Source organism: Dromaius novaehollandiae, chromosome 2 (assembly GCF_036370855.1).
Source record: "Dromaius novaehollandiae isolate bDroNov1 chromosome 2, bDroNov1.hap1, whole genome shotgun sequence".
NCBI classification, from domain to species: Eukaryota; Metazoa; Chordata; class Aves; order Casuariiformes; family Dromaiidae; genus Dromaius; species Dromaius novaehollandiae.
In genome coordinates this window covers 32,171,081-32,232,028 of record NC_088099.1, presented here as the reverse complement: position 1 = coordinate 32,232,028, position 60,948 = coordinate 32,171,081, and the positions used below count along the sequence as shown (strand labels likewise).

At 39.0% G+C, this 60,948-nt stretch overlaps 2 protein-coding genes across 10 annotated transcripts; one reads left to right on the top strand and one right to left on the bottom strand.

The window, feature by feature from the left end:
* Positions 1–997: 997 nt before the first annotated feature.
* On the bottom strand, positions 998–28,588 carry NGLY1 (N-glycanase 1). 4 transcript variants are annotated; one of them, XM_026101155.2, is made up of 12 exons: positions 28,356–28,588; positions 24,686–24,800; positions 22,288–22,530; positions 18,029–18,188; positions 14,535–14,754; positions 13,624–13,745; positions 13,070–13,215; positions 12,784–12,894; positions 7,982–8,173; positions 6,523–6,711; positions 2,972–3,149; positions 998–2,429 (listed from the first exon to the last, which is right to left on the bottom strand). In XM_026101155.2, the coding sequence occupies exons 1-12, from the start codon at positions 28,481–28,483 to the stop codon at positions 2,254–2,256; spliced, it is 1,980 nt and encodes a 659-aa protein (XP_025956940.2). In that variant the 5' UTR covers positions 28,484–28,588; the 3' UTR covers positions 998–2,253. The 4 variants fall into 4 exon arrangements, with proteins under 4 accessions (XP_025956940.2, XP_064362230.1, XP_025956941.2 ...); XM_064506160.1 differs by having other exon boundaries at positions 998–2,405; XM_026101156.2 differs by having other exon boundaries at positions 8,009–8,173; positions 28,356–28,587.
* Positions 28,589–31,315: 2,727 nt separating this feature from the next.
* On the top strand, positions 31,316–38,200 carry OXSM (3-oxoacyl-ACP synthase, mitochondrial). 6 transcript variants are annotated; one of them, XM_064506164.1, is made up of 4 exons: positions 31,316–31,557; positions 33,564–33,655; positions 33,956–34,964; positions 37,551–38,200. In XM_064506164.1, the coding sequence occupies exons 3-4, from the start codon at positions 33,985–33,987 to the stop codon at positions 37,951–37,953; spliced, it is 1,383 nt and encodes a 460-aa protein (XP_064362234.1). In that variant the 5' UTR covers positions 31,316–31,557; positions 33,564–33,655; positions 33,956–33,984; the 3' UTR covers positions 37,954–38,200. The 6 variants fall into 6 exon arrangements, with proteins under 6 accessions (XP_064362234.1, XP_025956942.2, XP_064362232.1 ...); XM_064506166.1 differs by lacking the exon at positions 31,316–31,557 and adding an exon at positions 31,783–32,627; XM_064506165.1 differs by lacking the exon at positions 31,316–31,557 and adding an exon at positions 31,783–32,861.
* The last annotated feature ends 22,748 nt before the right edge of the window (positions 38,201–60,948 follow it).

The following is a 60,948-nucleotide window of genomic DNA, read 5'->3' as shown; positions in this document are numbered from 1 at the left end:
AGATCAGTAAAATAAGTGCCTTTTAAATAGTTTATGCACGAAGAGATTCAAAATAGTCACTGTACAGAACGTACTCCAAAAGAAAGCTGAGGAGTTCCATTTAACTTTTACAGATTAGGTTTATTCATCAATTATTGGGTTTTGCTCACTAATTCTTTCCTAACATAGGCACTTTTATTCATTGCATGTAATCTTGCAAGTACAGAAATATCTGTTGATTAATTAGATTGGTGAAGCATTTTTCAATCTTTTTAATTCATTCAGACTTCCTAATAACGGACTCTAACTACTGCAGTGTTTGAGTGGAGATGATTTGATTAAGTTATCCACAGCTATTATTCTCCTCCCAGAGATTCTGACCAAAATTGTGTGAAAATTACCTTCATGTTACTCCTGTTTAGTTTATTCTGCCTTCTGCTTTCAAATTACCAAATGCAGTTAAACTGTTCAGCAATTCCTAATAGTCCTCTACTTTAATATATTAAGTAATAAAATAGAAGTATGTTCTAGCTTAAAGCAATATCTTTTTAAGCTATCAAAATTACGAAGCAAGATATTCTATTGATTGGTGTCACTAAGTTTTTTTCGGCCTATTTCCTTCCAACACAGTATACAGTGACTCTAAAATACTCTTTTGTTGGGTTCCCACTCAAAATCTTAGAAACAGCACCTGGCTAAAACTAAATACAGGAGAGGTTTTGAATAGATACTGGCTAATTCACTTTGCATTAATCAATACAGATCAACACCATTCCATACAGATCCCTGTCACCGAGTTGTTCTGTACTAAGGGAGTGGGACTGTCTCTTTCCAATTCCTCATAAACTGTCAATTTACATTTGAAGCAAAGCATATAATCTATCATACACAAGCCACCATGCCTGAGCTACCATAATACACTACTTTTTAAGATGTCCGTGGTATAACTTTGATGCTTATGTTCACTGTGCATAGGCAGATTCCTAATAAAACCTTAATATTCTTACATATGCTTAGATTGGTTGAAAGGTGAGCAAACATTTATTTCAATGGAAATTATTTTCAACAGTCATTTCAAATCAATACAGTATTTGGAAGGGTCAAAAAAAAAGCTTTAAATACACTAACCTTAAGAATATCCTCAATTTTCACTTATTTTAAAATAACGCTATAGTACAAACTTTGTATTATAGTCCTATAATATAAAATTTCTTCTACAATTGAACCATAGCTTTCCTCGAATTCTCTCGTAAAGACTATCTAATCTGGGCATTCCATAGGTGATTACTATAATCACAACACTGCAACACCTGACCTGGAGTCAAAAATTGATGCGCTGGGTGGTAGTTTTTGTTATATTCAATGCAAAGATGTTTAAACACTGTAATAAAGAAAAGATAAATTGTATATACTTTTACAACATATTTGGGAATAGTATTCAATGCAGCTTCACACAATAGCTTAAAAGTGATTTCAATCTACATGCTCAGTAAACTGTTTCATTTAAAAGTTGGACAAATTTGAATTTATATCATACAAAAATATGTAAAATGAATAATCTATTTTTCACAGAAAAAATGTGATGTTCTTATCCAGTTTGAAATCTCTACTTCATATTGCAGCCATGACAAAATTTTAGATACATAATGAACACTTCTTTCAAAATTAACTTATTTTCCTGCACCATCATACTTCAAAACACATCTATGTATTAAACCTAAGTTTAACACTTGGATATGTAACAAGATCATTTTAAGATTGCTTAAATATTTATCTTAATGTCTGTTTTTCTGCTTATTACATAAAATCATCTCTTTTAAAACGTCTAAGGAAGTCTTCTATTAGTCTTTTTAAATGTTTTAAAATCATCACAATGCATCTGTTGTGATCTACCAAAAAATGGAACTCCAGCACAGCAGATTATAAAAAACAACAAACCAGTCCCCAAACTCCAAATCAAAATTTCTCCTATGCTCTTATGATCATGTTTTGCTTTCCGAAAACTGTTTCCTCTTCACTGTAGATAAAAAAAGGGGTATTAGTTTTATCTTTCAGTTCCTTAATTTTGATGTTTGTTTTTAAAGTGAAGAAGGTTTTCATTGTGATGTTTACCTATTCAATACACGTGCAGTTTTGAAGTTGGTTACACGGAACGTGTGAAACAGGAAATAAGCTGCCATCAGGATCAATGGGAACTGCCATCCAAATCTTTGTGTTGTATGCATGGCATAATGTATTCAAGGAATCCAAAGAACATCTCTTCTGTTTTGGTTCTCAGAGGTCAGCGAGTTTTATAATTATCTCCAAGCAATTTTCGCCATATCCTGTTAAGTTCTCTCTAAACAGCTGGGTGTGTTGCCATGCAGCTTCACCATCCCCTCCATTTAGGCTTGCTTCCAATGTAACTTCCGTTGCACCAGAAAAATCTGAATAGGAGCAAAGACTTTTATCTATTGGAGGAAAAAATAAACGAACAAGTAAACTTCTGCTCCAGAAAGCATCTAATGCTAGAATGCATGTTTAGGGGTAACTTGTAATGAACATTTATGGGTTTGCATTACAACCATTCAAATTCATCTATCACTCAGTGGTACAAAAAGAATCAGCTGCAAATTTTAAATACTATTTGTGTAGTGCTAATGCTCAGAGGACCCAGACAAGACTGAAGCCATCGCACATACAAACATCTATCCTTCCTGGTAAAAAACATAAACATCATCTATCCAGTCTGTGTTCTTGCTAACTATGCTCTGTGGCAGGTGTACCTGTATATATTAATAAAAGTGGGTTTTGGAACAGGTTTTTGGAGCAATTTTGATAAAATGCACAATATTCTCTTGAACTTGGTAAGAAAGATTTTGTAGGAAAAGTCAAAATGCATTTGCCTTTATTATTTTAGTATTTACACATCAGACTCTCTGGATAAGCTATTCTATTTGCAGTTGCACTTACACTACATGGCATGACTCATTTTTTTAAATTCCATACTTACCTCCTAACAGAGCAATTTCTGCTGTGGGGGAGTACACTCTCCACTTTATTCTTCCACTTTGAAATGTCTGACTGCTTGTCCTAATTGACATGTCATCTATTTTTAGACCAACTGACTTACACTCAAACTTCCAGCTGATAGAAGCAGAGGATGACCCCTCTTTTCGGGCTAAATAAACCTAAGTGGAAAAAAGACATAGTAACTCAAAAGGGCGACAATCAACTCACATCTAATTAATCAGCGTAACAAGGATATCAAATCTTAAGATAATACACTTTTATTTTCATAAACCCCCTGAAACAGCAAAACTGTATATAGTACAATTTTGTATACAATATCCTGCTGAATCCTTAAGTCTATTCTGTAGTTGGGTAGATGTACATGAATCACATCCCTTCACTAGGGAACACTGCAGAGTATTTCAACATGTTCTGTAAAGTTTGAGCCACAAAAATAACTAAATTTATTATTTTAAATAGGCAGAGTTGTTTTTTATATAAATCCACAGGGCCACACACTGCTTTTCATTTTGGTTACACAGTTTTTCAGCAGCAGCACAGATGAATCAGGCCACCAGGTATTTTGGATTCTTCAGATGTGGTAGCTGGTTGCACATCACTTTTCCTAGGACTTGGCATGCCTTGGTTAAACCATATCGTAGTACATGCTTGACATATATAACTCCTGTAATAACATTATTTAAGCTGTCAGAGATTTGCATAATTTAACAGAGTACTGATGCTGTTCTAAACTTCAGTTGGCTGCATAGTCAAGCACATAAGTTAATATTCATTAAAGAGTTACTATGATCCCTCATACATTTTTATAATAAGCTTTGATGGTACTTTTAAGTCTAGCATCCCTTATCAGCAAACCAAAATAACGGGCATTACAGCTTGAAGTGTCAAAACTGCCATGATCCTTCTGGAATCCTTAGTTAAGAAAACTGTTATCAAAATTCTGCTGTCATTTCCAAGCTTCTGATTAATGTCATACTAAATGGACTTCGATAGCTCTTTCGTTTTTAACCTGGACAGAACAACTCTGGTAAGATGATAATAAAATAGTAATATGTTTTACTAAAGATCCCACCCTAATATGGAAAATGTCATCCACAGACTATAGAACAGAATTTTAGTATTGTTATTCACCACGAATAAAAACGTTAATTCTTGTATTAAAGAAAGGTGGAAAAAAAACAAAGGTGAGGGATTTTACACTAAGCAATACCTGGGGAAATGTAACAATTTAATCTGCTTTCATGTGAGTATAATTCTGAGGTTCATGAAACTGCTAATCTCCACACAATTTTTTAAAGTATCTCAGCTAGTTCTAGCAAGAGATTTCCTTTGATCTGAATCTACTGAATTGCCGTATTTCTGTAATGAAGCTAAGAACACAGTATTTATTAGTATTTGGTTGAGATGCGTTAAACATAGGCTTTTAGGGATAAAAACTAACACACTGGCCCAGCTCATCTTTCATTACATTATCCAAGCATTTAATCAGAAAAACAAGTTTCCTTTTGTATCTCTTTGATTCTCCTCTACGTGTTACATGTGGCTAATCTTTTGCTAGTATTGCTGGAAAAAAGTCTGAATCCAGTAAATAAATAATAATAAAAAAAAACTCCAAACCCTCATTCGAATTCACTTCCATGGGAGGAACTCTTCTGGACAACAAGCTTTTAAAAATCCATGGATTTTAGATCTACAAGTTCTTGTCTCACCTATTGTGGTGTGATTGTTTTAGCCTGAATGATGTTTTTCTGGGTAGTCAGTCCCATTAAATTTGTGTTTTGTAGCTGTTTGGGTCTTATACCATAAAGGTGGGAGACATTTAATTATAGCAATGAAATACATAAATACAATGGAGATTACAACTATCAGGTTGGCTAAGAAGATGAGCAGATGCATGCTATCTGAAACATTTTGTTCAACGACGTTACAAAGACAGAAGACACAACGGATACTTCTTTTCTGTTACTCCTGGGCTAACACCTACAGTTACCTGTTATTGTGGCTTTTACAGGTAATTTCCTTTCCATTCATCACATACTAAATGATACATAAAATATTTTTATGAGGGCTCCTTTGGCTGGAAGGGTCCTTGGATAGCTGCTGAATCAAAACCCAAACCTGCACCTTCCAGATCCACTAGTCATCTTAAAAAAAGAAAGAAAACCCAAACCCCAAACAACCTCTCCCTCTGCCGCCTCCCAAAATACAAAAAAACCTCCCCCACAAAACTTCCTTTTAAAATCATATACATGCATTCTAAAAGATGCTATTCCTGTAGAACTAACATGTCTTAACCACAAGTCTGAGATATACCTGGATATGTAGCTCCTAATTTTTCAAGGCCATTCTCTTATCCTTTATCCAGAAAAATTGAAGTGCTGTTGAACAAAGCAGCTTCAAGGCCTCCCTGTTTTATCTGATTAGCAGAGCCAAGCAGAACAGCAGATTTCACTGCAATGACAATATGTTTCTTGCAAAAGCAAGGATGATTGATCATTGGAAGCTTGAAGTTATGATGTGCTGTCACAGTTTTAGCAGAACCTAGGGAATGGCTGTCCCTTATTCTGATTTTTTCTTACTTCTCTTTGCCCATTAGCCTACTCTGCTGTATTTTTATTTCATTCTCAAGTTTCTTCCTTTCTTCCTTCTTTTTATGGTAGAATAGCCTCTAAAAGCTATTCCCCCATAATGTCTTGCAAGTTAATTATTTATAGGCCCAGCACAGAAAACATTAGAAAAGAATTACATAGTTAGCTTTATTTTTCATTAACAGAAAGCACACCGTTGCTTAAGCTAATAGAATGTTTGGCCAGAGACTTTTCAGGCTAGTGAGATGACAGGGGAATGAAGCAGTAGTATGCTGTAGTCCCCGCCAGGAATGCTTAGTCTCGGAGTCAGTGGCTATTGCTGAGAAAGCTGTTTGCTAGTAAATGACCCTTTCCCATCTTACAGGCATCAATTCTCCTCTTCTTCGACTTGGAGCATATGATTCTTCTGCTGCTCACTGTCCTGACAGATGGAAAGGAGTCTGGGCAGGGTATCCAATAATCTGGATAACTGACAGCTTTTTGCCTTCTTGCAGATGGAACTATAATGTTGAGGATGAAAATTTCTTCCCTTGGCTGTGCATCAAAGAGATATGATACACCATAAAGCTATTCTCCAAGGCTGAAAAACCCTTTTAAACTTCTGTGCAAATATGTATTTCTTTTTAATAAAACAGTTTTGTGTGTTTGTCCAAAAGCATAAGAAGGAAGCCAGATTTTTAAATTTGGTGCTCCAGCAGGGATTTTAGCTATCTGCAGAAAATTTAGTCATTCCTTGCTGAAAGGCAAAGTAACTTTATTTCCAATTTCTTGGATCAACTGGCAATCTTATCTGAAGCTTAAGAGTAACAATTGCTCACTTAAACTAAATTTTATAAGCACTGAGAGAAGTTTTGATACCACATATGGGCAAGGATTTTCTACTTTATTGGAGTTGTTATACTTTTATGGTAGATTTTAGGCTTTTAGGAATTGTTACCCTTACCATTTTCCAATCTGTTTCAACCTTCCTCCAGATAGACTCTGCCTTCCAAACACCTGCTTCCCAGCCAGTTATTTTTTCATTATTATTGGAAATCCGTGTATAACTATCTTCTACTACATTGTAGGTCAGGTGGAACAGTTTAGATGTCTTCTCTTTTTCAGAGGGAATAAAAATTACTTCTTTTCTCTTCTGAAAAAGGCAAAAAACACAAGCATCTTAATTCCCTAATACATTTCAATAAGACTGTGTTACTTTTAATCAGCATGCCAAGAGTTCACAATTCAGTCTTGCCGCCAACTGAAAAGACCCTGATTTTTAAGACATGTCACTGATAAAAGCAAAACAAAAATTTTAAACTAGTTTTCTACAATAGACCTGAATCTTTTCCAGAAAGAAACAGACATAATTACATTTTATAAGTAAATTATTAACAAAATAACATAGAATTAGCAAATTTAAGGAAAGAGACTAACATGCTAGGAATAGAAAATTCACATGTTGAGTATATTTCTTGTACAAACAACAAGCAAATGGTTATTTTGAATATCAAATACAATTCTGTGACTTTCACGTATAAGTGCTTGTATACGACAATTTACAGAACAGCTTCAAAAAAGGCGAAGTACAAACTCCATAATTCCATAGTATTATACATATTTTTAAAGATTTGTCATTGTTGTTAGGAGATTCAGAAAAACAGAAATTAAATCTTCTAAACTATGGAGAGTTGAAATAAACTCTTAGTTTCTCAAACTTAAACAGTGCTGTCAAACCTACTAATTTCACCTAACCAGTCCTACTTGGGATTGTCAGTTATTCTACATGACAGGATCATGTCAAAATTGATGCACAAACTGGTGGGGTAAGTTACACCTTTGCATGCTGGCTCAAGCTAAATATGGCTGAGATTTTGGGAAACTGTATTGTAGCATAAAAGAATTAAAAATAAACCTGGCTTTCTGAAATACGCAGTAACTTTGATATGAAAATCAATTAATTTAATATTTAGGAAAAGGATTTACATGATTCCAATTGCTCCTACATTGTTTTATTAGCAAAACAGCTGGCTGAAAACTGCTTCTATACTTTAACCAACAGTAATTGACAATACAGACATATGTTATTAGAAGTTTTCCCCAAAGCATCCAACTATCTTAAAAGTTTCTAGTTCTGTTACACTGTACCTAGCTAAGAGGGGAAGAAAAAAAAAAAAAAAAAAAAATTCATTAACTTGTAAGTGCAGATCACACACTTTAGATCAGTGGTTCCCAAACATGTTTTGTATGCAAACATGCACCGCTGTGAATCCTCAAAAATTTCTTGTGAACCTCTACTGAATTAATTTCAATCTTCCACCTTATGTTTCTGGAAGCTTTACTGCTTAAACTGAATCGGTAAACCACCCACCACTGACTTATGAGCCACTATTCCTTTGCAGTGGGAACCTCTAATTAGCTACCTCTAACATGGCTGCCAGTTGAAATACCTCAGAGCCAATTTCACCTCTGGCTACTCGCCAAGCTGTTGAACCTGATGTCCTTCCACCAAATTCACCAGGTTTAGGGGTTTTAGGAGAAATGAACTCAACAAGCTCCACAATTGTCCTTTCCAGGAGCGCTCTTCTTCTGTTTTCTGACACAAATTGTTGTCTCTGAAAATATATTTAAGAAACAAACAAACAAAAAACATTCAGAGAAGTTTTATCTGTAGTTATGCTCTAGAGCGACACCAATGGGCAAAAAAATTAAAAAAAACAAACTAACATTAAAACATTTAATTGACAGTTAAAAACATTCATCTTATACCATAACTGCATGTTTACTCAACTGTGGTAAATGCTCCCTTTGTGAACTTTCACGCACTGTGTGGATTTCTTTCAGAGTAAGGTTTGTACTATACTTATAACATATTTGCTTGGATGAGAAAACACTTCCATAGCATATTTTATAATTATTCACGTGTATTCTGTACCTTAGCTGTTCCTGAGATTGTCTGGGGGAAAGAGAAAGCAAGCATAATTATTGGGTCAAAATTTTCTTCTCTAAGGTGAAATGATTTGGTTGGCAACAGTCTTGGTTTGGTGATTAAGTCCAAAGTTTCTGTTTGGATTCCTGAAGAGTTAATTCACAGTGACTGATTCTGTCATAAATAAACTACAACATTTGATTTCGCAGATGTCACAAAACTGAGTAAAATCACATCACCTACACTTCATGATAAATCACATGAACCTCAGTAGAAAAGAAAATTATATAGCACACTTTTTTTGGCCATATGACTAGAGGTAGGGGTCTTTTTTGATAAATGACTTCAAAAAATTCATTAATGGGTGGATTTTTGTCTCTATGATCTTCATGTCAAATATATACAGAGCTGGTACGTGAAGCTTTTAACCTTAACTGTGGACACATCTACTCAGGAATGGAAAGTTAAGTTCAGGGTTGGGTACATGTATGATGACATCTCCTCTTTTTTCTCCACTTTGGTGTTTGCCCAAGGCATGCACACTCAGCTCATTAGGATGGGATACATCAGGCCAACAGGTATCCCAATTATCTCAACAGCAGTCCTGAGCCCAGAAATTTTTTCTATTAGGGACCAGAAAACAGAGGCCTTTCAAATACCTGTTCCAGACAACAATATAGAACAGGATAAAGGAAAGTAGATATGGGGAAATTATGAAAAATAGCTCCAGCTGAACAAATCCCAGCTGCCAAGCTGTAACACAAGACGGTGGAAATATAGTTCTGTTGGCAATGATGGATAACCAGCAGCAACTCCAGAACTTCCTCATGAAACACCAGGCCACTGCCAGGCACTTGGGTATCAATATTTTTATTAGTATTTTTTTATTTAGTATTACAGATCTCAACCCAGCTCAGAGGAAGTTTGATATTGCTTACCCTAAGTTAGGAATTCCACTCTAAATTTTCTTCCTGACCACTTTGAAGGAGGAAAGCTCAGTGTAAGGGGTTACCACCACTGAGATTTGTGATGCCATACTGAGAACTCATTGCCCTTGCTCTGCAGCTGTCATAAATGCATATAAAAAAGTGGTCAAAAGAACAGTGCTTCTACACAAAAAGGATACTAAAGATACGTCTCTTTTACATGTGATACAAGAAGGTAGTGAATTCTTCAACTGCAAAGAGTACAAGTGTGCTAATTCTTGTCATTCCCCAGAGTAAGTTCTTGCACATAAACGCTAGCGGCATGCAAGACATGCATAATGCTCACACACTGCAGAGATCAACACTGTACGTGCTGGAAAAAACCATGACTTAAGTTCCTACAAAGGATGGTGTCAATAGCATTCATGTACTCAAATGAATTCCAAGAACTCCATCTTCAGCTGTCATGGCTCAAACTTCCTGCTTTTGCTTTTTCTTAAAATAAGGTATTGCCCCTGTACACATTTGCTCAGGCCCCACCTTTCTTCAGGGGAGAGGGGGAAGGGGAAGAATGATTGTGAACTGCAGCTTTAAAATCAGTTCTCCATCACACATTGCTTATGCTGTTCACATCTCCTGAAGGACTCCATGCTTCTGGGAGACTGATACCTTTGTTTAAACGGACTTGTCTTCTACTGCTGTAGAAGCAACAGATAATTTAAGTGTAGGAATCAATTATCAAACCATTACATTAACATGCATACTGGTTCACCTCTTATCAATAACCATGAGATAAGAGGAAAACTAGTCATTCAGGTTGGAATTAAGAGCTGACCTTACTGTTGCAAACCTCTTTATTATTTAATCATTCATAATTACTACCATAAAAGGGGGGCTGGAGCAGATCACAGATGAAAAATGTTCCCCTGCCCCACGATCTAATGAAAGCAGCAGAAAGTTCTTCACCCTCCCCCCCTCCCCCAATCTTTCTTTTAGAGAGGTATCTTGATTACAAGCAACACATAGTAGACTGGAGCCCTCTGTGCTCAGAGGGCTGTGATCAGCAACCCAAAGACCAGCTGGCAGAAGCTCCTGAATACCATATGGATATTCTTCAACAGCAGCTTCTTAAAGGGTCTCCAATTCCTATGGCAGTATCATCTCAGTATGAACTTGAGGAAATGTCCTTGGACTAGCAGTAGGACAGTAAGAAAGAAACTACACTGTGAGCAAGCTGATGGTAAATTGTCTGTAAGTCCCTGAAACCCAATTCCAACTCTATCAGGCAAAAGAAAAAGCAAGAGCAGCTACCTACATAGGTCAAATAAATTGACCCTGCCAAATGTATCCTGAACTGCAATTGGGCAAAAGAAAGCATGTGCACAAGGAGGAAGGGGACGTAAGTACCACTCAGTCTGCAGAAATTTGTTCCTCTGAAACAACATAAGAAAACAAAATTTGTTCTTTAAAAAGACCGAAAAAGGTGTTTTATTAGATCTGTAAGACAGCTTTAATAATACTGTGAAATCACAAATACCAGGTTTTCCATTCACTGGTGGGAGATAAAAGTATGCAAGAGAGAAGAAAGGGGTAGGCTTTTCCACACACAGAGAAAAGAAGAAATAAGAAATACAAGGGTGTTTGGGAAGCGCACACCTATCTTTCTTCCCTGTACTCATTTCTTTAATGAAATTTTGTTTTAAAACTTGACCAGAATGTCTGTTCTTTCTGTTCAAGAGGTGCTCATGTCAGCTCACGAGTTGCACAGTGCTCTAAAGAGAGGTGGGGAAAAGTAAGAAATAGATCGAGAGACAAATACACAGCACCATTCATTGCTGCCAGCTCAGAGTTTGAAGAGATGGTAATACACATTTTCACTGGAGTTCTCTAGACTTCTAAGTGAAACAGGGCATCACTCTATGGTGACATCATCAAGGGGTGTGGGTGTGGGTGTGGATGAGAGGGGGGGTAGGCAGACCAGCCCCTAGGTCAGGTGCATTTACCTTCCTGATTCCACCAATATCACCATAACTTTCCAAAAGAGCGCCCCCACCCCTCACAACCCATATACACACATTGCTCACGTTGCTGTGAAATAGCAGCCATCTCCAAGGCTCTCTTCCTAGGGCAGGCTGGATGAGGAGAAGAGTTCAGTATTGGAGGCTGCCAACTCCAGCGGACCCGAAGAAAGCTCCCTCAGATCAGTTTTGTAGACCAGTAGGACCTGCAACTCTGCATAAAGTGCCTGCACTGCTCAACTAGAATTTCTGATCCTTTGCCTCCTTTTAGTTTGCTACTCTGTAATCAACTTTCCCAGTGCGCCACTCTCTTCTGTGCAGCTCTTCAACTTATTACTGATAAAAGAAGGTTTGGGGTCAGGGGTTGAGATCACAACTCTAGCTCAGCTCTGCCCCCTCCTTTCAGCATGTGCCTACCTAGTCTCTGTAAGCCAGCAAGCCTCTAAAGAGGCATAGTCTATTTATTAACCCATTAGCTGCATACTGTCATAGGAACTAGAAGTTTCTATGCATAGAAATACATAGAAGAGCAGAAATCTTAGCCCTGGAAAGAAGTGAAGACAAAATGGAACCAGACAAACGGTTCAAAGTTTTATGGGATTTTAGTACATTCAAGGAAAAAAGTTCACCTGCCTGAAATACGGGATTAGAAAAAGCTTCTGTGAGCAGAGAGCTACAGAGTGCACTCAGGTTCTGTGCCTCTGGTAGACTATGACATACAGGTGAAACAGGCTCATGTTGTTTTGGGGACATCAGGCGTGAACAGGATATGTGGGTCCGAGCCAAAGCTCTACTGACAGTATCAGCACTTCTTGAGAGTGCTCAAAGCAGCCTGTGAATCATCACCCCTCACTTTCTACAGCTTGTAAAAAGTCACAGAAGACAAGTTAGTCCTGCATTTCCTACACCTACATATGTTACTGTTTTCAATTTATAGCATTCTTGATGTGGGCAATGCTTAGCTGCCTTCAAGGAGTTCGCACAATTACAAAGCACCTGTAGTTTACCCCATGTCTGTTAATGCACAAGAGCCATTAAGAATACTACAAAGTCATTATGTCTAAAAAGAGAAGTAGTAAAATTAGAAGATACAACTGGTTGTGTAAGAGACAGTATGTTAATCTTCTTGCATACCGCTATCTTATTTCACAGAAGTTCAGCACTGTGACTGATCCTTTATTTATTATTATTCATGTAAAATGAGACCTGTACAGTTAGCAATATTTTTACATTCCATAGCCCACGGACATTTCCATCAGGTTACAAAACACATTCCCTTGTTCAAAGACTTCACGTACTGGAAAAATACCTATTTTTCACTTAAACAAATCTGTTTAAGAAAAGCTACATACCGTTCTATTAAGTGCGTTAATTGTTTCTCGTAGCATAGCTTCACTGACCACTGTCCTTCGAGAGAGTACCTCTTCATGCTTACAGCTGTATCTCCAGGTGACATCAACAACCTCAAGCACAAGTTGAAGAAAATAAAGCAATCAAAAAATCCTATACGTATTACTTTCTTTAAAGAGGCTAGCTAATCAAATTTCCAGAATTATTTGAGGAAAAAAAAATTTACATAGACTATTTCACACTCATGCTTCAGGGCAAATTTGTTTGTACTAACGTAATTACTCCTACCTCATCTTTGGAGAAAGCAATTATGTAGGAGAGCTTCTTTCCCCACCCAGTTTCATAGAGAAGAGGTTTATCACAGACATTTTCACAGGGATCACAGTGAAGCCATCTTTTCTGAGATGCAGAATATACCTCAGTCCACACATGATCTATAAAATGAAGTCAAAGAGGAAACAAGGAATTATATAGGGATAGATTCTCTTTAACAGCCCAAAATACTGTAACTTTTCCTGATTTATTAGATGAAGGAACATATGAAAGAACATTTTCTGTTCATCTACATTCAGAGGAGTTATGGAAAGAGAACGCGCCGATCTTAGGATCGTGTTCCCTTAGACTCAACTAAGTATTGCATCATTCTGAAATCAGCCATCTAACCTTACTTGCATATTTCATCTCATCAAGCAAGAGTGGAAACTGAATTTATTTCTTTCATTAGACAAACCACAAAACCTTAGATGCTGTCTGCTGGCTATTATAACCTTAGAACCATAAAATATATAGCCTCACTTGCATATGTTTGTATGAGTATTAAGATGTTCTAGAATAACTGATACCTGTAATGTCCCAGACATATCTAGCTTCAAACCCTACAGCTCTGCAACACAGTGTAAAACAGTTAGCCCACTCGCCACAACGTCCACGTCTGGTTTCCAGAAGTTTCTCTGGATTATTATACCTGGGGGAGGGGGGGGGACAGGAGGGAAAGAACAGAAGAACAGAATAATGTCATTCATTACATATACTTTGTACAAATTAGCTTACCTTAACAGGGAATATATATTTTGCTTTTCAAAAAAAAATCTTTACATCATGATGTTCCTTGCGATGATCTGAACAGATTTCAGTCCACAGAAGACAGTGAGAATGATTGTTACACTGCACAAAACACATGTGAGCAGAATGCTACTTTGACTTCTCATATGCCTGTCACCAGTTTATGGCAGCACTGAAATTAATCCAATTTTTCAATTTTGAAAACTGACTTAAATCTCAGCTTAAAAAAAGACTTTTTGTAATCTGGTTCTTACAGTACTTAGCATGATCCATGAATTGGTATGCATTTTGTTGCTACAGAGTCAGCAGGAAAACGTATGTTACACACTGTAGTTTCTCAAAGTAAATTAATTTTCCTTAAAGTAAAAAAAGCTACCTATGTATGATGCCAATATTAAGGTATTTTGTTTTATTTAGAAGCTGTACTTTATCAAATTAACAGTCAAAAAAAAAAAAAAAAAAAAACAGACAAGCATTCAGAACAAAGCCACTTAAATGAAAGCAGTATTTTGTTTTTAAGAACTTCTGAACCTTATAAGGTGGTTGATGAACCATTAATCACTATCACATTACTTAAGATGACCTCTCTAGTCTTTCATCCAACAACTTCTCTCACTTGTTCACAGAACACACAAATGCAAAGCTGTCTCTTGAAAGAGAAGGAAAACAAAGCAGATCTTCATGTGCTCACCTTGGGAATCTATTACAGAACTGGCACTGGTTGCAGTAATGATTTTCCACTCGACTGACATTCCACCTTATATCATCATCAGTAGGTGACAGGTTATCTTTAGGCTCTGTCTGCCCACCACATCTGCTGCAAGGAAGATTATTTACCCAATGAAAAAAGTCATTCTTAAACCAGTTCAAAAGCTCCAACAGCAAGAAGTCCTCTTCATTCACATGTGCACCTGCAAAGTTAAACACACTGAAGTCAAATGGCATAATGACAATCTAGTTGAACTTTTTAGTACCTACAGAAATCACTGCATGAGGGCCATTCTAAGTATAAAATGAGACTTCTGATATACAATAAGGTTTCATATGTTGCCTAAAAGCACAAAAGACACCAAAGAATCTGAATTTTAAAGACTGGATAATGGCAAACTGTATTTTCAAAGAACAAAGACTCCACTCCAGAACACCGCAGCTAGAACAAAGATGAGGGATTGCTCAGAAAAACAATTTAGATGCACAGAGAAGCCTGGTGAAGATCCTCATGCGCTTTATATTCTTTCAGGACTATGGAAGAGATAGCATGTTAGTCATTTTTCTATTCTTACCTATTAAGCTAAGAATAACAATTGCTTTGACTTCATAATCTTAAAGGATGTTAAAACACACCCACCCCACCAGACACTAGCAGCAGTCTAGCCAACCAGGTGTAGTGTGAACAAACTTTCTATAGACAAAGGGTATGCACAGTACATTTTTTTCAGTAATTAAGCTTTATGAACAAAGTTAAATTTGTTTATAACGTCAGCAAACAGCCTCTTTGAATTCAGCTTACCCGAGCTAGACATAGGATATCTTATTTTCTTACTGTCTAGCCAATTCCCCCATCCTTGAACACCAGGCTCTTCCATTCCATTTTCCTGAGTTCAGGGCAGCTGTTTGAATCTTCTCACATACTGTTGCTATTCTACCATCTGAAAGTAATCCCTCTTTACCTAATTAACAAATTATAAAATCCAGCCTTCCAAACAAAGAGATCCATCCCCTCTATGTTCTAATTCCTCAGTTTTTAATTTAAATGTATATTCTGCTGGAATGCCCTGAGAGATCCTTCTCCTCAGATTCATAAACATTAAACTAAGTCTTCCCATCAGTTCCATCATTTAGACCATACTGTAATCAAATATTCACAACTGGTTATTTTACATACTATAGTTTGCTTGTAACCACATTTGTGGACGGGCCTGACTAAGGAATATGAAGATATAAGAAGAATTTATAAAACCCTGTTAAAGGAAGTTGCACTGAAATTGCATGATAGTTCCTCTTTCAGGATGGCAAAAAAAAAAAAAAAAACAAACCCTAGATGATGAAAATATGTTAGCTCAATTCAAATCTTCCTCTGGAGTTGAAGTAGTCTTGTCTGGTACAGAAGGCTCTTTGGGCTACTAACTCTGTTAAATGCACCACCAAGAACACAAAGAGAACGAGATGTTATCATCTCTTAATCAAAGCAAGAAAACCTGAGACTTCAGACTGACTTTTAATTGTAGTAAAATTTCTGTGGTAATGTATTATACATGAAAAATGCACTTGTGCTGAAGCATTTAGACAGCAATTATTGCTTATACAGTGGATACAATTGTGTATTTTACTTCAAACTTTCTGCTAGAAGACAATTTTTTCTTTCTACTGGATAACAGCATATAATAGAATCCATCTATGAAAGTATAATTGCTGTTACATGAATATTCTTCTCCTGGTTCATTTCATAATAGATCCTTCACAAAAACAGCATAGAAAGCATGACAGAAGTGATCTGTCTGAACAGGAAATTGGTGGTGGTAACATGCAGTTATTTTCAACTGGACAATCTTATTTTTTAATGGAAGGTGGTCAAGGGAAACAGTCAAAAACCTGTACTTTCATTCAAATGACCACAATTATATTAGCATGGTCTTTATGAGACAAAAAGCCTATGACACCTGTTAGGGGCCTACCTAAAAACCAGTAAGCGTCACCTAGCACCAAGCAGTTATTGCTGCAGTTAACAGTCTTAGAGGAGTACAGATGCACAAAGAAGCTGAAAGGGCCAATTAGGCATACATATCATACACAGTCCATTCTCAAATGAATGTTTCCGTAAGGCTTTTTAAAATGCTTTTAAGTTGCCACAGCCTAAGATAGGGCAGTTGGCCCTTCCATCCTTCCTTTTATTTATATCTAAATTAAGATCTGGAAGCCATTTTGAATAGATTAGCTTGACTGCTTGGGAAACAGCAGCACCTGGAACCACCATCCTCCTCCTTCCTTCCCCTTTAACATACACAGCAGAATTGGAAAAGAGGTTTTTTTGTTTGTTTGTTTGTTTGTTTGTTTTTAAGGCCGTTTAAGTATTTCTCATTTATTACTCCTAAGTCTCTTTTCCCTATTTCATAGTCCTAGACTGCTGAATGATAATGCTTTGTACTTGCTTATCCAAATTCCTACTTCTAAATAGAGCTTCACAAAAAGAGGAAAAATATTCAAAAATTCATTCTTAAAATCCCCATTTATGCCAAAACATTACCCATTAGTTTGTGGCTGTATATTACAAAGTCATTCATAAAACTGACAAGAAGAGCTTATTTTTGATTTGCAATCAACAGCACCCTCTAATATACAAGTCAAGTTAGCAGAATTGCTTCAATCAACCAAAAAACACTCTAAAGATTCACAATGAAAAGGATTTTTGTGCTTAAACACAGCCTTGAAAGCCCAGTTTTGAAGACATTTATCTTGTACACATAAAATTTCACTATATTGGTGAACCGAACACCTAAATCTGTGAGAGTTTAATTTAAAGACATTTCTATTTTCAACTCACAAAGACTTAGTACGTTCAAAAGAAGCCACAGATGACATTTATGCCTATGCATCACCTTAGGCTCCAAGAGGACCCTCCTGTGAGCAGATCTATTCATATAAACATTTGCAAGAATGGTGATTCTGGATACCAGCTTGTGCCCTGGAAAAGTCACTAGCAAAATCTCTGCAATAACATCATTCTAAAAATGAGAAACTGCACTGTGACAATTTCAGAACAGTAGCTATATAAGAAAAAAAGCTCCTCTCCATCTCCTTTTTGTTATGCTCTTCCTATTTAGAGTGAAATAACTGTAAATATTTACCCTATTTGTTTCCCTAGCATTGTTTGCAGCTGCTTTAGAAATCAGGAGTTCAAAATTTGTATATGAAAGCAGCAAAAAATGGATGGACAAGAATGAAATGTAAGTAACACAAGTTACTCGCAAAGGGAGCAAAGCAAAGGGAGAAAAGTAGAAAATTTGAAAATGAGTAAACACAAGAGACAGACAAGGTAGAAGGCAATTCAAATTTAGAGCCAGCATTTGGAACCTGCAGGCATATGGCTTAATTCACACCCCTAAAGCACAGTAGTCACATGCATCACACTTAAAAGTTTGACAGAGTATTTTTAGTTTCATACAAATTGTAACTTGATACCATTACCTTTATCCAGTACTGTAGCTTGTGCTAGCTTTTTCTGAGCCTTCCCTTTCAATTCTTGGAGGGGAATTGAAGCTAGTGCTTTCTGCTGAAGAGAAGGATTCTCATACACCAATACAAGATGTTCAAAGTTTGTTTGAAGTTTTTTCAAGATATTTGCAGCCTGCAAAAGGATTTTCAGTCACAAGATGATTTTTGAACTCTCACCTTGAACAGGAGAACCAAGCTCTCCTACCTTGGTTTGAGTCTGTCATAATCCCACACTCAGTTACATTATAAAATTCTTTACAGGAGAAATCTGTATTTGTAAAGATATCAACCAAAGCAGCAACCACCACCACCACCACTTTAACTGCAAATACTGCCTGCCATCTTTGAGCACTCTGAATGGTGTCTTGACTGAAAAGTGAACTGATCCAGTGAGAAATGAAAATGTTTTAACAGACACCTCTGATGACAACAGTTTTTACTTTTTTCTTTTTTAAATGACACCTTTTACCTGATATCTACAAAAAAACCCTGTCATTCATTTTCCTTTCCGGACACTGTTGCACCTCATGCCCTAGTTCCCAGAACTCTATTACTATCCCAGAACTCACTTATTTGTGAGCATGGCTTGTCTATTTCTATTTCCTTCTTTCAAAGATCAGCTCCAAAACTAATTTGAATATACAGTCCTGTGTCCATTTATCAACAGCATATTTCACTAGAGATCAGAGATAAGAACTTAGCTTTTTCAGTCAGTTTTTAGGCACTCAGCACCAACTATATGTTGCACTGAAAAAGTTACACCCACATTTACTGAAATAAGCTTAAGCCTCTAATAGTGGAGCAACAGCCAAACTATTTACTCACATTTAAAGGGGGGATAAGAAGGAAAGTGAAATAGGATTTTAAAATGAGTCAGGCATATTGTTTGGAGAAGCACGTGGTGCTGCCAAATCATCTTTTCCTCTACTGCTAGATCATGTTTCAGTCTTTAGTCTTGTTAATTACCATCTTTCCTTCATCACAGATGCCCTATCCTCCCAAGAGGCTAGCAGCAAATGTAACATAATATGCACATGAGAGAACCCTCCAGAAGATGCTTCTTTCAAAGCAGTGTTTAAATTGGGATTAATTATTTTGCTGCTGGACAGTACTACAGGACCAGTCCTTACTTTTCATAACTGCTGAAACAGGTCAGAACTGGTTTCACTCTTTCTGGAGCTCATCAGCTGTAGGTAACTGGTTTATCATCATAAACACAACTGTGCTCAGATTCACTTCAATGCAAGTTTGCAGAAGAGAAAATAGAGCAGGATTTGGGCAACAGGTATCTCCAATCCCACCAGACAACTTTAAATTAGATTGCAACAGGCTCTTAGCAGCTGAGTATGGCATAATTTTGCCAAACAAGTTAACAGTTAGGATTCTTGCATGCATTATATTCTATTATACATAACAGACAAATATATCTAGAACATCTAAAGACATGATCATGATCAGCTCAGCACAAGAGAGGAGGAAGTCGGAGGCTGCCAATGGTTTACAGATCTTCAAATTCTGTCAACTTCCTGGAAGACTGTTCAGAGATATCGTGCAGAATCCCCCAGATTCTTTGACAACTCAAACTTTCCCACAGGCAAACAATATCAGCATTACAGCAGTGCTCAATTCTGCGGTTTAATGGAAGCCGCTATATTCCAAGGCAGTCTAGGCACATATCTAGATGTATAGTGAACCCCACCACTGTAAATCTAAGTTTGGATACTTCTCCCATCCTCTAATCACCATATTGTCAAATGATCAGAATACATCCACCAGAGTAATGACTAGGCAGAGCTTTCCTTTCCCAAAAGGTCTTAAGAATTCCTTACAAAAACAAAGAGACGAAGACAGGCAAGATGATAATGATGGGCTTGTTCCCTAGAACAGTGCTGTGCTGATTAGGAATATTCCTATGCTGGCTCGAGCAATCCACTTTTCCTCACACTTACCAAGACTTCCATGAGTCACAGGGGTAACACACAGGCATGAAATAAAAATGCTTGCACTACAAGAACTGTCCAAATTTCTCTGACATTTGATAGCAGTGCATACAAAAATAATACAGCCATATCTCTTCAGAATATTCATTAGAGGGAAAAAAATAAGATACGCCCCACCCAAAAAAGCCTAGAATTGAAAACATCTAATCCTGTGCAAGCAAAATGGCCGAGTCACAGCCACAGTATATATTACAGACTTCCTTCTTATCAACCCAGACTAAACAGCCCAAACATCGATAGTTCAGAGAGCTAGCAGAACAATTCCCCAGAGATCAACCAAAACAGAGTTCTAAGAGTGCCACCTTTGCATTAGCTGTCTCCAACTGTAATAAGTTTAGTCCTACCACCCATGTTGTATGTCAGAAGCCTGGAAAAATACTAGTTGCAGAGAAATGGATCCACAGCCCTGATTGCTAGCAAGAGACAAGGCAAAATAACTACAAGTGAAAAGGGTTAACTTCAGAATACAGCAAGCATCAGCTTGAATTATGCAATGCAACATTTTTCTCACTCCAAGACCAGCACAACTTTTAAAGGTTTCAATATTAACCGCTATTACAGCAGCCACCCTAGAGGTTTCATAATCACTTCTAATCAGCCTGGCAGAAGCTGCCACAACAGTAAAAACCAACAAACCAACCAAAAGCAAACAAACTCGGTCTATTTTACAGGCAACCTGCCTGTAAACCATGGGTGGTGATGGGGCACCGAGCTCTCTTGCTCCAAAAGAGGTCACTTGAATCTATGTTATACCATTTTTCTTTCACTGATCCTAGGTAGGTACAAGGAAGAAATATTCATTCATGGTTCAGCATCCAACAATAAGCTGATAACATCAATTTAAAAAGGCACAGACTCTGCTGGAAGATCTACAAAAATGAGCTTTTAGAAGAATTCATCTTGCACCAACTTATGTAAGACCAGTGTGACAATGGCTGAAAGGGAGAAGACTCTTTAGAGAGTTAAACCTAAGCATGCTTCAACCTCCTATCGAAAGGCATAACTCCATTTTTCAAAGTAGCATAAAGTGTTAGAGCTTTTCCCCATCAGGCCAGGTAATATCAGATGAAAGATGACCTCTGCCTCTCTGTCTTCACAGCAGACTTTACCTCAACATCTTGGACAATGACACAGCCAAAGTAACTATACACTTGTCCCTGCTTGGCTAAATTACTCTCACAGTAGCTGCACACAAATTAAGAGAGCCTTCATAGGCTACACATACAGTGCACGATGCACGAACTGAGACTTCAAGAATCAAACACATTAGGCTTATCTCTGGTTCTTTTGTTGGCTCCCAGACAGATTCCAAGAGTAGTTCACAGCCTTAGTTTTAGCTTTCTAGAAATTAACTTGGCCAGTCACAGCTACATTAAAACCAAAATTTTGCTACTGAACTGTTACACTGTTTTTTCCTCATTGTGACAGCAAGATCAAAGCCCAGCACACCAGGCATGAATGCTGAGAGATCAGTTTTGCTGAGGAAATTCCCCAACAAGCAAATGTTAGATCTGTCAACAAGACAAACCTGAACCGACTTATTCCACACTTTTTCAGAATCAGAAGTAAAGCCACAGGATACAAACACAGTCTGGACACAATGACTCTTGGAACTTCTGATTGTAGATATACATCTTCATGAAGCTCTTCATGAACAATCAAGCCGTGCCCTGACTTACAGCAGGCAGCTGTGCAGGCATGTTGAACCTGTAAAAACCACTAGCTGGTTCTCTGTGTCATACTCCATTTCATGATGTGGAGGTGTCTTTGAAACAAAAGCTTGCCTAAACCTTCAAAGACTGCAATGACAGCTGCCTGATAAATACTAATCTCCTCTGAAGATTCCCTTAAGGGCAGCATTTCCCACTTAATTGACTTCTAGAAGTTCAAATTGCCTTGAATCTCAGACAACAAAAATCTCTTGCTAATATTGTATTTATGGCACATTTGATGTTTCAGTTGGACGAAGACTGAACAAAACATTCAAAAACTTCAGAAGTCAATGCAGGGGGAAAAAAAACCCCACTTTCCTCTAGTCTAACCTCCTGCTCAAATTGGGGTTAGCTATGAGGTCAGATCAAGTTGCTCAGGCCTTTCTCTAGTTGGGTCTTGAAAACTTCTGAGTCTGGAGACTGTACAATCTCTCCAAGTAACCTGTTCCAATGCTTGACTGTTCTTCAATGTTTATATTCAAGACTAGTGCTCCTACAAAAGTTTTAAAGTTATAATTACCATTTCAAGAGATCGTGCAGGTGATGTTTCTAGTTGCTGATGGGCAGGGGCAAGAAGAGAGTCAGCAGGTCTTGAAGCCTGACGTGCAACTGCTTGAGTGCTGGCTACAGTTTCAGAAGATCCTGATCTGTTGATATCATTTGACTCATTCAGTCTGCTACTTCTCTCCCCAGCAATTAAATCTCTGATTTTACGTAACTGATCAATTGATGCTTCCTTAGGGAAAACCAGATGAGTTTCTCCCTGAAATTTAGAAAAGTTAATTCAGCAATTAAAGCAAGTCTAAGATACTGAGTGATTTTTATCTATTGTATCAGCTATATCATTTACTGGAAGCTAGCATGCCCAGGCCTAGCAGGATTCAGCCTCCAGATTAGGTCTGTCACAGCTACTAGATCAAGAAACCACAGTCAGTTTGGGGAAAGAACACTTGTAATAACATGCCTTTGTTAAAAACTTATTTTGCAGAGCCACATATGGACACCATAGTTATGGCTTGGCAGAGAAAGAAAGAGCAACAAATGAACAGCACATGCTCAATGTACATAGTACAGCAGTAGTACACCAGATTAGGCAATACAGGAGGGTTAGCTAATGTTGGGAGAGGTAGTCCCTAGAACTGCATCTCCTTCCAATTCTTTTCTATGTTGATATCCTTTAGGTTTTATGAGTCTTCAGATGGGAAATGTTATCCTTATTTGTACTTGTACCCAGTTTGTTTTCTGGATTCCTATTTTTCCATTACAACATGATCTATTATGCTGCAATCACAAGTAATCCTGACAGAAGCAAAGTGACTGTGCACTTAACATGATGAAAAATGTTACTAAGAACATGAATATACTGAAAGATTCATACTTTAAGAGTTTCTAATGCTTCAACACTTCTATTTATTAAATGGAATAATTTGTTTATGTATTACTTCAGTACTTTTAATAACCACAAGACTAAATGGAACGCATCAACCCAGCAGAAGAATCCTTATTTTCTATTTGAAAAAGTCAGCTTAAAAAGCAGAGACAAAAGCAGCAACACTTTTAGATCATGCTGTTGAAGAGAAGTTTGTTAGCTCTAATCTCAGCTGGCATGATACCCACAGGAATAAGCCAGTATACTCTCAATGATCTGCGAGAAGTCAGATCAGCAGTTAACACTGCATTTAAAATGACCCATATTATTGCTGCTCGAGTGCTTCATCACCTACATAGACTACCTCTTGACTAAGGCACGTCATTAAAAGTCACCTCCTGAACCTCCGCATGGGAATAAATCCAGCCACCCCACAGACCACTTTGCAGTCACTGTTTCTTTCAGCACACATTTACTTGTTGTAAAATCGGGGCAACTACACTAGTTAACTTCACCAGAACAGAAGGCAGATGCTTCACAACAGTTGGGCCTGAGGAACAGAATGAATGCACTCACACAGAAGCGTGACATGAAATAGACAAGTTAAAGCAAGAGCAGAGCAAGAGCTTTGCACCATTAAAGCAAGAGTTCATTTTTCACCTCAGCTCCTGTAACTACAGAGGCTGCTTCTACCGCAAGATGCTTTGGCAATTCCCAAGTACTACCAAGACATGGACCATTTTAGCAGGCAAGGTAGTCTTTGAAATCCATCTTTCTGACTGCAACCAAAAGAAGATTCACTCAAAGCTATTTTGGAATATAGTTTCATAACAATTTTAATTGGGTACAAAAGCCCTGCCCTCCCAAAACAGGCTGTTGCCCTCCACTTCTGTCATGACAGCACTAGTACCTGTGCAGCCGCATTGTGAATTGGATAAAAATTAATCCCCCCAAACAACAAAAGCAATGTTTTTCAATCAGATCAGTTCCCTTATCTAACTTACTACAGGGCCACATAAGCCCTACTGGTGGTGGGAACAAGCAATCACAGGCAGCATAAGGGCAGGATCATTTCTTTAAAGGACAGTTTCCATACACAAGTTTACAATACAGGAACTACAGCCTGAGGGTTCCGTTTAATTTAATGGAATGTCCACCTAATAGCCAACTGCTACTAAAACAGGGGGTTCCCACCACTTCCTTTGTGCCAGGATGGATACATGGATACCTGACCATGAAGCGAATTAGCAGGTGACCAAAAAATAAAACAAACACCCCCCCCCCCAATGCACAAATACACCACACACACAAGAACAATCTCATCACAGATCAGTTAGCTTTAGCTGCACCAGAATGATTTCTGAAGTAGCCTCACTCAACTTTGCTGTTGGTCAACTGTAGATATTTGCAAACAAAGACTGAAGGAAAATTGAAAACAACTGGCCAAAAATCTAGTGCCTTGCAAGTGAGAAAAAATGAAGAAAGTTCAGTTTTAAATTTTAGTGGGTAAAACTAATGAAGACATCAGAAATAACTAGCTTATACTCACCTCTTGAAACCCCATTTCAAATAAACATTCAACTGCTCCTCTGACAGGCAACAGCCTAGTAGAAAATGCTGGATTTCCAATCCGAATTAATCTGTATTTTTCTTCATAAGGATATCTGAATAAGTTAAAAATTTTAATTATGTTTGCATATTAAGTAAACACTAAAAAGTTTGTTAACTACTATGCAGCATTAGTAATTCATAAAAGCCAGAAAAAAGTTTACTTTCATTTATACCATGCAGGCTGAGCTGTACCAAATGATAGGAATCCATAGAGAATCACATACACTATCACCTTCCCTCAGTCCTTGGGGCAGGTAGAAAGGATGAATAGAACCATTCAGGCTAAATTAGCACAAGTATGTACACAAACCAATCTTAAGTGGCCAACAGCTCTAAATTTAGTTTTGCGGAAAATTAGAACTACCCTGAGATAGCCAGCAATGTTGTATGCAGCAAAGTTCTGTTTGGATGACAGTTAGTTGTACTTGGGACTTATATCTCAGCAAAGACCAGCCTCTTGGATGGGGATGAGCAGTCAGCCAAATATGTGTTAACTTTGTTTCTGAAATGCACGGAACCAACCAAGCCCAATGGGCTCAGGCAGTACCTACAGAAATCAAGGTACATAATACTCAACCAAGTGATGAGGTTATGATTAAGGTACACAGCAGAAAAAACAAACTTGAACCAAAATGAGAGGGACCCCATATTGGTATTATTAACCTCTTATTTTGCTGTAAAGGTCACGGGGAAGGATCACTGGATCCATCATTCCCATGTCAAGAAATTACCACCTTCCCAGGAGAGCAGGACCTCTACCCTGGAAGATAAAGCCATTCCAGTTCCCAAAAATCTGAGGGAATTCCCAGTACGCGCTGCACTTGTTTCCTTTCCAGGGCCATGTGGACACGTGAGTCACTGGTTGCTTGGCTGAGCCAACCATCTCAGCGCGTAAACAAAAGACATTGCCCTCATTGATGTCTTCATCCCCTTACAGTAGTGCCCTCCTCCCAAATGCTGCTCTAAGGGGGGAAGGATTAAGATTTCACTAACATGGGTGGCTCTGGGTGACATGTAATAGTTGTGGTCCCTGTGACCCTCATTGGTGTAACCAGTATTACTGAGGCCAGCAGATAAATAATTCTCAAGGTTGAAGTTGGGGGAGTGCAACTAGGCCAGCTGCAGCAGGACATATTAACTGGTGTTGTTCCTGCTCAGTACATCAACCCTGGGCTACAGAGGCTAGAATATGTGCATTATTGGCTAACTAATCACTCTATTCAAATTATTAAAATAATTAAGCTGCTAATAGGCTTACTTACTATTGGGATGGCCCACTCCAAATTATCCATAACAGAACCTGAGATTATGCTAAAATTAAAACTAAAATCCACTCAAGCCCCAGAACATGGTTGCACCTAAAGAGGTAGCTCAAACCCTAATCTACCAAGTAACACAAGATCATACCCTAGAGGGTGAGTGGACAAGTAATCTGTTCATCAGTCGGGGACTCTCCTCATGACTGAGCAGCCTATAAGGTTCCCTTATTAAGATAGTCTTACCAGTAACAATCATTCTGTTATTGGCATGTTGTGTTTACTACCTGTGTACGTGATGGCTTACAAAATACGTTACTGTGTTCTATACAAGGATACCAGAGAATGCTTGAACAGGAACAATTTTAAGAGGGCAGGGATGCCCACAAAAACACAAAAGGAGGGCCTGTTGGATATAATAGCATTTGCTTAGCACTAGCAGATAAATTTACTGAAGCCTAAGGCCACACATGGCTGCACTTTTCCCAAACTTGTTTGAGCCAGTTCCAACAAGGAGAGAACAAGGAGATAAGAAAGTAACAAAACAGCAAAAACAGCATCAACAATGATCAGCAAGTACCATAACTCCGGAAACCAACCAGGAGCGAAAAAGCTACTATTTGTGGAGCAATCATTGGTACAACAAATAGGAAAATGGACAAAAAAACTTAACCCATAGGGGTATTAATACTCAGGGAATTTTCCATTTAGGGGTCCCTTGGAGGAGGCACACAGCTTGAATATTAATAAAATCATCTTATAAAAAATAATTTTTTATCTTTTGGATGAAGTGGAAACCTAGAGTTGAACCCTGTTAAGGACACTGGATTGAACAGTTTTCCTGACAAGACAGAAGATGAAATATACCTAAAACTTAAGTTTTGACATTAAACACTGAAGGGCATGAGTTAAAAGTTGGTTCCAAATTTTAGTTTACAACTTAAGTACGTGAATACATATTTTGCAGTTTTAGTGAGTAGGGCCTAACCTGCAGTGACAGTTAAAGTCAACTTCAAGACCGCCTTATAGCACTAATTAAACTCCTCCCTCAGCCTGATGATGGATGGTCTTAGGCCCACTACAGAAATGATGTTAAACTTTCTGGTACATGGGTAAAACTTATGTCCATCTCTTGGCTTCCTGAAGATTTCAAAGTTCCCCTTTCCTCTTTCAACTTTTCTGAATGTTTTTCTTCTCTTATCTCTTTGTTTAAAAACAGCCAGCGCAGGACCCATTGTTCTCTATGCCTCTACTTCACCCAGCTCAGTTTTTGCATATGGCTGACTCACCAGATACAGACATAGAGAGGCAACTCATACAGCTTGAGCTGCCTGAAAACAGTATCAAGGTCAACCATACATATTAGTATGCCCATTCCCTAGAGATCACATCTTGCAAAAATACAAACAGAATTAATTCTCAGTACTGGTCTTAGTGAGTCAGAGAATAAGAGGAAGGTAACTGAAGAATCAAGTTATGTCTTCAGTGCGACTATTTAAGTCATATTTGTATACACATTTGTATTTAGGTGCTCGAATGCTTGCAGAATCAGGGCTAATGCACGCTTATATGTATGACACCAAACAAGCCCTTAGAATCAACTAATTAACAACAAAAATAAGAAAAACAATATACACTTAAAAATAAGATACTTTTTCTTGTGTAAGTATTGACTAAAGAAATAGGATGTCCTTGAACTCTGATATTAGGTAACAAAAGTGAATCACATCTAATGAATGGCAGGTATAGTCTCATCTTTGAAATGGCTCTGTCTATAACCCCATAAATAAGTTACTACATAGTAATTATTTAAAGTAAACCACTTCTAAATCTTTATTTGTAACACAACAAGAATTAATAAATTCACAGGTTGACTCTATTTTCTTAAATATACACAAGCCAGAAGGCTTGACTGGCAACGCTACAGAGCACCTGCGAGTCCCGCAGGCTCGAGGGAGACGTGCTGTAACGCCCAACTCCCGCCCCGCCGCCCCGTATCGGTGGGTACCTCACCGCGCCGCGCCGCTCCGCCGAGGCTGCAACTCACAGCCAGGAGCCGGGGCTTCGCCGCACGGCGGGACCCCCGCCGACCCCGCTGCCGAGGGGCACTCGCAGCCGTTCTCCTCAGCACCTCGCTCAGGCGTTTTCGAGCCACCACCCGCGCTCCGTGAGGGGCGGGCGAAGACACGAGCGCCGCGGGGGCTGCAAGCGGCAGCTCTGCCGAGCGGGAGGGGCGGCCAACGCCCTCGGCGCAGCCGTTGGCGGACCGCGCGCCAGGGGAGTGGGGGCGGTTGCTACCGCCCCGCCGCGAGCCGCTGCGGGCGCCCAGCCGCCGTGCCCGGCCCCGCTCACCGGAGGATGTTGTCCGCGTAGGTGAGCAGCAGCCGCGAGGCCTCCAGGAAGATCTCCCGGGCGTTCTGGCACAGCTCGCTCACGGCGGGGGAAGCCGGCGAGGAAGAAAGGCCCACGGCAGCCGCCATCGCGCCACGCACCAGCCGCGCCAGGCAGGGCCCCGAGCGCCTAGCAGGCCGCCGGGAGCGAGGCGTAAAGCGCACGCGCAGTACGAGCGGCGAGGCCAATGCCCTTAGCACCTGCTCTGCGGGTGGAAGGGGGAGGCCTTAAAGGCGCCGAGGCGAGGTGGCGCTTTGTGCCCGCTGTGCCTGCGCGTTTGCCTTCCCCGAGCCGCCGCGTGAGAGGCCCGTGGCCGAGCCGCAGCCCTGTGCTGGTGCCTCCCCTTCGGCGCGGGGGTGCCCGGCTGGCGCGCTGCGACCTCCGGCGACCCTGTACCCCGGGGTCCTGCACGGGCACTGGGGAAGGTGGGGAAGTTTGGCCCTGTCCAGGCTGCGATATTCCGTGTTTCACGGTTGCTGAATTGCTGAAGTCAAGAGCTAATGGGTCGCGAAGCAGTCGTCACAAAATCACTTCAGAGATTTTTTTCTTTAAAAGGTCCGTTTCTTTAGGACCTTACACCAGTAAGGTGCATTTTGGTCATGTTCACAATGCTTTTCTCAGTCATAAAGGCTAGATTTTTTTTAAATTTTTGTTTTTAATTGCAGGATTTTGTCATTCTAGGATTTTAAAACCAACAAATATAATGAGACTTGATTTAAAGTTGATGTTACAAGAGTTACTAAACTAGTTCCTGACCTAGAATGATATTCCAAATTGGAGCCTGCATTGTACACCCCTACAGGTTTATATTGATGATTTTAACTGTGTTGTAACTAGATATCCTGACCTAGTGACTTGTGTGGTAGGCCTTTCTGGTTACATTGCACTCCTACTATCTCTCTTTGTAGAGGATAATGTTATAAAAGTATATAAATGCTTTTTTATACCAACTTTTTTTGTCTTGGACTCTCTGTTGCTGCCACAATTTCAGCCTCACCTATGTTAGAAATGTTGGGAATGCCAGTGCAATGACTATCCTTCTTATTATTTCCAGCCCTACTCAAAGCCTATCTAAATAATTAATAAAAAAACTGGTTTCTATCACAGTTCTGCTTATTCCAGACCTCTGGTTTCTGTTATTAGTGAAAGAACTGCAGTGAAGAATCTTAAGAGAAAAAGGTCTGTGTTGCTTAACTTTCTTAAGAATCCCAGATTTAAAACTTCAAAGTAAAGGAAGGTTTTAAAAATTCAGACTGGTTTATGATTATTAGTAGACATTATGCTCTACCTCTCTGCTGTCTGCTTTTGACAGGTCCCTCTGCTCAGTTTATGCGATTCTTACAATGGTGCCTATTCCTTATAAAAGCTGAGATTGAACCTAAGTTACTTCACTTTTGTTAAGATTACAGCTATTATTCCTATAATATTGTCAACCATAGAAGTTTAAAAGTCATTAAGTCAGCCCTCAAAGTCATGGAATTAGTACAAAGTTAGTAAAATTTAGTTTGAAGTTCCATGCCATGTTCTTTGACTTGTTCGGCTCTTAACTTCCTCTCCATGTTTTTCATATAGGTATGTGACTATTAATGTTGGCCTGCTCTCTCAAATTTAAAGATTAAATATTTTGCTATATTTGTAGCATATATTGCTGTATTTCTAGCATACCTGTTGTGCTAAAAGCCCGAGGTTCTTGTACAATTTTAAGTGAACATAGGTGTATCATTTCTAAATAATGCTTTGAAAGTGTTCATAGCAAAGTGGTGAAAAAAGAGAAAACCAAGTGCCAAATTCAACAAAATTATGAACACCTTACATTTCCACGGAACATTATTTCCAAAGGGAAATTAAATACAGGCTTCATTTCCTGAAAATTATAAGTCTTTTTTTTTTAAAAAAAAAAAAACTGCATTTCCTTCCTTTTTAGCATTTCATTCCTTGTTTTTTTTTTTTTTTCCTGCAGTTCAGTTGGTGCTTCAAGTCAATGTCAAGACTTTGGCACCCATTTTATGCTCTGATATGATAGCTCCTGTGTTTCATATATTTAAAGTACAATGCCACTGTGTTTCTTTTAGTTTTTGTTCCTACATGTCATGTCAGGTGCAACTGGCAGCTTGGTCTCAGTTCAGATCAAGGACTGCGGTTCCAGCGTCTGGAAATAGCAACAACAAATAGTTTACTTTGCCTGTATTTGTGCCATTGCAGCAGTTGAACATATATTTTTTCAAGAGTCTACTACAACGTCAATAATCAGTTTGTTTTTATTTACGTCTTACTGTCTTCTCTGCTGGCATTTCAGCATCTGGATGGAGGAGCAAACATTTTCAAGGAATGTGGCTCTGGGTTTAACAACCTAATGAAAAATGGAGATCCAAGATGTGCAGCTAGTAGAAGGGGATCAGGCAGGGACTGGGAGTAGAGCAAGCAGATGATGTGCAGGTAGGAAAACTGTCCCAAGGAATTAATTCAGGTGGAATAGAAAATGGGCCTGGGACAGACTGTGCAGTCCTGAATGGCTGCCCATGCGAGCCTGTGTGGTGCCCTCGAATTACATTATCACAAACTGTTTTCCACAGATAACCTGAATTTTGACATTTCCTAAATGCCGAATGCAGAGATTTGTTGCTTTATGCATGCAATATTAAAGAAACTGATGGGAAACAACAAGGTTTCCCTCATGACCTTATTGTTGGTCTCTTGTAAACTATTCCACCCGGACTTCGGGGGTTGTGTGAGTTGTTTTAGGGTTGTTTTTTTTTAATCTTTCTTTGCGTGTTGTAAGTGTGTGGTTTCGGGGAGAAAGTCATATTCCGGCCGCCTTTCAGTTCCATTATCGATACGCTCGCCCCTTGCCCGCCGCTCGTCACGGCTCGGCTAAGCTTAGCTCTCCCCTCCCCTCCCCTCCCCTCCCCTCCCCTCCCCTCCCCTCCCCTCCGCGCCGCCGCCGCCCGCGCCCGTCGCGCGCAGGCGCTCTCCTGGCCGCGCAGTCCAGCGCCGATTGCCCGATTGGCTCGGGCGGCTTCTCGCCGGTTTTGACATCGGGGACGACTGCTAAGGCACCGCGTCGCAGCCTCCCCGCCTTCCCCGTGTGGTTTAGTCCGGCGCGATAGGAACAGCAGAGGGAAGCACAGCGAACCATAGCGGCCGGGGGGAGGGGGAAGAAGAGGTATCGGCGCGGCCTCTGCGGGTTAGGACGGGCGGAGGGAGGGAAGGCACTCAAAGGAGGAGAGGGCTCTTCTGCGTCGTTAAGGAAAAAAGGAGGGGGAGGGGTGATCCTCCTCCCCGGCGCTAATCGCCCCTCCGACTAGGGGCGCTGGCTGTGGCTGCGGTTCTGGGCGTAGACGTCACCGGCGAGGCGGCGCGGGGGGAGGGCAGGGTCACGTGAGGGGCTGTGGCGGGGAGGGGCGTTGCGCAAGGGGCGCCGAGCCGCCATGGCGGTTGTGCGCGTCGCGGAGTGGCGGCCTGTGCTGAGGGGGTGCTGTCGACTGGCTCGCTGAGCCGCGGTGTGATAGTTAAAAATAGTTACGGCTTCTCGGGATACCCAGTGATATAAAACGAGCTCTCGTTCCCTGGGAGAGATGAGCTCCCATTTATTTTTTGCTTTCAGCGTATACAGTGAATAAAAAAGTGATTTACCTTTTATGAGGGGTCAGATTAGTCATTCTAATTATCTTAAAGTCCATTAACTTGCATTTTGTTAAAAGCCATATGTGGTTGCTAGATAAGTATTAATTTAAAGACATCTTCAATTAACTCCAATATATTTATAAAATGCAGGTTCTCTGGATTAAGATTATTACATTGACTAATTTGGATCATAAGTAGGCTCCTGTAAAGAAGCTGTGTGCATTAGTAAGTGCTATTTCCAGCTTTTTGCTTTTAAGTAATGCTGCTATGTACTGTGGTTGCCACAGAAAGGAGTAGATCTTTGTTTTTTAATGAAAGTGTGTTAATCTTGTGACAGCATATGGTTCTAATACAGCTGTTCCTATTTTACCAAGTATTTAATGATGGTATGGTCCCTTTTCTATGAGGCAGAAAACATCTGACTGGGTAATGCCGGGTCTTTCGACTATTAAGCCTGTTGCTGTTTTAGTAGTGTTTTGGCTATACTAGTATACTATACTTTTGGCTATACTAGGCAAATACTAGTAATACTTCTTAGGCTGATCAAATCACAGGTGGAGGCAGAGATTTGAAGAGCACTGCAGGAAATAAGCAAACTTACTCTTGTAGGTATGGGTTTAACTGTTTGCTTTTCTAAGTGCAATGACTCCCAGCTGCAAAGAGTGGCAGAAAATAGTAAACATCCCTTGTGACAACTGGCTGAAAAATGCCTGTTAATTTAAAATTTGCATCAGCAGCAAAGTCAGACCTATTGAAGCCTGTACTCTATGTGTTTATAGTGCTGCAGCATCTGTCCTCCTCCAGCATTAGACCAATTTCTGATCTGGCTGTGACTGAGACAAGGTATGAGAGAGCGGGTCTAAGACACTCCTGCTTAACATGGTCCTCTCATCAGGGAAGTCCTGCTAGAAGTACTTTTCCTCATCAGCAGCCTTCCACTGTCACTTGACATAGCGCAATGATAAACCCAGTCTCAGGGATGGAGGTTCAAGGGAGCTAGGAAATCTGCAGGCTGTATGTTTCATGGCTGCTGGCCAGCAATCAAATAGTTTGTAGCCATATCCCAGGATATGGTGCAAGTGCTATGATACATTGTTGGCAGAAGTATTTTCAGTCAGAACAGTGTTTAGAATTTTTATTTTTATAATTATTTCTATTAGAAGAAAAATTTAAACTTCATCACAATGTAGAAACATTAGTCTGCATATGTGTGAAATGATTGTAATCTGAGATGCTTTTTTGTTCATTTTGTCATGGTCTTTTAATGTGCCATTGTGATACATCTTTCTCAAACACGCTTGCGGTACAGTCCCCACCCCGCAGAGCTGACATTTTGAGTACCCCCAGGCAGATAAAAAGGTAGGTGGAGACACAAAGATGAAGAGTCTGGTCCAAGTTGTATAACCGCTTTAGTGGTAGAACTGGGAACAGATTTCCAGCTCTCTTGATTCTTTATGTTAGCCAGTTTCCTAGACCATTCTGCTTGACATAGAGGTAAAGGTAATGACATCCTTAACATGATAATGGTAGGACATACTCTTTCAGGTCTACCTCAGAAGGCTGAAGTTATTTCTGCTCATTGTTGATACTGCCAATCAGCTGGTAGTCAAAACCCTAGAGGGAGTGCAACACAACTGGTGAGTGCCTTGCAGTCCACACTGATGCATTGTCATCCTCATTAGCAGTTTAAGCTAAAAGAGCCCACTAGTGCATTTCGTTGGCTCTGCCATCTCAAAGGCATTCGCAAAGTAAATGTATGTCTGTGCTGTCTGCCATGGCACATATCCTTCCGGACAGCAGAGACAGAAACTACATCCCTTTTTGCAGTGTTGAAAACAGGTTTTCATGTAAAAAAGTTATTAACCTAGTGTACTCAGAATGTTTCTCACATTGGCTACTTTATTGTTTTGTTTGTGTCTTTTTTTTTCCTGTTACAGGAATTTGCATGAAGTGATTAATTTCCACCATGATCTCACAGTGTTCACAGGAACTCTTAAAAATTGCAAATCTCCACAGTCTGAAATTAAATCAGTATTTAAGAAAGCACAGAAGAGCTTTCAGCACCAAGTCACTGCCTATATGTCGTAGGAGAGTAGTTGTTACAGGTATTGGCTTAGTGTCTCCTCTTGGTGTGGGGACTCAGTTTGTGTGGAACCGCCTTCTCCAAGGAGACAGTGGGATTGCATCGCTAGACGGGGAAGAATATGCAGGCGTTCCATGTAAAGTGGCTGCTTGTGTGCCAAGGGGAAATGAGGAGGGTCAGTTCAGTGAAGAAAGCTTTGTATCAAAATCAGAGATCAAATCCATGAGTTCTGCTACTGTCATGGCAATTGGTGCAGCAGAGCTAGCAATAAAAGACGCCAGTTGGTCTCCGCAGTCTGAACAGGACCGCTTAACAGCTGGTGTGGCAATTGGAATGGGAATGGTTCCGCTGGAAGAGATTTCTGATACAGCTTTTTTATTTAAAACAAAGGGTTATAACAAGGTCAGCCCATTCTTTGTGCCAAAGATTTTAGTTAATATGGCGGCAGGTCAGATCAGCATTAAATACCAGCTGAAGGGGCCAAATCATGCTGTGTCTACTGCTTGTACCACAGGAGCACATGCTGTTGGAGACTCCTTTAGATTTATTGCCTCTGGTGATGCTGATGTGATGTTGGCTGGAGGGACTGAGGCTTGTATTAGTCCCTTGTCTCTGGCTGGATTTGCAAGAGCTCGGGCTCTCAGCACTGGTTTTAACTCAAGCCCTAAAATGGCATGTCGACCATTTGATTCACAGAGAGGAGGGTTTGTAATGGGAGAGGGTGCAGCAGTGCTGGTGTTGGAAGAGTGTGAACACGCTACACAAAGAGGTGCTAGGATCTATGCAGAAGTTTTAGGTTATGGACTGTCTGGTGATGCTTGCCACATTACAGCACCTAGTCCAGAGGGAGATGGTGCATTCAGGTAAGAACCTGTATGCTAGTTTTAATGGTTACTTCATATGTTAATTATGATGGCTACATTTGCTTCTGTTATTTTATGCTCTGCCTAGAGAAATATTGTTCAATCTTGCATTAATATTACTTGTGTATCATTTAAAAAATTGTACATAGATTTGCAAAAGTCTGAAAACTTAATCTGAACAATGAGTAAAGTTTGGTCCTGGTAAAGTTTTGTCCCGTTTTTCTTCTTCTAGTAACAGGATGAAGGCCAGTTCTTGCTAGAATCAATGTTTTTGAACAGAGTTATGAAAACTTTCTGTATGTGAAAATATTTTACTTTTGGTGCCTACAGCTGTTTACACAAGAAAACCAGTTGTTTAAGATTCTCTTACTATGAAAAAACCTTTTCAACTTCTCTTTCACCATTTAAGCAGGTCATACTATTGTGTTCTGAAAGGGGAATGCCATTCCTAAAGAACTCCCAAATGATAAAAGATGTAGAGTACTTTGGGAATCTAGTTTATTAGAATGATTACTGTAAATGTCAGTAGCAATAGTTGTCACTATTCTCTTTTCTGAAAGACTTTGGATCTTCATAGGGAAAATATTTGGACTACATGCCTAGGCTACATTCATGTTTAAATACTTTGCTCGGGGTTTTGATGCAGTTAATAGAGCATTGGTGGAGAGATGCAGCAGAAATACATTTTAATACACTTTGGCAAAACAGTAAAACTTCATCTTTGTTAATCTCATCAGAAGTAGTTCACAACCAGATGACAACCTTTATTATTCAACTAATTAAATTTTCATTTAAATTACATGTGTAAATATAATTACTGTTTGTGAGCTGTCTATAGGTCATTGCTGACAAACACAGGAAGCTTTACTGATTTGCATTGCTCCGAATGTATGTGTGTGTTTAATAACAAAATTCAATATATCATTGTGCAAATAGATCAAACTTCTGCATGATATTGTAAAGCTGTGTTCTGCATCCTTATTGGATTAACAGATTTTAAAGAAGTGTAATATACCAGGTTTCTCTCTATGCTACTTGAGTCGTAGTTAATTTTTCTGCAGACTTAAGTGTAAGCTGGATAATCAGGAGTTTCTTATCTCAGATTTTCAGACTTGTTTTGACTTGGGGGTTTTGTTTACCCCCGAGATGATATGGCAATACCTTGTAACACGCTTTTATGATTTCAGTAGTGTATAAATTAAATTCACAATGGGAAGTAGTTGAAAGTTAACCTTGGTATCTCCAAAATGTTGAGCCTTTCCACCTTGAGAAGAGATAATACATTTTAATACATTTTTTATACAAATATTTTGTTACTGCAGCAGTGTACTATTCTTTAATAATTTTATTTGCCATGTCAAAAAATTTCGGGGAAATTTATTTTTGTCATCGTCTAATAACTATTTCAGTTGGAAACTAATACATATGTTGGAATGAACCTGCATCAAAAGAGAGCACAAAACCAGACTCAGAAGGGTGTATACAAAGTGTGTTCCATACAATTAAGATATGTTACCTGCTTCAGTTATTACATTCCTTGCAGCTGACGTATTTAACCTAAATTAATGTATCTGTTTCTCTCACAGGTGATCAGTAATTTTATTTGCCAGAATATTTGCTGTTTAGTGACAGAGAGGGTCACTGGACTCTGATCCAAGCTAAGCTGGGTGCTGCTGGATACTTCTGAGGGTAGAAAACTGTACTGGACACATTAAAATTTGTCTAGCAGTCTGAGTTATCTATTTTTGGAGCTTTATTTTTATTGACATACTACTTTTTCATAAATCTCAAAAGAGTTAGGGGTCCTTTGTTCAGAGATACTTAGTTAAGCAGCATGTTCAAGGAGAGACATGTGATTCATCCTCCTTTCCCTATGGGAAATCTATGAGTAAACCACAGTATGGAGTCAACCTTTCTGTGGTTTTCATAGAAGAGCTTGTGTTATAAAGGCAGTCATAGTCCACAGAGTGTCAGGAGCCAGGATGGAACATACAGTGTCAGAGCAGAATGGTGAGACTTTCAATAAATTTCATTTTATCTATAGGAATTTGGGCTATCTCCTTGCTATTCCAGGGAAGGGAAAGAGATATCTTCTAACCCCTAGAAAGAATGCAAAAGAAACTCTGCAGGAGGATTGCAGTATTTTTCCTTCGTCTCCCATTTCTTGGGGGCTGGGGGTGAAACAATTTGTATCGCTAATTTCTTAATATAACTAGGCATGTTGTGAGCAAAGTCAAATAATGTAAATATGAAGGAAAATGTAAGTGCAAATGTGAAGGAAAGAAAATGTAATAACTGGGGAATCTTCCTTTCATTTACGATAAGGGGATTTCTGGGGCTATTCTGCTCCATGTTACATTAATGTGTCAGCTGTGTTAGAGAAAATCAGTGGAGGGTACCTAAACTTGTGTAATATTTCAGGTAGTTATTTGTCTCCAGTATGCCATTCAGATATTCATTATGTGATAAACATTTTCACACACTCTGTACTTTTGCATTTGTTTTATTACACATATGTTAGTCACAAGAATATAACGGGAAATTAAGCATCTGTCATCTTTTTTTTTCTTTTTTTTTTTTTTTCAGATGTATGTCTGCAGCAATAAAAGATTCTGGAATCAAACCTGAAGATATAACATATGTCAATGCACATGCAACTTCTACACCTCTAGGAGATGCTGCTGAAAATCAGGCAATCAAGAGACTTTTTAAAGATCATGCACGTAATATTGCAGTTTCCTCCACGAAAGGAGCAACAGGACATCTCTTGGGGGCTGCAGGCGCTATTGAAGCAGCTTTTACGGCACTGTCCTGTTACCATGGAATTTTGCCACCTACTCTAAACTTACAGGAAACAGAGGCAGAATTTGATCTCAATTATGTTCCACTAACAGCTCAGGAGTGGAAAACTGAAAAACGGCGTATTGCACTCACAAATTCATTTGGCTTTGGTGGTACTAATGCAACTTTGTGCTTTGCAAGTGTTTGACTTATACTGTACATGAGAAAAGTGAATTTTTATTTGAATTTTTATAGTACTCTGAAGAATGACACTGATAATGATTGTGTACTGTCACATTTTGTGTATACCGTGTGATCTTTTTCGTTTTTCGCAGCTTTGAGACTTGCTCTGTTCATACGTAAGAACTTTACTCACCCGAACATTTACGTCAGTAATTCTTTTAAAAAGAGGGAATTTCCTTTATTAATTTTAATAAAAATAAATAAAAGGCCTATTCTTTGTGTGGTAAAGCAGTCTTTATTTTTGACTAGAAGAGGAGAATTGCAGCAATTAATCTGAATAGCATTATTTTGTGAGAAGTGGATCAAAATGATGATAAATACTGTATTTCAATTGCTGCTTTTCTGACTACTGTATCTCTTGGCTCCATCATTTTTGGGGCCAAACAACTTTAAGTGAACTGTGAGTTGCTTATACAATGCACATATAAATTTTCAAATGTGAATTTTCTTTAATGCTTTTTCGTCCTTCCGTTTTTCTAAATTTGTTTCCTGCAATGTTCTTTTCAGCAGTCAGGATGGAGTACCATCTGGCGATACATATGGGTATCGATTCCATTTAATGAAAGGAAGAAGTGAATGTTCATGCTTTTGGTAGGCTCTCATCTCATCTCATAGCCTGTAGACTGCCATAGTGGGTCAGGTATGTGCTGTTTTTCAGCATTCTGTTTACAACACTGCTCAGCATTTGTTGTCTCTACCAAGCATTGGTGTGGGAGGTACTGACCCTTAAAAAGAGAGACTGTTGCTTATCAGCAGTATTCTCTTTTCTGTTTGTTTTTTTTTTTTGTCAGGAGTTCTGATGTTGGTGTGACCAGGGAGTCCCTTTTGGGCAAAAAATGTCCTATCAGTGCAGATAACAGTGGAAATTGGTGGGTTTTTCTCCGATTTTGGCTGGCAAAAGGCCTTGTACAGTGCCTTCTGTATGCCTTCTGTAGTGCAAGCTGTTGGTTGTCAGTCTCTCATCTAAAGCATTAAAGTCTAAATGTAGCCTCCATTTTTGTTTTAATTTACCATTTCAATTCTAGTTGGTCATGTCAGAAATGTCTGATCTGTTTTTTTGAATCTGACATTTTAGTTTTGAGTAAATAAGGTTGTGGATGTAAGAAAGAATAGTGCCTGTAGTCCTTGAAAAAGAAGGTGAGAGTTTCCGGTCTTGCTTCCTGGTCAGTTTCCTACTGGTTGGGGAAGTCAACTCAGTACTTATGCCAGTCTCAGTGTTGTGACAATGGAGGAAAAAATGGCACAAAGATACCAAAGTAACTGAGACCCAGGTTACGTAGTTGAGTTTGCTATTTGAGCTGGATAGAAAAACTCTTGCTGTTGTTCCTTAGTCAGCTCGTTGGTTGGTAACTAAAAATATAGATGCTAATGAAAGGTATTTTGATCTTCTCTTTTTTAATTATGCAGTGTCCAAGTTATCAGCCACTAATATCTAAAATGATTAGCCTTGGTAATAGGTAAGGCAGAGCCTACTGGGTCCCAACATGATTAATTGTTCATTTTAAAAAGTATAAATATAAAATAAAAAGAGTACTGCCGAAAGTTTGAGGCATATGCTTGCAGTCATTAACAGGGCTTTAAAACACAAGCTATACTTTACTGAAAGTTTTGTATATATATTGCAGTTTACCCAACATGAGCAACCCATTGATGATTCTGTGTTTTTACTTATTTAGAATAGATTTTTCATGTGCACATGGCACAGAAATTACTCAGAACCATTTATGCAAGAATGAGGCCAACAAGTTAGGACTGTGCAGTCTTTGTGACTTTATAACTTCTTGGTGATAATACAAAGTTCATGACTGAACTTCCCTTTTGTTGCATGCTCTGTGTATAATTTTTCCTTTTTCTCCCATCATAAATTGTTTCAAATGTTGTAGACTCGCACACACTCTTCTACGCAGATAACATTCAAGAGATGGTAATATAGGAGCTCATAAGATTTCTGTCAGTGGCTGATTTTCTTTTCAGCTTTATTCATTTCCATATGTTGTGTTACTTCATTAGCCAAGGAAGGAGTGATAATGCCAAAATATGCATACAGCATAGCCTATACATCTTCCATGTGGCACGGGAATAGAATTAGTAGATGCTAACCTGTTTTGTTTTCCTGAAATTTTAGACAGGAATAGCAAGGTACATATTCAGATGTGGTACTGAGGACTTAAATAATTACAGAGAAAGGAAAGACTGGAGGTCCTGGGTTGTTCTGCCAAAATGGAAAAAGAACTATCCAACTGCGGAAAAACAAAGAATTTTTTAGCAAATAAAAATGCCTATAAAAGCATATGTGAAAAACAAATCTAGGTCTTGCATAGAGGATGGAAAAGGGGAGGAAAGAGAACAGGAAAACGGAGTGACCCTTGATACTGACATGTTGCTGGTGATTTAGGTTGTCTTGCAAAGAACAAGTAAAGGACTTGGGTGTTAAAGAACAGTGAATTGAAACTGTCTAGAGGTAGCCGCTTAGCACAACTTATATAAAATTTGCTTAGCATGAGTAGCTAAATTTGCTGAAGCCTTAGGCTGCACTTGGATGAAGTATTGAACCTTTACTTAGTTTAGTAAGAAAAGTGCCTCAGAGCTGGTTCAGGCCGGGAAGATAAGGAAGCTACAAGCAGTCTGCATTCCTATGTCCCCACTCCGAAAGGGAAGACGTCAAAAACTTTGAAAATAAGGCCAGTACAGGACATCAGGACCTTGGGAGACAACGGCAAGACCCAACAAGAAATTAAGATACAACCGTCAGCAGAGACTGCAAGGATAAAGATAAGGGAAAAACAGCTTACCCAGGAACAATGATGAGATCCAATGAGGAGCAGGAGACCCCAGACCTAAAAAATTACTATTGGTCTAACTACCGCATGAGGGGTGGGAAACTTAAGTTGAGAAACCTATAATTGCCCAGGGATTTTTTTTGTTTGAGTCCCTCTTCACAGACACCTAGCTGGAGCTGTAATTACTGCACGCGCATCATTAAAATTTAATTATTTAATTTGCTTTGATTTGGCTCTGAACTTTTCTGCGGGAACCTAGGGTTGGGCCCTGTTATGGTGGCCGACAAGCCGAATTTCCATAACATTGGGCTGTTCCTTCTAGCACTATCTTAGCCAAGTAACCCCTTGATAATACAGTTGAAGGGAAGCTGGACATCCCTACTGGAAAATTAGCTTATTAAAATGAGTTTTCTTATTGAAAATGTCAGTCTAAGCCATTGACCTGTGCAAGAGGAGGCAGACTGGAATAGTGGACTTAAAGTTCATATATAGTAACTGTACTACTGCTTTCATTGTCAAAGAGGTTGCTAATAGGTTATTACAAGGCTTTCAGTACCCTAAAATCTCATATATTTATGCAAATGATTTGAATGATGATACAAAACAGCATAATTTTTGCATTTGCTATCTTTACTGGATAGAAAGAGTGATTAGAGAAATGCAGTCAGAAAATGATTTAAACTCTTTCAGTAGCTGAGCTAGTAAAAAGCAATACACTCTAAAACAAATTAATGAATAATAAGTCAGAAAGAAAAATTAAAAAATATATATTTACCAATGGGAAAATGTAAGACCTTACAAACTGGAGAGAGTTTGGGGGCTTGCTGTCAGGGAAAAAAATCTACAAACTTTGTGATAATTAATGGCAGCAATACAATGAACAAGGATCTGGATTGCATGCAACAAAATGTAGAATATAAAATTCAACATCACTCTCTGCAATTTATATGCAGAAAGGAATTAATTTGAAGAAGTCTGGCTCCAGGAGACAGCTAGCAGCTGGATCATGAATTTGGAAAAAATATTTAGTGAGTTTGTTCTGGAGATAATGTTTCTTCAGGTATTTGTAGTCAGGGTAGAATTTGGGAAGACTAGATACTGCTGTGCTGTTGTGGACCTAGCGTAGTCTTACTAAACTCACCCAGTGTTTTATTATGTCCTTTTAATTACAATTACAATATTAATTACAGACCTGTAATTAATTTTGTGGCAGAGAGAAATGCTTCCCTTTCTCTCTGCTAAGCAGAGATTGTGGCCTCAGGAGTGTTGGATGCAGACTCTGGTGTACCTACCATGAAAAGCCAGATTACAGTGTCACATAGGAATATAAAACAGAAACTGAAATGACTAAAAAGAGCTTTCGCTTCACTTCATTCATTGCAATTAAAAAAAATCATCTGCTGCAGGTAACCTTTAAACCAAGAAAGCTTTCTGATGGTTGTCAGTTTAAATAGCTTGGTTATGAATAATTTTAAAAGGCCTAGATGCAGTGGTAAATAATATGCCCTGTGGGGAATTAAGATTAAAAAAATGAACAGCCCCAAAACTTAACCCCTGTTTACTTGAATTTTGTGTGTACAAGTTTCATTTTTATGTATTTGTTTGGAGTCATCCCTTTTTATCACATACCTCACTGAGCTGATCAGTGACTACTTACTGCTAGTTACTGCTTTATTATAATAGCTGTAAACATAAAAGGAAAACAGGTCTCTCTCTGCTATTAAACTATGAAGCAGGCAGATTGATCAACCTTCTAAACCAGAATGCTTTCCCTTAAAATGTACCCTTCATGGGGTACACTAATACGAGATTATAACTCATTAATAACTGAGAGGTGCAAGGGTCCAGAGTTCACATTGAAAAAGGCTTGATACTTACACTCTTAAGCTTGGAATTACTTACAGTCTGATAAGGAAAACTTGGAAATGCCAGTAGAATGCTTATTTTGAAGCCTAGTTCTGAAGTCGTGTGATACACTTGAGAAAGGCAAACACTCCAGGACTCGGATCAAAGATCTCAATTCTCAGTTTTGCTTAATTGGCTTTCTTTTGGCTGACTTCATCAAAACAATCAGACACCTTTTTAAATTCAGATTAAGAGTGCCCATGTACTCGGCAGATGGCAGTTCACATTTCTGTTAGATTCATTAGATTTATTTTCTAGGCTATAACTTTGTAATGATAGCTTTATACATCTGGGTCCTGATGTGCAAATGGAAGACATACTATGGACATGGAGTAAAGGGTGTAAATGCAAAAAAAAAAAAAAAAAAAAAAATTGAGAATGAGTATTTCTTATTTGAGAATGAAGAAGAGTGGGCAATTTCTGGGTAACTTACTTCCAGTATTTAATTTTTTCTCCATTAGTTAAAAGGACATCTAAATTGGTGGTTTGAGAGCTGTTATGACAAATCACCAAGTGATGGGAATGTTAATTTCATCTGTCTGGGGAAGGAAATACCCATTAGTAAACGTAAACCACACTGATGTTTGAGCAGTTCAACAGCCTGACCTTGAAGCTGCGATAATTTTTAGCAATTCAACTGATGTTAAAAGAAACATGAGTCTGAATGTATACATCCCCCCATTAAAAACTGCAGATTGTGATTCCTGACTGCTACTGATAATCATGTCAAGTTCTCATGTTAAAATGTGCATTGACGCTAAGAATGCTTATGCCGTTTTGAGAAATCTCTCAGTCCCAAATCCTTAGTCATTGGTGTGGTGGAAGGTAGGTGAAAACAGATTATTTAAAATACTGTTTTGATTTGAATCAAAGATTTTTCTTAAACCCATCTTTCTTTTAAGAAATAAATGAATTTGAAATAAAAAATGAAATTATGACAATTTATTTTAAATCATCTATTTAAAATGACCCAATCAAAATTTGTATTATATGAAAATGCAAACAGCATATGTGCTGAAGTCTTACAAAAGTCAAACCGCTGATCATGGTTAATCACTGGCTAAGTCTCTAGAGAACAGTCTGTTAAAGGGGTAAACTTTGTTTCATTTTGGACATCTGTAGCTTCTTCTGTAAGTGTAGAGAGAATACATTCCTCACTTCAATTTACTCAGGTTAGCTTAGTTCAGTGTTCAAAAACTTTTTCCTTAGACATCAGCATGCACTTTTGTATTAATTAAGCAATTAAAAAAATAATGTTTTGTGCATTCCTAATTGATTTCAAATTAACAGCCAGCTAAAGCTTGACAGAAATCCTGAGTAAAAAGTTTTCTGTTCAATTAGTCATTAACAGTTTTCTAACACAGTAATAAAAAATTAAGAATAAGTGTATGTAGTTATTCAAAGGCATATATAGCCTAGTCTCCTCTTTGACACAAAACCCACTGATTAACGCAGAGACTCTGTTTAGTTGCAAGTCAACATATCTTCCTGCTTATCAACCTAGCTAGCCTTTTTCTAGCATGGAAATTTTAAATGTACTTTGAATTGTATTTTGTGATTTCTCAAGTCAAGAGTGACCCTATAGTAAAAAAAAAAAAAAAAAAAAAGTGTGCATTACAAGATCACTGGGTAGTTGGTGGTCACACTTTTTCTACAACTCTTCTTATCCTACCTGACGAATTTAGTAAGGCACACTGTACTGAGTGTGTCAGCCACAGCCGTGGATGGGATGGGCTCACATTGCAGATTGCACAGTGCCCTGGGGGTTCATGCCAAGTTCCTTTGCTCTGTCCGAGTGTTTTTTTGCAGTGGGGTCTTTGGGGGATCAGCCTGTTCAGTTTGGGGGCCAGCCGTGTAATGTGAAATCAGCTGGTACAAAAGGCTCTAGAAAGTTTGCTCCTAATTCTTTGTAGAGTAATTTGTCTTTCTGTTTTCAAGTTTGTTTCCATTTAATGAAATCAGAAGCAGACTTGAAAGACTGTCAGAGAATGGAATATGTTTGTTGAAATACAGAGAAAAATCTTCATGATAACAGATACAAGAAGCTGCATTGGTTTTAAAATATGGCTAGAACTGTCCTAGGAAATGGATTTTGGGGAAGGACAAAGGTGAGTGGTATTTCAGAGGTGAATGACTTCAGGTAGTGTGAAAAGTGGATGGTAAAATTTGCTAAAAGTTTCATTTTGATATCATTTAATACAGATTTTTAACTTAGTAAAATTTTATATTGATTTTGAGGAATAATAGTATGATAATACTGTCTATGTCTGACAAAATTAAATATATTTAAAGCCAAATGCTGATCTTCTGTTAGAAACAAGCCAGAGCGAAGTCTAAATGTATTTGGCAGAAAAGACGTTTTGCTGCTTTTGGAGCGTTTCTAACTTGGGCACTGTCAAAGGAATGGTCTTTACCTTTTTTCTTCCACATCGAAGGATTTGGTCGTTCAGCAGTATATGCTTGCCTTATTCAGAGTGGAAAATATATGTTGATCTACCAGAGAGTGAAACGAATGTACACTGAAATGCTAAGTTCTTTCCCTTTCCTTTTTTTTCCATCTTCAGTCTCTCGTCTCTACCTTATTCATGTAAATAATACATTACCAGTAGCTCTTACTACCTGAAAAAGAAAAACCCTTTGCTATATTTTGTCAGTTTGAATGATGAAAGTGTGCATTATTTTAAAGCAATGAAACTTTGGAATATATATCACTTTGCTTTATAAAAGTGCAGTTATTAGAGAGAAGCCAAACCCTATGTGTTTTCAAATGCAGTTAGACCAGCTGGGAATACTACAGAATGGGAATAATTAGTGGTTTTTAGGCTATGTAAAAATCCTCATCACACTGATTTTTCTAGAGAGTCTTTGTTCAATGGCTTGTGAAAATATATCACCCCAACTTCTTCTTTAGTACAAGCAAAAATGGACTAAAGTGCTTGCATAGTATTTGAAAGACCTAGATTGCATCCTCTTTCTGTCAGAGACTTTGTGACTTTGGTCAAGTTACTGAGGTTCAGGTCATTAAATATGTTTTTATAAATATTCTTCTCTATCTTTGTTTTCAATATATCAATCACATTTCACTTGAAACAAAAAGAATTTTGATCCTTAAGTACCTTTGTGGGTTTTGGCAAATCTGTCAGGGCTTCTGTTCACCATCTGGAAACAATCAAATCTCCCAACCTCCTATAATTTTGGGAGAGTAAATATGCTCGGGATTTAGATTCTGTAGTAATGTTGGCCTAAACTGACTAGCTAGCTTTTGCAAAACAGAAGAAGAAAATTGAAACTGGAATTTGCACTTCCCATAGCTAAAGATATAGTGATAACATTCCTCTTCATCCTTCTGGATATTTCTATCAAGATCAAAGGCTCTTCAGTTTAGTCAGCATAGACTTGCTCATTTGAGATATCTTTTTGACTAGAAATAATTCTGGATATATATTGGAATAATTCTGGATATATTTTAGGAATTTACCTTTAGTCACTATTTCTTTGAGAAGAAGTCAGGCTTCTATTTCTAAAACTAGAATCAATGGCAGGAAAAACTAGGATGAAGGCAGTTTTATAACCTAAGCAAAATCTATGATAGTTTCTGCTTGGGCAGTAGACATCACTCCAAATTTTGTAACAGTGGTGATTAATTTTTTCTTGGTAAAAAACCCTTTTTCTAACTATAGTCATTGCACTGTAAAGAAATATGCCAATATCAATTGCTTATAGTCAGTTCCTCTGTGTGGGAGGCACAGTAATTTTAGTATGACAGCTAATATGCAGGAACACCAAACTGGTAGTATAAAAGGATATTGCAGCACAAGGTCTTTGGCAAAATGTTTTAACAGGAGTGAAGTCAAATAAAATAGTAATAAGAAGGATTTAAAAATACATGTGTTCATTAAAACTAAAAGAAATGCAAAATAGGAACTCTAATTGAAAAGAAGAATGTTTTTTAATGTGGGTCTTACAGTTTTCCTAGGAATGTTCTAAAGCAGATTGGGTCTTAAATAGGTATATATCCATATGTTAGCTATCATTTTGTAGTTTCCCTTTTCTGCCATTATCATGCTCTTGGAGATATGTAGGGCAAAAAAAAAAAAAAAAAAAAGTGTTATTGCTATGAGCGGTCATCCCTTGTTGTTTCAGGCTAACGGACTGTTTTCTAAAGTCTAGAATTCTATCAAAACGTCCTAGAAGTTCATTCTGATAAAGTTTTGAGTGTATTAAAAGAAGGCTCCCCCCAAAAAAGAAAAGAAAAAAGTAGACGAGTAACTGGCTTTGGGCTTGATATGAAAGAGTTATAGGAATGTTTGTAAACAGTAAGTTCTGAAAGAGTTTCAAAAAAAAAAAAAAAAAAAAAAAGATCCCCACCTGCAATTTAACATTTTTTATAGGGAGCCATTGTCATTTCTAGACCCTCCTGAGGACCGATTTTTTTTCCAGGAATGTTATCTATGGCCTGGTGAACTTTACTTGCAACTTGGTATAACTGATCTGTATTTAATGTGAAATCTTTTGAATGCTGTGTTGAATCTCCTAGGTATTCTCAGGAAATATCTTAAATTTAAGTGATGGGAATTCTATTGGCTCTTGTGAAAATTGGGAAACTCGAATGGACTCGAATGGAGTGCGACCCTCAGATCATCTGGCACGGTAAGAAATGTGAGAGCGAGTTTGGGTGGACGGGAGCACTGCCTAGCACGAGAGAGAAGAACAACGATGGGACATACAAAGCTTCTCACAGACGAAAAGACAGGGAGAGGACTAGGAAGAGACACAGAGCATCAGACATAGGGATAAACGTGGAGTATAAGAGGAGCAGCCTGGAGGACCTGTAGTGGAGAAGGCGCTCTAGAAACAAAATGAGTTGGACAAGTGGTGATCAGAATGCTTGTTCTGGGCTCATTGTCTAAGTGCTAAGTACATTGAAAGGTATGAAGCAGATGCTTTTCTGAACAAGGTGATGTCTGGGTGCTGCAAGCTTGCCAGTTATAGGAGGGTTTTCATGCTCTTTGGTGGCTTCTAGGATATAATGAAGAATTAATATCATACTGCTTTCTCCTCACACTACCAGCTTAACATATTCTCTCCATTGTGTAGAAATAAGGTCTGGGAATTAGTAAGTGATTGAGGGATTTGTCAGAGATGGGAATAAAATCCTCAAAGTTTTGTTTTCTGGCTGGCATGTAGTCCATTAGACCATACTGTCTGTGCCGTTGGCTTTTCTGAACAGAAACTGGTTGAAACTGGTTTATAAGAATATACAGTAAATTTCCTGATTCAGATTAAACTGATTCTCATCAACAGCCCTTTAGCCAACCTTTTTTTAAATTTGCATTTTGAGCATATGTTTGATCTAAGTGCCAAGTGGGGGATTTTTCCAGTGTGCATTCTTTGTATCAAAACATGTGAGGCTCACCCGTGCTTGTTTGGGAAATATGTCCCCCTGTTTGGGAAAGGAGGAGAATGAGAGGCTTTGTCATGGTTGCAGGTCAGTTTTTGTCAGTGTTTTTTACAAATAGTGTAGGCATATTACTTATAAAACATGCCTTTCCTACCAGAGTACATGGAGATGGAGTTTATAGAAATAGCACTCATGTCTAATTTCTTTCAATAACAGAGTGAAGGATTCACATGAATTTTGGAAAAGTTTTTAAAAAAAGGTTTAGAAGTCTGAAGTGCCAAGAGAAGCAGATTCCTGAGACAATCGGCAAGTTGTACAGGGAGTTTACTGCTGCAATAAAGTCAAGGGGAAGCAGCTTTTTTACTTGCATCTCGTTTGGAGGCATTCCCTTCCCAATTCAATAATATAAGGTGAAATGAGAATACATTACTTCTTTGCTCTGGGTTAGACAGCTTGAATGTGTGTGGAAGAGAGTGTTTCAGAATGAAAACTGCTCAAGCCCTTAAACTATACAGAACATGCTCCCTCCATGGCAACTTTAATCTGACAGACTAGGTGAAATTGCTGTCGGATGTGCTTGTGCTCCTACCCAATGCCATGCTTATAATGGGAGAGAATAATCTGGACTCTGTTCAGTTAATTAGTCTCTCGTCCTCCTTGGAATGGCAATGAGGGTGCTGGTTGTGGCGGCTGCATTCTGAATGTGAGTGTGTACCTGTTGTGAAATGGACTGACACAAAAATCTCACTCCTGTGGATCACCTTACCTGAAATAAACAGGCTTACTAAAGACCTTACCATGTCAACATGTCAACTTTTTACAAAGTTCCTAGGAACAATTGATCCCTGATGACCACAGCCCTGGGGTGTTCCCATTTCTGCACTGAATGGTTTGTCCTTGTTCTGCTGGCACTGTAGAATAGTGTCCTCTTCTATAACAGCTGAAAAGGAAAGCATTGTAGCTCACACCATGTATGAGAGCCCAGGATTAATTGGCTGCTGGTCAGGTTCGTTGGACAGCACACTGTTCAGTACTGGGATGTTATACATTACAGTTCCGCACTGGGCTGAATCATCCTGCGCCTTATGGGGATGCTCTAGGATGGCATTAGAGAGAGGTATGCTTTATGATTTCTGGAAAGGGAGTTTAATGTCTCTCCTGTTTATCTCTAGCAGCTCCCTGGAGGAAAGGTTAAAAATCCCTTGTGGCTTCTAGAAGAATGTGTGCTTGGTTTTCTGACCGCTCTGAATAAAACAAACTCTAGAGGCATATCCGTCACTAGTATAGGCTCCCAGAAGTGATGGAGTTACCAGGGTGTTTGTGTCTGTGGCTGTGATGTTTGGTGACCAAGGGGCTGTGTCAGTGCAATTGCAGGACACACAAAGCCTGTTCTACACGGGCATGCAGTGCCTACTGCTACTGACACTATTGTAAAACATTTCCAGTGATGAAAGGTGTCAGATACGTAAGACTATCATCGATTGTCAGTCCCATAGGAAGAAATTGAGGAGGGCACATCCATTTGAGTGTTTCTGCCTGAAGACTGCTCCCCGCCATCTCACAGGCAATGGATCCTGCCTGGGTGTCCCACGATGGTTTCTCCTGAACAGAGAAAATCATGGGCAGAAGCAGGGTGACCACATGATGGCAGCAAAATCTCAATTTTCTGAGGAGCTCTGTGCACCCAGCGTCTGAGATAACTGATTATCCTTGGTGTAATTCCTCTTTCCTTTCCACCACAACAAACACCATCCAATTATTTACAGAGGAACAGAGTAGGAAAAGGAAGAAGAAAGGTAAACACATTTCATCCAGCCTTTCTCTTCATAAAGCTCATCTGGGCTCTTCTACGTGAATAAAGACCTAACATCAGTTTGCCTTCCTAAAGTGCACAGACTTCGGAGGGCTCAGCAGCTCCATAAAGCTGTAACCAGATGTCTTTGTGGAGGGAGAGAGATACCCCTGTTGACTATAGCCCTGAAGGAACTATGAAATTTGAAAACTGAAATATGCTCAGGATAGCTCAGTATTTGTTGTGACTGGAACTGTTACTAAGTTTTCTTGCTATGGACCTTCATCATAAGCATTTTAGGACCACTAAGAGAGCTAGAGAAAATTGCAAGTAAATAGAGCAGCTTAAGAATTTTCTACTTGACTAGATAGTAGATATAATGATAAGATTTATTGCATAATAATTGTTTAGAGGAAATAGGAAAAAAAGAAAAGATTAAAAAAAGATTGAAGATTGTTGATTGTTCCTGCTTTCTACTTGCTTTTAATGAACCAGGTAAAATAAACCTCAGCAAATTCAGGAATTTGGCCCCAATGATACCATGGGCATTCAGGAGAGAGGGAGATGCCTTCTTCCGTAGTTTCTTTCACGGACACGTCAGGGAGACCTTTCCCCTCCTGGCTGCCAGGGCTCTGGGCTAGCCCAGAGCCAGCGCAGCTGTGTGCTGCCATCGGCCCCAGGCCCTGCTGATCCAGACCCTGACGTGCAGCTGGCTGCCTGTCCCAGCCTTGGCCCATGCCCGTCCCTGCGGCAGTGCCTGGTGCCTGGGCCTGGGGCTGCCCCCGGCTTCCCCCAGCTGCCCTGCTCCCTCACGAGGTGGTGGGATGGACCCTGGCAGCGAGGTCTCGCCCTGCTGCCACTGGCAGCCCCTGCAGATGCCAGCCCCGGGGAGCCCCTGACCTGTGCAGCACCCAGACAAGAAGCTTCATTTTTTGGTGTGGGAGCCCTGATTGCCTAATCCAGAGATGTCACCTCCAGAAAAGCTATAGCACCCTGAAGAAGGTCCTTCTTCCAGAAATGCCATAGGCGATGATGGTCCCCATTCACATGGGGGTATGTCATATTATAATATATTCAAAGTGGCTGAATATCCTCAAGTTGTCTTGTAGTTGGTATCTAAGATGGTACCAGTTGAACTACCTAGTGGCGCTGCAACACCTACATGCTACGTGTTCCACAGATCAACCCAAGACTTTCAGATCTTTTTTTCTGACTTCTGGGATGAAATCCTGCTTTCACTAAAGTCAGTGCAAAACTGACATTGTCTTTAACGGGAATAAGGCTACTGACCTGCTAAAAAGCTGAACTACTCTCTCAGAAATCCAACTGTTGCTTGCAAGTGTAGCTGTTTGTATAGTGGCTTGCATTTCTCAGAGATAAAAGAAGTCAGCTGAGACAGAAATTTTTATTTTATTTTATTTTTTGCAGAGCTCATAACCAAAACCAATTTTCTCTGTACTGTTATTGGAAGCAATATATCCTGGACACAAGAACGGCTTTTTATAAACTCTAAGCTTTAACTAATCCTTTATATGTATATGCATACATGTATGTCAGGGCCATGAGGACATCACCTGAGAACCATGCTCACTGCCCAGGAGCCCCACTCAGGCTCATGCCCAGCACCCACACCTGGCTGAAGCTGTGCTGTGGGAGCCCCTGTCTGTATGTCTATCCCCAGCCCTTGCTGAGGTGCTGTTTCCTCTCTCTGCTCTCAGCAATGGGTCCCAGGTCCCTACACTGGGACCCCCAAGGGCAAGGGTGTGGATGGGGGTCCCAGGTGAGGTTGCTCCAGGAAATTACCTCCTCGGGTGCCCTCAGGGCTCTGGCAGTGTGTGGATAAGTACAATAAGCAGTATTTCGGCTGCACAGTTTCAAAAAGTGTCTTGACTTCAGCAATAACAAGTAGATTTACTCCTTCACTCAACACTCTTCCTGCAGTAAAAAAAGATCATAAAAAGGGCAGATGTAATGAGAGAGACAAGCAAATTCTTGCCAAGAAGAAGCTGGCTTTGCTATACAGATAGCTAGGGTCAATTACAATGATGCAACAGACAGTTTTATGTCGTTTTCAATTTCAAAAAATACTAGTAAAGACAGGAAGAGCTGGTGTTAGCTTTAACCTGCATTTAGTTATTCTCTCCAGGTCTTTGATGGATAGAGCACATCAAAGGAAAAAGTTAGCAGTTGCATCAGTTTCTGCATTTCCTTAAAAGCTTAATTTAATTTGGGGTAGTACTACAGGATCTAGAGTGAGGTCAGGAGTGTTGTGCTAGGTGCTGAACACATATATTCCTTTTCCTAGATCTAACCGTCTGGTACGGACTAGGGACTTATTCAAAAGCTGGGACAGAGATGATCCTAACTGTGCTATTGACTCTTTTCTAAGTAATTAACCCTCTAACCCCACCAATAAAATGGCAATGGCCCCTTCAAATCTTCAGTGTTCAACCCTGAAGAGTAAGACTGAAATCTGGCATGTGGGATGCTTCTCACCAAGAACATTTTAGTACACTTGATTCTGTAGTTTTGCTGTGCGTAGACTCTGAAGTTATAGATAACTTGGACATATATGTTGTATTGAGCCTCTGGGGTTATAGCTACTTGCCTATAGATTTTTCATCATTATGAAATACTCAGGGTTAGAGTTAGAAAGTAAACAAAATAAATAAATTGCTCATTCCCAGTAGTCATTTAAACGGAAACACATTATCTACAACAGATGGAAGGTTCCAAGACTATTTTAATGGTAGATTCCCTTCTCTTTGCTTATTAGTGGGCAGTTAGTGAAATTATTCAGAAGACAAACGGCTTAGGAATACTTGCTGAAGGAAACAGCATAGATTGGTCTGATCTGATTCAAGAGATCAGGCAAATAAAGAAGGCGAAGGAGGCAGAGATCACAATGCGTGGACAAGAACAAAATAAGTAGGTACCCTGCTGGTAGTATCTGATAAATTTTGAATTCATTTATGATGTGTTTTTCCCTGCAATATATTTTCCTAAAATAAAATCATTCTATGCTTTGTGAGGGATAGGTCCTCACCCTCACAGTCCTCACCCTCTGGTACAACTCCTCAGTCTGTAGAGCCAAGGCTTTCTACTCTTCTGATGTTATATGAAGATTTTCCCTTACATCCCTAAGCATTTCTTCCTATAGCAATGATAGTCACAAATATTTAATGTGGAAAAGATCCTAAGCTATTAGGGCTACCTAATGATACTGCTATGAAAGGCATTAAGTGAATTACAGAGGCATATAAAATATCTACCAGACACTAGCAGACTGTAGTAACTTACTAGAATAATCCAACCTCTATGCCTGTGATTAGTGCATTAGATCAGCAGTGTTGACTATATGCTGAATCCTGGTCTCTGGTGATAGCTCTAGTACATTATCATTATTGTTATCCTATCACATCTAACATTAATATAGCTTAACATTAGGCATGAGGTAAAATTTTTTTCATTAAATGGCTAGTGTTTTGTAGATAAGACTCGGAGGCAGAAGCAGCAGGTGTCAAAGTAAGAACATTGCATGACTTGCATCTGTTTCATCATTTCCAATATTTTGCTCTGTGTTGTTTTTATAACTGTTTATTTCATAATATTCAAAGAATTTTCATTGTCTTCTGGAAGGTGTGTGTTTTAACAAGGGACTTGTGGAAAGGAATTTTTTCTTGACTGACTTATTTAGAAGGTGGATCAGAAAGACAGAAGAATGACAAAGAGCAAGTCAAGTATCTTGGGCAGAGCAAAGGGAGCTGGTGAAGAACAATATTAGCAGAGAGCAACTTCAATGCTAAATCCTCCCAGGCCTTGAAAACAAGAACCGAATTGCACTGCAAAAGGCAAAGAATGGATTTTGCTTCCACAGGTCCATTCAGGAAGCTTATGGAATTCTTATTCTTATAAAAAAAGTAGGCAGTGTATTAATTACTGGTGTATTAATACTGGTGTACTGGTGTATTGACTACCAGCTCCTCTGGAGGCACCGTGTTAGGCTTTAACCACCTCAGTGTGCATTTTCTACCCATGATCTTCAGCTGTGACAACCTTTTTGGGCCTGGTCTACATGAGACAGCTGCACCATCTCACCAGGCTTCCTGGCCTGACTAGTAAGAGAGTGGCCAGAGCTGCATTCAGCAGCTGAATAGCTAAACAAGGAGCTAATATCTCCTTCGCTGCCTGCTTCCACTACCAAGCTGCGTCCCAAGCAGCTGGCAAGAGGTGTTGCTTCTTTGGGATCCAACCCAGCCCATGGCTAGACTATACTGCTGTCTGCTTGCAGAAATTGTCTTTGGTAACAAATTCTCGTTCAGTAGTCCAGGTACAGTAATTATGGCAAGGGGGTAATGCTATGCAAGGTGTAAAGCCTAAGAACATTTATAAAATAGATATACTCAAAACATTACATTCTAAACTTCATCAGTAATATCTTGAAATCTTTATCTTGGACTTCAGCATGATTTGAAATTCTGAGGTGTTATAATTAGATCTTTGACATTTTCTTTCAAAGCTCTCCCAGTTTTCTGTGATTAAAACAAATCTGACATCCCCTTGGAATTCTGTTATCATGCCAGTAAGATCTGGATTTTCATTCTTTGAAAGGATAACTTTGCCAAAAAATAAACTGAGAGGACATTTTTAGGAAAGGGTTCTAAAATGGCTTTTTCATTGCAAGTCCATGTGCATTTGTTCTAAAAGTACAAATCTGGCCTTGAAAAGACTCATCAGAAGGAGATGTTTCTCAACAGCCCTTCAGCTTTTCTGTTATTGAAAGAAAAGTAAATAATTTCCTCTTCTTGTATTATCTGCTCTTCTGCCTTTTTCTTTTCTCTTTTTTTTGCTTTATTTTAATGATGAACAAACACCACAATTTCAGATAACACCCCCTTCTCCCCCCCCCCCCCCCCCCCAGTGCTAAATACTTGCTTGGAAATATACACTATATTTCAGGTTTCCTCTTATTCTTCCTTCTCTTCTGGTTATTTTTATCTTCCCCCATCTGATCACCACCTGTGTTACCATGGACATTATTCTTTGAGATTTTCTTGTCAAACATCTTATCTCTGGTTTGAAGTAATTAACAGTAACAACAAAGAATAAGAACAATCATCAGAATTTTCCAAGTGCTTTTTTGTGTTTTACAAGATATTCATATTTCATCTCTGGTTTTCTGCTGTTGAAATATTGAAATTATTTTGATCTATTTTGTTTGAAAGTTTTTAGGTTTTGTTTTTCCTTAAAAATGTAATCTTGAGCATTTTAGTTGATTTAATCCAGGCAGACTCAAAGAGCTAAGTAATAAAGCACTAATCTCAAACTGATAATATCTAAAGTTCAGAGGGCTTAATAGCCTTGCATCCACATTACACTTCTCACTGCAGCCCGGTGAATGGCTCAGAGTATGGGAAGAGTTTTCTCACATTTTAAAGGAACTAAATACCCATATCTTCTTGTACCGTGTCACACTGGTGATGCTAAGCACTTCAGCGCTATGGCGCTGGGTGCTCCGTTGCATTCCCCCAGACCATGGTTGCTTTCCAGTGAGTCATTCTTATAAAACTGGGTATGTGATAAAATGGGTGTGTAAAGGTCCTGTGCAGGACTTGCAGGCACGGTGGGTGGACAAAACCAAAGGAAATGTCTGTTTGTCTGAAAGTGAAAATCGTGAGGCTTAATTTTAATGTGGGTATTTTGTGGAAAATAGTTTCGGTGAAGTGTGAGATTTGGACAGGGGTCATGGAAGCTTTTTTTGTGCACTTTAAAAGGAAGTTTTGCCTGATAATATTAAATATTTTTGACGGATCAAGGTTGAGATGAGAGGGAAAAAGAACAATGACCTAGGAATCAGACTGTGGATTAAGAATTATCTCATTTCTCCAGTAATACCTCCGGAAAATATTTGTCAATAATGGTGGGTTTATTTAAAAAAAAAAGGAGGCAATTGGTAGTTGGTCATTCTCCTTATGTATCTATCAAGGTTTCCAGAAATTTTCACTTCAGAGTATTCATGAGAGGTGAAGACCAAGGAGATAGAACTTCATGGAACTTTGTTATTTAATTTGGCTTCTTTTTAATGATTGGTAATAAAAACTGGCCAGAACTTTCATGTAGGATTAAGCTGATATTTTCACTGTTCTGAAAAGATTTAGATAATGTACACAATGTCCATCTGTATGTTTTCTTGTGTTTGGATTCAAGCCAAAAGTAAAAATGCTGAATTACAAAAAAGGTTTTCCCCAAAGTCTTTCAAGATCAGCCAGGACAGAAGATCTTTTCCTTTGGGTCTCCTGAAAAAAAACATGGAATATGGAGAGGCACCATGGAAGTAAGTTTTCTGGTTTTGAATTTTGGAAGAAAAGAAACAGGCCTTAGAGCTCCTCAGAACTGTTTTTGAACAAGTGCAGCTGGAGTTAGGACTAAAAGCACTGCTTGATAGCATCAAAAAGGAAGGCTTTCCTCTTCTATTCTCTCATTTTTAACCTCAGTGGTGCTTTGTACCACTGTGGTACACTCCCTTTGCTAAAGGGAGTCATCAGTACTTTTTATTCCATGTGGTAAAGCCCAGAATGCATTTAAATCCTTCCTCTTCATCTGTGTACATATTAACTTCCCCTGAACTTTCTTTAGATATTCTTAGCTGCGTTACATGCATGACAATGAATCTGCATATTATGCAACAAATTTAAATTTAGCATGGCATGTTGGGAGGCATAAATTTCTCACAGACCCATGCATCCTTGTATCTGCCAAACTGACACTAATAGCTGCCAATTATTGCACAAAGAGATGCTGCTTGTTCAAAAAGAAAAAATTTCATTGTAAAAATTTTGAATAAGATCCTGGCCCCACTGATTTTGGTGGGAGTTTTGCTGCTGATATTTTTGAAAGCTAATGCTACCCTTCCTCTATCAATTTTGAACAGATAATTAAATAGAGACGATATTTATCTACCTAGATTTAATGTCAAATGCTTAATGTTATGCTTTTCTTGTGTGCAGTAGATGAAGTATTTTCTATTTTTAACCGGCTTACCTAAAAAAATAAAGCAAAATCTTTTTTTATATTAAATGTGTTCACTTTCTGTAACTTCAAAAAGAGAGAGGAAAGAACAAATAAAATGAATATAAGGCCACACAACCTCAAAAGCCAGGATTATAAAAATGGCACAGAATCAGACAAATTGTTACCCATATCTCCAATAGTGCTTTTTCCTTTTTTATTTTTTAATGCTCTTTATCTGATTTTTCAGATCAAATGGATAAAGCAGGTAAAATTCTGGTAAAACTGATAAAATCCTCACTGCATTCAAATATGTCAGCACTACTGTATTGTTCTTTACAATATTGCACCTGTGTTTTAACTATGCACTAACTGGAACCATTTGGTACAGACACACACTTGTGTTAATTATGTTAATTATTAGCAATGAGTATATACTTATATTGGTAAAAAATATATAAATTTGGGTGCCTGGTGTAATGGTTTGTACAAAACTAAAATATTCAATAGGAAAACACTGATAGGCTGAAACATATCAATTCTGCATCTGCACTGAGAAAATCTACCAAAATATTTCTCTTTGGGTTGATTCAATATGCATTAAAATATTTAAATTTTGAGTCCGTTTGTCACTCTGTCTGTCCGAACTGTGGTGGTACGTTATGTGAAGGCATGTCCCCTCTCTCCCCATCGTCTGCCCTCTCTCTCTCTGTACGACGTGGGGCACCGCTTTGTCCTGTGGTTAGCTACCGTACGCATCATGGGAGTGTCGTGATTGCAGCAGTCGCAGGAAATGCAGTCTATGCAGAAGGTCAAGGTTATGAGGGATAGCAGCTTCACCTCCCAGGATGCTTTTCTCTATGTGCAATGGGTGCATTTTATGCTTGAGCTTGAACGAAATGTTTCGACACCTGCAGATTTGGGAGGGAGAGGAGAACTTTACATTCAGTAAAAACTGGAGGTACTTCAACGTCTCATTCTGATTTGAGATGAAAACAAATGCTGATAGGTCAGAATTTCTTAATGGAAGAGAAACTCCATTTTTTGATCAAGTCTGTATTTTACAATGTTCTCAAACTTTTCTTGTTTTGTTTTGCAAATAAAACCTAGACATGAGATCTGACCCTGCAATGTATCCCATACTAATTCAGCATTTTTTGTTTATTTCTGGTTTGGTTTATGTAAACTAGATGAACGTAACACTGGAATGCTACTTCAGTGCCTTCAGGGACTGAGCACTGGTCAAAGAACTGCAGAAAATCTGTCATTTATCTTTTCTAATGCCATTTCTTATGAATCAGATATCTGCAACAGGCATTAGATAGCTTGCTCAACAAATGCTGCTTTGACCTCTTTCCATGGCTGCCATCCCACCCTGCCTCCTCTTGTCTGGCAACCTCTTATCACACTCTCTGCTGAATATTTACTAGCCAGTTCTCCGTGCTTTTATGTGTAGTTCCTTGGTTCACAAATGAATATGTTAGCTCAAAATAAGCTTAATCAAAGCTTTCTCATGGTTCTGTGCTGGCTGGATGCTTTCAGGTTCTGTTATGTGTCTAGCCTTGCTGGCATTTTCAAAATTTTGAACTGTGAGTCCTACAGTCACTATCGTAATTTTCACTCCCAGTTCTTACGGCTTCTGTTACGTCAGGGTAAAATGAGCAGCCTTCCTGCTCACCTCCAAAGAAAATGCTGAATGCTTCAGCTCAGCCTCTCCATTGCCACGCTCATCTGTTGCTTGGTCAGCTAGATGAACTTCATAACTGATTTGGGCAGAATATTTCACAGGCTTTTATAGAGCTGGTTGGAATATTTAAGGACCTGAGTGAAGAATATGCCTTTTTTTATAGAGCCTGGTGAGGAACTAGTATGATTGATTTTTGGCTGTGCTATCAAGTATGTTGCTGCACTAAGATCTAGAGATGCAGTTCAAGTTCTAGCTCTAAACTGGAGTTAATATGTTGCTTCCCTAAAATTCTGCTTTGAATCAGGAAGTGCAGAGACTTCTAGGGATCTCTCAAACTTCAGACTACTGCTCTCATCTGCAAGGTACTCGCACTCCCAAGAAATCTTCATCCTAATCCAGACAAGTCTGGTATGAATTTTGAGGTTCAGTCTGAAACCAGATATTTTCAAGCAGGTCCTTTAAAAATTGTTGCAAGGTTTTGGTTTTGACTCAGGCAGAACAGAAATACACCTCTAAACCTTGAGAGGAGTTATGGGAGGAACTGGCTGTTCCTCATGCTCCTGTTTGCTTGCAGAATTTAAAGATGAATTACTAGCCTCTGACAGTATTAGTACTAACATGTATAAAAGCAGCAGATAGGTCTGAAGTATATTTGGCAGTGGTCTTATTAAAATGGAATTAAATTCATGGATTAGCATCTGAGGGGTGAATTTTGTTGTGTATGTGCTTCAGTTCTGTTTTCAGGGAAAGGTTAGTTAACCTCTGGAGTACATCCAAGAAATATAGTGCATGCCTGTGTGAATCTTAAATACCCAGTGATTGAAAATTTTTGGCTCATGAGCAGTGATCAGAGAATGTACTGCTGCCCCTGTCAATTTGTTTCTATCTTTGGAAAGCTGTGAAGTATCAGACTTGTACATCACATTGGCTTTATCAACTTCATGCTGTGCTGTTCCATTTTGCTTCCAATGGGAATGTGGCAATGTCTTGCAAACCACTGGAGTTGGAGATTAACGATTTGGTTTTCAGACAGTGGGGGTCTGACTGCATTTTAATGCTCATGTTACTTGAGGTAAACACAACTGTTTTCACAAGTTCGGCAATTTCCGGTTAGAGGAGCTCCAAATAAACAAATTTGCAGATTGTGTAGGAACTGAAGTATCTCGGAGTGCTATAATCCCAGGCTCTCAAGCACCTGCTTGTTCTCTGGGTGGCTAAATGTCACGGTCCATTGCTTTTCTGTATCACAGAAGTCCTGAAGTAGTGTGTTCAGTAAAAAGCATTCATTGAGGCTGGATAACTGAAAGTTTATTCTCCATTATTGTTGTGTACTATTTCATTATAACGGCAGCATTTGTAACTCCTCCTCTCTCCTGCTTCACTGGGTATGAAGCCTGGATCAGAGCCTAGGTTTGAGCTTTAACTCGTTTCCAGCTGGTAAACTCTGTGCCCAGGCCTAATCATGTTAAACTTAGCTTAGCTTCCTAAATCTTATTGCTTCTAAAGGGTCAGAAAAGTTGGCTGACTCCTAAGTTAGAGTAGTATGAACAGAAATGGGGATTTGTCTAGCCCTGCTTCAGATACGTATACAGTGTGAACAGCTCCTCCTAAAGGAGTAGTACGGTTTTCCTAAAAGGAGCTTCACTCAGCACTTGGTGGTGCTTCTTCCCCGGAATGGAAAACTCCACTTGCTCTCAGTATTTCTTCATCTTTCCATCCATTGGAGGCAGATGTCCAGCTTTTGCTGGGGAAGGGGAGTCTGGGGAAATGAGTCTGGGAAGCTCCTGCTCTCCTCTCTTTGCTGAGGAAAACCTTGGTACACAGGATGAAAGTTGTGTGATGGATGGACACAGGAATGGGCTATTTCAGACAAACCCTTTCCTCCCGGAGTGTCCCGTTTGCTTCTGAGGAGCGGACAGGCTACCAAGTAAAACAGCGGTTGCGTATGAAATGCTGGCAGTAGGGCACCAGTCTGCTTCCTGGAGCCATACCATTCATGCAGAGCTAGTGTGCTTTGGGTGCTGGTGAAACTCATTTTGTTGCACTACAAAAAATCACAATCAAAGAGAGACAACTCCTTTTCAAGATTTTCATTTGCCCCAATTATTTCTTTGCTGTTAAGATCAGGCATTGAATATCACAACCCAACCTGGAATATCATTTTCCCAGACATACTGCTAACTCAAAATCCACTTTTGTTTGGATGTGACATGAAACGATTTCTTTTTGGTTAGGTTTTTGGCAAACTGAAACATCTAGGGTTGAAGAATCATCTTATTTGCCTGTGAAGCAAAATGTTTTATTGTAGGACACTGTTAACATCCCCTTTGTTAAAGAAAACCTGTACATTCAGAGAACTAGAGGGAAGACAGTCGTTCTGCTTTCCT

What these genes read in the sequence shown, in the direction of transcription:
- NGLY1 (XM_026101155.2), bottom strand. Translation starts at nt 28,483, where the DNA reads ATGGCGGCTGCCGTGGGCCTTTCTTCCTCGCCGGCTTCCCCCGCCGTG. An exon ending in TTCTGTAATAGATTCCCAAG is followed by an intron (nt 13,746 to 14,534) that starts GTGAGCACATGA and finishes CCCCTCCCCCAG; the next exon opens with GTATAATAATCCAGAGAAAC. An exon ending in ATATGTCTGGGACATTACAG is followed by an intron (nt 13,216 to 13,623) that starts GTATCAGTTATT and finishes TTCATTTTATAG; the next exon opens with ATCATGTGTGGACTGAGGTA.
- OXSM (XM_064506164.1), top strand. Translation starts at nt 33,985, where the DNA reads ATGATCTCACAGTGTTCACAGGAACTCTTAAAAATTGCAAATCTCCAC. An exon ending in GAGGGAGATGGTGCATTCAG is followed by an intron (nt 34,965 to 37,550) that starts GTAAGAACCTGT and finishes TTTTTTTTTCAG; the next exon opens with ATGTATGTCTGCAGCAATAA.